At 44.5% G+C, this 72,089-nt stretch overlaps 2 protein-coding genes across 2 annotated transcripts; both read left to right on the forward strand.

The window, feature by feature from the left end:
* The first annotated feature begins 4,269 nt into the window (after positions 1-4,269).
* On the forward strand, positions 4,270-59,812 carry LOC144109590 (uncharacterized). Its single transcript, XM_077642409.1, has 6 exons — positions 4,270-4,403; positions 10,685-10,758; positions 11,927-12,401; positions 51,448-51,611; positions 57,242-57,590; positions 59,036-59,812. Exons 1-6 carry the CDS (start codon positions 4,270-4,272, stop codon positions 59,481-59,483), a joined length of 1,644 nt encoding a protein of 547 aa, XP_077498535.1. The 3' UTR covers positions 59,484-59,812.
* Positions 20,581-40,831, forward strand: LOC144110794 (uncharacterized). The gene is made up of 4 exons (XM_077643889.1): positions 20,581-20,787; positions 27,653-27,749; positions 32,931-33,121; positions 40,712-40,831. Exons 1-4 carry the CDS (start codon positions 20,581-20,583, stop codon positions 40,829-40,831), a joined length of 615 nt encoding a protein of 204 aa, XP_077500015.1.
* Positions 59,813-72,089: the final 12,277 nt, after the last annotated feature.

The following is a 72,089-nucleotide window of genomic DNA, read 5'->3' on the forward strand; positions in this document are numbered from 1 at the left end:
GGTCGCGCCAATTTTGACATTACCACACAGGAGACAATTCCCGAATACTGCCGAAGTGAGCCTAGACCTGGCGCTCGACAGACATGTGCTTCGCTTGGTCCCCTGATCGTGTTTGGCTTGCCTTCCAATTGGTCTTCATGTTGGCGCTCTTCTGAATAGTTTGAGGAGCGCAAGTTCTCAAGAATCTATGGGTCAGACGATTTTCCCAGCCTACTCCGCTGGTCATACGGTAAAATGAGATCTAACTGAATTGGGCATGTTGCCCGAAAGAGATGAGGCGAAGACTAGATGAGATTTTATCATACCAGTTTGGAAGCTCCGTACAAGACCAGAATATGAGAATCTGGCACTTTGATTAGCCAACAGTTAATAGGTTAGAAGGCTGTCATGCCACTGGCAGCTTTGAGACGCACTGCTCAGCGTCGCTAAAAACACCAGCACAAATGGAAATTAAACATGCGGCGCTCCACAATTAGCAAACAGTTCGCTCAGGTAACATCAAGCGCCATCTCATGTTAAATCCCGCGAAGTGCTCGCGGCTAAAATCCGAGGCCCCAAGCGGAAATGAAAATGAAAATTGGTTTTTGGGGAAAGGAAATGGCGCAGCATCTGTCGCACATCTCGGCGGACACCTGAACCGCGCTGTAAGAGAAGCGATAAATGAGGCAGTGAAAGAAGAAAGGAAGAGGCGCCATGAATAGTAGAGGGCTCCGGAATAATTTCGACCACCTGGGGATCTTTAATATGCACTAAGACTGTACAGCACACGGGCGCCTTTTGCGTTTCGCCTCCATCGAAACGCGGCCGCCGCGATTGGGTTCGAACCCGGGAACTCCGGATCAGTAGCCGACCGCCCTAACCACTGAGCCACCGCGGCGGGTAGATCCTGAGCGGCGTTTCGCAACTTGTGAAGTCAGAGTGTTCTGATGCCGACAGTCTGCCTTATACGGCCATGTGGCCTTAGGTAAATCTTCGAGCGTTCTAAAGTGTGTGGGATGGAGGTACGGTATCGACGTTGTGGTTCATGTAATGCTGTATATGCAAAAGTCTCGTTTTTTTTTTTCACTCCGCAGGCCACGATATAGTATTCAGTGAGACAAAACTGTTGCAAACTTTCGAGAGTTTTGTGAACAGCATGACAATACTGAAAAGAAACGACTCTTGCACTGTCAGGTGATTCGCTAATAAATTTATTTAGGCCCCTGAAATCGGTGAAGTCTAGTTTCAGGGCATGAAATATAATTTTCAACGAACCGCGTCATAAAAAGTCGCTAAACCATGAGATGTATTTAAGAGGCGAAAAGTTTTGGAAACTGGCGAGACACCACTTCATATCGCAACTTTTTTTGTAATAATAAATATGACATTTCGGTACGAGATAAAGAGTACCACTGCCGTAACCCTTGACAACTCCGCTGACATTACGCGAACGTCTTTCCCAAAACCCGCCGAAGGTAGAGTGCTGTGCGGGTTGAAATATAAACGTCCCGTTGTTCCTGATAACCTAGCCGCCAATTAATCTCGACCGTATTAAACAGGCGAGACATCACTAGAAACGAAGAAATTTAGTTTCCTTCCTAGTAAAGGTGCTTGGGCGAGAAAGTGAATTTCATAAATGGTCAGTTCTTCGCGAAATAAGGCGAATTTTTTTCTTTAATTACGCTAAAAAAGCTTTTCAGATCGTTCCACTGTTTATGAGCTAGAGTTAAGGCTCATTTGAATGAGAACAATATTGTATAAACATCGCTAGCAGCAATGCAGCTGAAGTACAACAAATACAGTTATTGTACTCCTCGTTCTATTCACCTGCGGGGAGTAAAATTAATGGTGAAATATATGCAGCACTTGATAACAAGTACCACGTTAAAGCGAGTATAAACGTTCACATTACGTTAACGAGTGTTTAAAGGCCTTCTTTTCACTGCATAGGTAGCGCTCTAATAAGAAGGGCTTGAAAGGCAACAGACTGTTTTATTAAGTGCTGAATTTTGCAGAAATTCAGAGCGCAGGAAATAGGAAATACAGGACCAACGTGCTGAGCAAAGCTTCATGTCACAGCAATGTTTTATGTACTGCAGCAGTGCGTACATCTTGCTTTTGATGCATTTTGTTTTTTTTTACTTAAATGAACAACTTTGTTTTTGTGACTTATATGAAGAACTAAGCGTGTAATCTGAACGTTGTTCAGGAGGCTCTAACAGTTAGAACAGCAGTAAGAGGGCAAAGTACACACTGCCTGACAGCGCCTCTGAACAATGTTAGCGGTGCAAGCAACCCTTAAGTTTCGTATAAAAAATTGCAGTGTGAATGGTGCAATACATTAATGTGGGGGGGTACGAGCTTTAGGTGTAGACTACAGCGAAAGAGACATTACATGAATGGGCTTGTCTGAGGACCTTTAGAGGTTAAGCAGCTAGTACCAGCCAAACATGAATAATTCGTCACAATTAAAAACAAAACGAAAACGAACTTGTTGTTGTAGTGGTTTTCTTTAATAATAATAAAAAGGAAGGATAAAATTTCTGGTAGCCCCGGCATCTGCCATCGATACTGAAGCACCTGAGCTGGGGAGCAGACGTAAAGGATAGCAGGCAGAATGGAGAAATGAAATGAAAGAGTTGAGGGGAAAGGATGAGAAGCGCCGACGCTGGCTAGAGTAACAGATATCCCGAAAACGAGCTCCTAAAGTTGTCTGTTGCAAACCGTGAAAAAAAAGACAATGGTGCTTGTCAATTACCCCTGCATTTTCAGCTTGTTTTGTGCGCTGTCAGGCCCACTTGATCAGAGGCTGTACACACTCAAGAATGCGAGATCTGCGATCGATTGATGACCCTATTGCCGAATTACACCGCATATCGAGTTCCTGCCTGCACCGAGTAGTGAGGATTTTGTAGTACGGCAAGAACTTTTAACCTTTTAGAAATAAAGTAGATTGATCCTATCAACCTCAAGGCATTTCGGTGCCCTCAAGATCTTGTAGGAGCCACACGTCAGGATATGACTGCAAACCTGAAGCCGCACCTTATGAATCAGGCCACCATTGATGGCCGCCTCTTTTACTGCCGAGGGCAGTTTTCAATTAAGGTACAGAACTCCGTCGACGTTAACCCTAAATGAAAAATTATTCGCCGGTGTTAGCACGATGCTGCCGGCCGGGAATCGTCGAGGCGACCATCCACCCCTCTTAGCACCCTCGACATCGCTACCAGCCTCCTCTCGACAGCCGCACGAAATGCGGCGACCAATGAGACACCCACCTCCTCCCCTTTCCGGTCGGGCAGCCTCAAAGCCCCGCCTCAAGCTCGGTCGGACGGCGGCGTAGCCCGAACACTCCGCCTACTGAGAGACACGACAAAGCTGTCCCATTCATGAAACGCGCCGCCGCTCCCGAGACCCACGAAAAGCAGCCGTCGTCGTCTCGGTAGCACCAGTAACAGTAGTCATCAAGCCCTTCTTCCACGTGTTCTATTCCTGTGCCGCACAGCTCCCTGAAATGAGGCGAGGAGGAGGTGAGAGCACAGGGAAGCCCCGTTGTAGAAAGGACTCGCCTTGAAAACCCCAAGAAAAACGTCGTCACACCGTAGAAAAACACAGACGGTCCTGGGTGTAGTTGGAGGGTGGGGGGAGGGTAATGACAGATCGTTCCTGGGTTTTCATTTGCGACTCTCCGCTGCCGCTGCAGCCGTGTTTCTCGAAGATGTGACTCGAAGCCAGAGAGGTCTTGCTCTCCCTAAACCATGTGTATCACCTCACCGTGCTTCCAGAAGAAGCGGCTAGACCAAAAGCTCTCGACGAGTACACTCTCAGTGTTTGTGGAAGGGGAGACCACGTAACGCGGGAGGCGAAGTGAAAGGAAGAGTGGGAGGGTGGAGGGGAGAGCAGTTTTTCGCTCGGGTCGGCCAAAAAAGTTGCCGCCTGCCACAGGGGCCGACGATTGTCGCAAAATAACGCGCTTTCGTCAGCGTCCGGGCTCCCGGCTTCTGACGATGCAGAACCGAGAAATAAAGAGAGGGGGTGATGACGGCAAGGGGAAAGTACACAAGCTGAAGACGCGTTGAGCGAGGGAGAAAACAACGGAGAGGGAAAAGGGTAGCACCTCCGGGTTCCAACCGTGAGTCCGTTACAGAAAGCTCAACCTGCGAGAGCAGTGGAGTAGCAAGATTAAAGCAGCCCGGAGGGGGCTTAGTGCCAGGAAGGGTGCGCGACCAGTCGAGGATCTTCCACACGCTACCAGGACAGGCAGAAGTCATTAGCCACTCCCCGCAGACGATGCCCAGGAAGTGGCTGGATGCAGTCGTAGTTTTCGTCTACCCCTGTTCAGGAGGATCCGGACGGCGGCTTCTCGAGATTGGCGCAGATATCTACAAAGGAGGACGGACCGCAGTGCTGACGTTGAGCGAACGGTGAGCCAGACGATCGAGTCGAGTGATAGAGTCAGTCGTAACGAGACTTTTGCCACGGCCGAGAAGTGCTGAGATGAGCAGGGTGTAAGCACTGATGGGTCATAGCGATACAGAGACGACACTAATAGGTGAGTGCCAGTTAAAAGGGTCTTTGAGAGGATGAGCGAAAGTTCTTCGTGAGGAGGCCAGGAGTGAGGACTGTTCTTCAGCGGGACGTCTGAATTGCGTGCTACGAGCTAAAGATACGAAGAAACGCCCTTGGTGCAGCAGGACTTACAGGGAAGCAATTCTCATAGCGCAGCATATGTTTCCGATGCAGAAGAAAATCATTGCGCTGGCGTTAAACCTACGCGGCCAGAACGCTGTGGATGGCTGATGGCCGTCAGCAGGTAGCTATCGCCAGCAGGAAATGATGACCACAAAAGAACGGCTGACTATTTTGCTGAGACAAGAAAGAGAAGAAGACGACAAGCTTGCCGTTGGGCGTCAAGTTGGAGCGGTCTAATAATATTTTGTGTCTTGAAGTGAGGAGAAGAAGGATTGTGACCGGTGGATTCAAGTTCTCTCGTAGAAAGCCTCTCTTTTAAATGCCGTTACTTTACCATAGATAGATAGCAAAGGAATGACGTCAATGTGACCTAACCATCACCATCGAAACGGCTTGCAGCTTAGGGGTGACCCGCTAAATGTGTTCCCTCGAAACCGCAAGAACCTTTTGCGGAGGAACAAAGAGTTTCCACCTACACTTTAGCGCCAAGTCAGCCTTCAACGTCAAGTCACCACTGCCAACGGTGTGACGGATAGCGTTCACGTGGTGAACACAGACTCAGCAGGTCATCCGGGTACCGCACACGGCGTGAAAGCCCGCAGCCTGGCCACAGATTAGTGCCAAGAGTGTTAGAATATTTTTTGACTGCTCCAAAAGAAGACGACGCTGTTCGCTACCATCACCATTGAAGTGAACTGGAGACACCCGGTGTGGCTGAGCCAGCAATAAGTAAGTCCCTCTTTTTCTGAACTCTGCTGCGGTACCTCTGTTTAAGTTTATTCTTCCAGAAATATGCTAGAAGGCAGTGAGCTTCAAGCTCTAGGTTCATCAGTTGGTTAATGAATTGTGAATGGAATAAAAATAAAACTTAAGGTTGTTGGACCATATACTATCGAAACTGGGAAAAGAGGTTCAAGACATTAACAACTTACGAAAAGGCTTCAAATACAAGCGTATTTGTATGGGCTTTGAACGGGAGCAAAAAATACAAGTGTGGTCCTCTTACACCAGGGTACAATCTGGTGACTGGGTCAAAGAAGATCCGGAGCCTCGATTCCTAAATTTCATCAGTACTATGAACACCTACCTTCATAATTCAGAGTTGGATATGGTCACTCCGTCGTGTCGTTAGTGAAAATGTCGAAGCCAAGAAAATGTGTTGCGCTACCCTTGGCTCTGAAATCACGGCCGTATGGCGATGTTCTACTTCGCACATACCTGGGCACTTCCTAAGTGAAGCTAACCGTTTTGTTGAAAGTAATAGGACAATGTCAGCTCAACGACATCAAAGTTCTAATAAAAAAAATATTAGTTTCGTGGATCAATCTGCATATGACGCAGCTAGTTTCGCGGAAGTAATCTCATTACTGTCCTACTGCGAGCGAGGGCAATGCAAGAATTGTGGCAGCCACGACTACTCGCCGGCATTTGGTTGCTCTAGGACGAGTTAATCCGGGCTAAGATTACAAATGACGGCCTGGGACGGGTAACACAATACGACGGCACATGTTGGTGGGTTGCGATGCCCCGGGAACTAGACACCAAGCGGAAAGCTGAAAGGAGAAATTGGAAACGCACGCATGCTTCAAGAGAGATCTCACGCTGTTGTCTGGTGCGGTGAAAAAAAGGAAGTAACTCGACGCCTAAAAACGAGGACTCAGGAAGAACAAACAAGAGATGCTTCAAGATTCTTTCTGAGTCACTAATGTGCGCCCTGTGTTTCGGGACACTTAAGTTCGGCATGACGCGCCAGTCGAAAAGGAAACTGCGCCAGCTAAGAAAGGAAAGATGGTTAGTGCTAAAAAGACAAACTATTCCTTCACTACAAATGGCGTCGATGAGGATTTTGCGAAAGTGCATCCCAGTGTCACGTTGCAGCTTCACTTGACAGGCTGGTAGAAAAAAAAACGTCCGAAGTTTCATCGGGTTTTTGGTAGCTGCACAATGCTGCATGTCGGGTTTAATGTCTTTCAGCTGCGCTTGGGCCCGGACTGCGTTTGTATAATGGTGGGCTGCGGATTAATTTCAGCCACGGGGTGTACTTTATCGAAGACTCAGATGGCACAATATATGGCCACCTTATAGATTTCAAATACATTGACATGCAGCCACCATCGCCGGGATGCGATCCTGCGTACTTGGTCTCAGCAGCCGAACGTAATAGTCCCTAAGTCATAATGGTGCTTCACTAGTGCTTTCGGTCCGCAAGTCTGATGCCACTTTCCACACCAGAGAGGGCTGTTTTTGCCCCACACCAGAGAGGGCTGTTTTTGCCCCGTATAAAGAGATGACACTGCTACCGTAAAGACACTTTACCGACCCACGGCCGTAGTAGGTTTTCGGCAGGATATAGAGATCTTTAGAAGCTCATGATGTTAAGAACGGTTATTCATCTCACTGCCAACATATCGACAGAATGCAGGAAATCGATTAAAGCTCGGATTAAGCTACCGTTAAATCAGCAGTGAGAGTTCTAATTCTCAGAAATACTGTAAATGAGCCTTCACTCTTCATTCAGTGCTTTGAGCATCCGCCTTACTTGCAGGAGGTGCGGGGTTCGATCCCCAGTGCCGCCGGGTACCCACCGGTGATAGAATGGGTGTAACATTTTCCTTGCCTAGTGCTCGGCTTCTTTATGGCGAAATGCTTGGGAAATGGGTCTTTGACCCGACCTTGTGCAATGTAAACTACCTTGTGCCATGGCGCTCTTTGGCCATAGATGCCCTCGCGCCATAAAAATGTATCATAATTCATTCTTACGTCTACTACAAGCACATTACGCGTGGTGGCGGCTCAGTGGTTACAACATTTGTTGCTGAGCGCAAGCTCGTGGGTTCAGCAGCACGTGCGAATATAATCGTTAAATAACCAGGAAAGGTAAATAAATCTGCGACCCAACACAGTGACATGGCTCATGCTGTACCGTGTTGCTTTGGCAGGCAAAGAAAAAACCTCCCAGTCGGAAAAAAAGAGCATAACTGCGTCAGAAAGACGACAATATGTTTTGTAGTTTTCTGGTAAAGACTGGCTTTTCGGTGGATTTATGGTATTTCTCTGCAGCACTGCAGTTTTTCCTGTAATAATTTTCTGCCGTAACTAAACGAAATTCTGTTGTCACTACAAACATTTATTTTGTTACTTCTAGATTTGGTCCAAAACGTCCCAGGAAGTCTGCTGTTTTTCTACTGAGATATTACTAAGTTTTATGGAATTAAGACACGTTAAGCTAGAGGCAACAAAGACGGCAATTCAAGGTAGACGGGTGTGCTGCCTGACGCGATTCAAATGTGACCAAATTTAATGGCTTAACACATCCGGATAAATTTTCTGTAAACCAGTTTGACTTCCGAAGGAGCTTTATGAAAAAATAAGGTTTGTTAGACGCTTAGTTCCGCTTTTCTGCACCATCACCCTCATTTTTATTGCGCAGTCAGGGACTATAACACGCGGAAAAGTTTATAGGTCTTCCTCAGCAGAAACCAAAATTCACATTCATATTGGTTGCGACTGTACACAGTGGTTGCGAGCCCTAGTCTGACAAACTGCAGTAGCGAGAACTGCAGCCGACGTGCCACTGCACGTAGTCAGACCATCCAGCATGAGTTGGTGGCCATAAAGTTTTTTTCTTGCATCTACTTTTGGAGCAACGCGCAGGGTAAACTAACGATCAAGCGGTAGAATTCATGGGCTTGACGCTAGCCATAGAAGGAATTTTATTGCCGCCGCTATCGAAAATTACTTCCTACTGTTTTCTGTCCGCCAAATGTTCCTACAGTGGCAGGCCGCCAACATGGGGCATAAAACCAATGTTTGGAACCCACCGTTCGTTTCCAGAAAACAGTTTGTCTTTCCTTTTTTTAATTTTTGCTCCCGCTATAAAGCTCAAATTCTAATGTAGGTATTTAATAGGTCTTACTGAGCTCGGATTGTAAATGATCCTTCTAACTAAAGCATGCAGCGTTTCGCAAGCACTAAAGATGACGGTACACAGTGATGTTTTGATTCAGCAAAGTTGTTATTATGTAACAAGGCATCGCGATCGGGTGAAGTCAGTTCTTGCATTGTCTGCCCTTGCTTGATTAGCGCGCTCATTGAAGCCGGCCAGCTGCAGCTGCCCTTACAAATTTTTTAAACAGCCTATAGACGGTCCTTAGACTTCTGTCTATAAACTCTATAGACTGTGTATACACAAACCCCAGAGAAAAGTTTGTAGGTAATACTAATCCTCTAGACAGTCTATAGACCATCTATAAATTTATGGCCGTACACTTTTAGTAGACTTTTGTCTCTAGAGAGTCTACAGACTATGAATGGAGACAAAGAAATATCTCTAGGAAGGCAATAGAGGCGAAAAGATGTCTATAGACCATTTTTATAAAAGAGTAGAAAGCAAAAACAACACTCCAAACTGCGTACAACTTGTTGTACCCACTCTGCGGTTAGTAGACGCCTGCTGTATAGCTTCCGCTGAACTGCACAGGTCTTGAATGCACGCATGTGCTTCCGAATTTTATGGGAACGGTAAAATAGCGTTCATTACACTGCTGCGCGCACTAACCAAGAGTTAGACGAAGAGCTTCGTTAAAAAAAAAAAAACTTCGGCTTAATGTGAGGAAGGTTTATGTCTTGGTTGAAGCATGCAGGTTAGCAGACGAGTGAGTAAACCAAATGCTGGTAATAAATGCAAGCAAAGCGTTTTTAGTGAGTAGACGAGAAAGCAATGAAGCTGGTTGTTCTCGAACTGCTGAAAATTTCGGCTTGCCTTAACGAACACCAAAACATTCGCTAGAAGGAGATGTTTAGTAGTCCTCTTTTGAACGAGAAGAAAGTTAAAAGACAGCAGCAACTTTTGTGTCAGGTAGATTTTACCCTAAAGATAACACATGGCAGTCAGGAATCGAAGTAAAGACGGTATTACAGTATGAACAAAAAATAAACGAAGGAAAATGGGACTGAATTGTAAACACGACTTGAGATAGCTTTTTTTGTTGCGACTCCGAACGCTAGCGACTCCAGCGAGTTTCGAATAGGGCCCGCCAAAAGGACACTGTCGCAGTTACGTCAGGAATGCGAGTACTTCGACCGTAACACCGACCCTCCGTCCATCGCTCCAGCCGGGAAACATCGGGAACCTCACGTGCAGAAGATCCCGATCACGTGGGGTAGCGATTCGCTGGAATGTCGGGAACGTGACGTCCCCGCCTTCCACGACCGAGAGAAGGGGGGCGGGAAGAGAGTCCGGGTGGAGGTCAGCTATGCTATCAAGCGAGGTTATCGCCATTCCACGTCGCTTTCGCCGGCGAATCGCACAAGAGAGAAGGAACGGCCTTTCAGCATGTGATGAAGGGACGGCCACCATGACGGCGGAACAACCTGCAACGCGTAGTAGTCAAGCGTTGCGTTGCCTTGTGAGGGAGTAACTCGAGAACCGTGGGGTCGACGGGCGTTGGCATTCTTACGCGATCACGTCCGGTGTAGTCTTCGAGCTTCTGAGACAAGCGCCCGCTGGGTAAACATTCGAGGAATATATTACATAGGCGACGAGTGCCGCGCTGTGTTATATAGGCTCCGTTTTGATGGCAAGTGAAGTGCTGGTGAGGTTCGGCTTCGTGGAGGAAGACATTGTCAAATATTTTCTGCCCACATTCCTGCATTTGAAAGCCAGACGGTAAAATTAACTAAAGCAGCACAGTCGTCAATGCAATTAACTGTGTTACTCCATCATCAGTTGAAACACACTGAACTGACTATAAGGAGACCATGGCAGAAAAAAAAATATGGTGTGCTAATAAGAACTTTGTGGTTATTAAAATGTACTAAAGTCTTAAAGTACAATTCTTATTGTCCCAAAAGAGCAAGTTTTGCAACATGTAAGTGAATAAATGAAGGGGCTGAGGTTGCAGATTCATACAAGACTCACGGCTTGGCAGGAATAGATGTATCATTGGTGCTGTTCCTCTTTAAAAAAAACAAGAAACTGTAGTGCACATGACAAAAACTCGGGACTTTCCAGGTCCGCGATAACTCTCCACATTGGCGGTGCGAACTCTCTGAGAATAGCAAAGAACACCACCACAATACTCGTAGGTAGGTGGTACTGAGTTATTCTTTCCTACCACACACGTGAGACGGATATTGTGTTTCGTACAGTTCTCGCGTTTTCTACAGGACTAATTATGACACTGTAAAAGAGACATAATTCCTCCGCATTTTATATGACAAGGTGTTTCAGAACGTACATTGTTTCGTGCAGCCATGTGTGAGACGGCCAAGTATTGATGCTAGTAAATTATTTTTCTTATTGTTAACAACATGCCTGAAACTGATTAGAGCAAACGCAAAGAGTTGGAAGAGCTCCCAGTGAAGGCTCGCAGTTATGAAGCACTGAGCCAGATCTCTAACAAACCCGCGTTATAAAAAGGTATGAAAGTTAAATTTCGCCCGGCATCAGCACCTGACCTGTTTAGAAGAAAAAGGCAACACGTGGTAATGCTTTGTATTGCATTTAACAGCAGACGCTATCGGTGATTAATTTTTTCTGCAATGAAAAATGCAGTTTGACGGAGAGCTAATGATAAGAAGTTCTGCAGATTAAGCTGCATATCGAATGGAATGAGTGCTTAAATATCTGTGGCTTCAGTAACAAGTCTCCTAAGCTAGTTGCGGGCTTGTCAGGTATGTCAACTTTCGGTTCCGCTCATGCACAGGTGTTCACTTAAGTAAGCTGAGAACAGTGCCCTTAGTAAACATAATTACGCAATGCGCCTTGAAAACTAAGAGGCAACGCAAGTTCTTGGTGGTAGTTATCTATGATGCGAATTATACTTACAATTACTGCTGAGAAGGGCGCGATTGCACTTAAAACCGTATTGGTGCGCTCCGTTCAACTGCATCTACAGTCGGGGACAAAAATCTCTGGACCACGTGTTCCTCAGAGGGAGCATATAGCTCTACTATTAGCCTGTAACTGGAGACCACACTTGTAGAGTCGCAAGTAAAATTTTTTTTTATTTCATCTCCACAAGTGTGGTCTGCAGCCGCCGCCTAATAGCAGAGCTATCGGCATCGTTTGAAGAACACTTGGTCCAGAGACTTTTGTCCCCGACTGTACGCCTGTGCAGCTTCTCATTTGGCCGCGCATAAAACACTGCAGTTGCTCCCGAATTTGCACTTCGGTTCGAATAATACCGTGCGAAACAATGTTCTCACCGTTCAAGAAACTTAATATCACCTTTTCGTCTCCCCTTTGTTCCAGTGCCACTAGCGGACGAGGTGTCAGTCTGCCCGTCGTCTCTCTCGACCCCCTGCTCCACGTCCCCCTACCGGGAGCCAGACTCATCGGGAGGACGTCCTCACGACCTGTCCAAGACTTCGTCAGCGCCGTCTCCCGCCGTTGACGCGGTGATCGGTACGCTGCCTCCCCTGCCGTCCCTGTCCTCCTCGTGTCCCTCATCTTCACCGGCGATATCGACGACGTCACCCATTGCCTCCTCGTCGTCTTCCGGTGAGCCCGCCAGACTTCCGGTTTCTCTTCCACCGCCTCCGCCCCTTCCGAGACCTCCTGGCCGGGCCCTAAGGACGCCCAAGTGCGCCCGGTGTCGCAACCACGGTGTAGTGTCCTGTCTCAAGGGTCACAAGAGGAGCTGTCGCTGGAAGGATTGCCGCTGTCCCAACTGCCTCCTCGTGGTAGAAAGGCAGAGGGTCATGGCTGCGCAAGTTGCTCTGCGAAGGTAAGTGGAAGAGTTTTTATTCATGATATAGCCGATCTTAATGCGGCGAGGTTGAATTACTATTCTAATAATATTAATATTAATAATTGGTTTTGGGGGAAGGAAATGGCGCAGTATCTGTCTCATATATCGTTGGACACCTGAACCGCGCCGTAAGGGAAGGGATAAAGGAGGGAGTGAAAGAAGAAAGGAAGAAGAGGTGCCGTAGTGGAGGGCTCCGGAATAATTTCAACCACTTGGGGATCTTTAGCGTGCACTGACATCGCACAGCACACGGGCACCTTAGCGTTTTTCCTCCATAAAAACGCAGCCGCCGCGGTCGGGTTCGAACCCGGGAACTCCGGATCAGTAGTCGAGCGCCCTAACCACTGAGCCACCGCGGCGGGTACTATTCTAATTAGTGGTTCAATTTTTTCTCGACGCGTAACGGCACAGCCCAGGAGAGGATGTGATCATGGAACATACGGGAACGTGCAGCACTATACCTGCACACCTTGTATTTAAGACGCAATCAGTCCTAAGCGCTGAAATTCAATCAAATCAATTCGAAATAAACTTGCTTTGGTGCGTAACTAAGCATGTGATTTGGGGACGTTTGAATGCGCAGATAGGCACGACGAGGAAAGAGCACACAGTGCAACCCCTAGCTCGTAACAATGTCACGTTTTATTCGAAGAAACGTGAATAAAATACTTTTCGCACTATTTGATATGAATGAGACGTCACGCGCGGCGCGTTACATAGTAGCACCAATTGCAAATTCAGAACAACATTATCGGGGCTGATGATGGTGACAGAAGTTACCGGACCGGGCAGTGGCTGGTGAACGTAGTTCTACTCGTTTCAGAGGGTTGGTTTGCAGAGCCCTTCTTTCATGCATCGTTTCTGCCGGGCGTTTTGGTTACGTTGGAGATTTATTAGGAATGATTAGAAAGGCGGTTGTGGCAATGACGTTTGCACATTTAAACTTTGTTTTCTTATAGTTTCAAACTTCGCAGTGTATTATTTCTTGAATCAGTTTAAATTCAAAACATGTTACTCCCTCCGCAATCGACATCGTGTAGGCTTTTCTTTTTTTAGGTTTTAAAAATGAATACCTGTATTTTCTGTGTTTTGTGAAGAACCACGCAATACACAGTGTTGCGCATGATAACTGCACACATAGACGTACTTGAAGCGTTACCTAAGTAGGCAAGAAAAACATAACTCGTGAGATCGAGGACGATCCGCATCTCTTTCACGTTACCTTTGGCGCCTTTTCCAGACAGAGGGACAGAGATAAGAGAGGGGTCACTTGCACTAGTATTTCCTCGTCTTTTTTCGTTCAGGGGATAAATGTCTGCGATAGCCCTTGAAGGAATGCGAAAATGTATACAGAGAGGTTGTTGGAAATACTGAAATATTTCGAAACGTTATGTTTTTGATTCGCATTATGACGAATGGAGCTCAGTTACTAAGCCAAGCAAGTGGACATGTCTGAAACGAAGTTTAAAAATTCATAAATAAGAAGCACTCCAAAAGCGTGCAGAAACAGACGTCTAGTTCAATAGCCTTGCCCCAGCTGCTTTCGGACGGACACGAACAGTGACCCCCCAGAACCGCAGAAAAAATGATTGTGAAAGCTCTTGACTCCTGGCGTATTCCATATAGTATATACGAAAAAAGAGACATATACTCACATGTGAGCAATATTCAATACCAATCTACATAAACCCTGTGACCAATTTATCTGCGAAAAAAGGCAACACATTTGGCGTGGCTCTAGAAAAAAAAAGCCCACCGGGCATACATGATATTTCAAAACGGCGTGATAGACTGCTTGTTTTCCACATACGAAACTGCACGAAATAGAACAGTAGCAGCGATAGAATTGTTTGTTTTCTGTGAAAAGTCGAAAACTGCGTTTGAAAGATGATAGCTAAAAAAAAATCATGATACACAAGAAAACAGCGAGAACGAGTCATTTTTCAAAGTGGGCTTGCTATATAAATGTACCGCTTTTTTTTCACGTTGCTTTGAAGCTCCCGTGTCCAAAAAGGACAAGGACTGTGTATAATCTAGAGAGCCGAGGGTGCATACCACGTATGATAAATAAATAAATAAATAAATAAATAAATAAATAAATAAATAAATAAATATGTAAATAAATAAATAAGTAAAATTCATATACCGGCTCCCCGCGATCGCATTCACGTGTCACTGACTCTCCGGCTCGGCGGATGAGCATGAAATGTGATTGCTTGTCGAAAAGGAAAAACAAAACAAAAACAAAGTGGGAGTTTGCATGCTTGGGGCAGCGAGGCATGGAGACTGTTTCGAAGGCGGCCACGCTTTATCTTTCTCTCGCTAGTCCACTACTAGCTGGATGGCAGAGCACGCCAAACCACAAACCCTCTTCAGCGGGCCCGGTTTGAGAGATTGGGCTGCATTCCAATTTCTCGTATCTCAATGCACCGTCGTGTGCCTCGATGTCGAATTGGATCCCGAGAAATACGACTGTAGACTTCTTGGGAGATTAATAAAAGAAAGAAGAGGGTGCCATGGTTACCATGAGAGAACAGTCAAGTTTATCCATCATATTCCTGCGTAAACTACAAACTGAGCCTATAGTTGATGAAGGTTAGAAACAGCGTGAAAGGACGCGGACAGGAGATAAAGAAATGAATACGACAGCACACTTCATTACCTCCTGTCCTCAATCTTTTTCGCACTTTAAGCCTTCCTCGGAAATGAATCGGCTACTCCGTAAGAACGTCCTACTAACTGACGAGGCCACTCGCTAGATTAAGATTTGGGCTACAAGGCTCGTTGTGAAGACTAAAAATTGAGAAGAAAAAAAAATAACAGGACGATCATGGATCCTGATGCAAGAAAGCTACGTTGTTGGTTCGCTTTGGTTCGTCACTTCTATGAATTTAATGTAATCAATGCTTTTGCTCTACGAAGAGACCTCAAACGCGTGACACAACTTTTCTGAAGGGTGATGTTGAGCGAAGGCGGGTGGCTCTTCTGGTGGGTGGAAAAGGTGGGACGAGGGTGGTGGTTTGTGAGTGGGTAGCCCTCTAGCAAGGAGAGGAAGAGGAGTTGGCTTCCTGGGGGTGGCTATAGAGGACCGCTGTCTTTCCCACTAAGACTTTGAATGGGATATTTTCGTCACTTCGTACTTGCGCTGTCGCGTGAGCTTCAAGTTGGTAGCGGATTTGTTGAGGGTGGGGGAAGGTGTGTTGATGCAGGGTTGATGTGGGTTGGAAAATTCGCTCTCCCAGGCTTCACTCGCTTAGACTTGACACGGAAGACGCGGGAATTTTAACCGAATGCCACTGGCGCTGCTACCGCAGTAAAAACTTAGACAGTTTGTCTCTCCTGGTAAAATAAAAACCTCAGTGTTCGACCAGAACAAGACATCAAAATAAGGTCAATAGCTGAGCTGCGCAAAAGACCAAGCACCCTTTCCGATAAGCTATAAGTTATGTGTGTTCATTCTAGACCAGCTTTTTTTTGTCAATTTAGTTTTCAGAAAGGGCTGCTTAGTTACTGCCAGGTTCCAAATTATTCAAGAATGTTCGGCTGCATACGGGAATCTTTTTCACCGCCGGAACCTTATAGCAAGACCAAGCAATAAAGTGAAATTAGTCCAGCAAAACGAATGATGCGTCTATTAGTAGAGACGATGAATATGGTTTCATGACAAATTTGTCGGTTGTAAAACTTTTCTTCAAAGGGGCCCAGTGGGCGCCAAAACAGCACAACAAAAACTATTAATCTGGGTCAGCGATGCTTCACGAATTGCCACCGCTATTTTGTGACACCTATGCAAAACCTCTCGTCTAGACAATGTAACCTAGACAATGTTATGGCAAAGCACGTGAATTGGTGCGTGGCCTTTACATTACCCTCGATAAGGAAGTTTGAAGTTTGAAGTTTATTTTCATTTCAGTAAGAAATGAGGGACCCGAGACAAAAAGTGAACGTTAATTCACTTGACGGCGCTCGGGCCCCATTACATGGAAAAAACAGCGAGGTGTCGGTAGTCACATTTGGTGCACTTACAATTTAGGCAGTACATCCCAGTACATTTACAGTCATTTTAGCTTTTACTACGCATAGTTCAGTCATTTTGTTGTTAAACGTAAAGGCACAATATGAATAACAAACATGAATCAGCGAATAATAGCAATTGTACATAGCAACAAACTCGCAAAAAATACAGAAGACAAAGAGAAACACACCCTACGAAAAGCAGAAAAATTGCATCTGCGAGAGAAAGAATGAATGTATTCTTTTCTTATTTACATTTTCAATTTTAACTTTATTTTCGCGAAAACAGTTTAACAGAGTGGGCACCGCATGTGCAAGCATTTGCTGGCCAAACGTCGTTTTTACGAAAGGTACCGCCCAGTTATGAGCAGAACGCGAAGGATATGTTCGCGTAAGTGTTGTTAGATTGGCGATCGAAAGCATTGTACTGTCAGAGGTAGTTATGTGCTGTTTGTAGCGGACTGCTAAGTTATACGAGTAGAGATAGTGTTTTTGCGACAGTGTTTTTGCTTAATGGACACACTTTTGGCATAGTGCATAAGTCTGCACTTGAGTAGGCTGCAAGAGAAGACGAAACTTCAGCTTCGTATTTAATTGATTTTCATCCTAATACACTGTGTCGAATAAAACGCCGATTACAATATGCAGTAAGAAGTTAATGTTCCAAATTATTTCCTATATAATTATTATTTATATTGGAGTATTGGCTACCAACACGACAGCATTTGCAAAGCTCGCGTGTCCTACTCAAGCACTCGTTAGCATTTAGAAAAATGGGAGCGACTCAAACTTTAAATTTGTGTTTCTTTTTGTTATGACGTGCACACTTAGTAAGCAAACATTACCATAAGGAATTCGCGCTTACCTGGTAATTTTTCGTCGCACATAATTTTCTCATCTTGTTTTAGTTTAGGTTACAATAGCCGAGTTACTAGCAAGAAGTTAAAGTTGACTTCAAGTCCTATGAGGTATGAAAAAGTTGCGATTTTTTGTTGCTTGTTTAATTTTCTCCTTTCGTGTCCTGAAGAATGCTGGCTTAATAGCTGGAGTGAATTAACATGACCATTCAGCGATTTTATCGAAGGTTTTCAAAGCGCCACGTGACATGAAACCAATATAGGCATAGTGACTACCGTGTGGTCGTTCAAATAGTGATCAAAACATGATTGACAAAAAGTATACTTAATAATTTCCAATTTCCAAAGAAGAAATCACGCAGAGAACTCATCTGACGAACATGTCAACAAACGTTTACTTTCTTGCGACTTCGTCAGAAGATAGTGAAGAGCTATCAGTGTGTTCAGAGCACTAGTCGAAGTTCAACGCCTTTGCTATTTTAAAAAGTTGGAAAGAACTAGTCTGTCAACGTTTGCTCGAAGTGATATTAAGTCTAGAGCGTAAGATTAAAGCCTTGACGTTAAAAATTATGAGATCTTGCAGTCGGAGTCAAGCCTTGCACGCTACGCTACATTAGTCTTTTTGCTTTACAAAACTCAAATTGTCTCCACTAGGCAAAGCTAGTTCCATCAGTCCTCATGAGACGTGAATTTTAATAGATATCAGCTTTCCGGTCCCGCACGTACAGCGGTGGCTTACTCCTTGTCTATGGTATTCGACAACTCATTCTGAAGTGGAGGTCTCACATGGAGGTGGTGGCGGAGAAATTTAAATGAAGGAGAAATGTGAAAACTCCCGTGTGCCACGCGATGTAACACACACGGAAGAACCCTAAGGGTGCAATTTAATCTTGATCACTACGGTGCCTCTCATGAGAGAGAGAAAGCAATTTAATGAAAGGAAAGGTGGAGAGGGCACATCTAATAAAACCTTCATAACGTACCATATCATACCATACCGTAACGTACCATATTATACCAAACCACGCCTCACCATACGATACCTTATCTTACCATACCGTACCAAACCACATCATGCCGTACCGTAACGTACCATACCGTACCGTACCATACCATTCCATACCATACCATACCATAACCTACTATAGCATACCTTACCATCGATACCTTATCTTACGTACCAAACCACACCCCACCATACCGTAACGTAGCGCACCATACCATACCATTATAACATAGCCTAACATCCCACAGCAAACCAAACCATACCTTACCATACGATACATTATCTTACCTTACCATACGGTACCAAACCACACCGTACCATACCGTACCGTACCGCACCATACCATACCATACCATACCCTACCGTACCGTACCGTACCGTACCATACCATACCATACCATACCATACCATACCATACCATACCATACCATACTGTAACGTTCCATAGCATACCATGCCATACCTTACCATACGATACCTTATCTTACCACACCATACCATACTTTTTTGTGCGCTCAGTGAATATGCACTCCGAGACCCCTATCAATTTACGCAGCGAGGAGCACTATTTCGACTATATGCTGCATTTCAATAACATATGCCTGCATTTCAAGCGGACGGCTGCACCACCAGCATCACACTATTAAAAAGAATTTCTGCTCCTGCAGCAACTCTTCACTCGTAAATTTGTACTTCAGCTTTGTTGTACAATGTACCATGCAAGAAAAACTCAGTGTATTGAAACAACGGGGGGCTGCTTTAATAACTTTTAAAAATGCGATTGTGTTCTCTGAGAGTCTAGTGAGTTTCGTGGGTACAGTGCACAATTGGCATCAATTCCCATTGTGTGCTACATCATACGACGCTTGGCTGGGCCCAAGTGTTTAACATTTGCATCCCTATTGGGAACAACAGCCACGTATATCTTCCGACTATTTTTCAAATACCTGGCGTTGGACGGTTCTAGTACAATAGAACTATGAGGCCCCCTTTAGTAAGAGGCCGCACTTTAGTTAAATAATTGTTCATTTTGTAGAAGATATGAGAAATTGGCTCCAAGCCATACTAGTTCTCTAGATAACTCTCTCAGACTTACCTCAATACGAGCACGTGGTTGCCTACCTGTCCCTTCTTGTCTCAAACTGAGTCATTTGTTTCTCGCGTTTGTAAATAGCTACACTGCAATCATTTCGCTGCATAAAAACCGTGCTTTAAATTTTAGCGCATTGGCCTTGAGCTCAGAGAAAAAATGTTCAGTGAAATCCCATTTGAGTGCTGCTGCTAAGTGTGCTTTTGGGATTTGCAGTCATGGTTTCCAAGAAGTTGTCACATGAAAGCTCTCAGGGGGATATTCATTTTTTTAGTGCTAAACCAGAACTTCGCGAGGTCAAACTGGCTGACCGAGTTTGTGTGAAGCTTGACCTTGAGGTTGACCTTGGCCAAAACGTAAATAAATAAGGAAATAATACCGCGAGTGGGATTCAAACCCGCGGGATGCTATCAGATCACCTTCATTGCCCACTGCACGAGAACACTATGCTATCACCGCAGGCAATCGTGTATCGTGTTAAACTGAAAAACACTCTGGCGCTGTGCATTGCACATAGCCTTTTCTTCAACTAATACTGGTATCCAACTAGTATCGATGCCGACGTCCCAGAAAACAAACCCATGAGACAACCAGTCTAAACGCATGCTTTCACAAGCCTACTCGGTTTAATGACGTTAAATCTTAACGCTCTGATTACCGTTTGTATAAACGACGCCCCCTGCAGCCTTCCTCTGGAGAACTGCCGGCTGTAAATAAAATTTCGTTCATTTCGTGAAAGTTGTTGGATACGTGCGCATAGACGTGTGTTTCGTGCGTTTTTTCGTGGCGAGCCAGCTTCAAAAGCATCGTAATCAGGTGGGGTAAGAATTGCGATTTAATCAGGAAAAATCCCCGCTTACGAAAGACGACCTGTGAACTTTGCAATCAGTTTTTCAAGGTTAGCCAAACAAGTTCACACAAGCGCGATAGCAATCGCATGCTCTGTCACCAACAACAAAATAAAGAGGCCAGAAAGAAACTTCGAGCGCTTTCTCGTTCTGGCGAGGAAGCGCGAGACCCCTAGAAAGTGCACATTTTCTATGGGCGTCACTCCTCCAGCAGTTTCACGCCTTCGAGTGCTTCCTTAGTCTCTGGAAAAGCGCCTCTCAGTCCATTTATGATAGTGTGAGCCGAAAAATCCCGTTGAAAAGCAGCATCACCCAGAACCTCGGCTTATCGGGACGAAGAATGCTTCCCACCATTGCAATGTTCTACGCTTTAATGTTCAGTCCGTTATTGCTACTGTGGGCGGGACGCTGCTGGTCGGTGGTACTTAGCTCCGACTACCAGCTCCTCGCACGCCGTATGGAGGAACCGGTCGTGACTGACGCCATCTGCGTGCTCTCCGAGTCCCAAGGCAGCAACGTTAGCGGCGTGCTCAACTTTCACCAGAAGGTGAGTACCCTTTCTTGAAAGTCTGCATAGCAGTAACGCAAGTGCCGGCGCTCGGCTGCTGGTCTGTAAGCCTGCGGGTTTGATCTCAACCGCTGTGGTATAATTTCAATGGAGGCGAAATTCTAGAGGCCCGTGTACTGCGTGATGTCAGTGCAAGCTAAAGAACCCCAGGTGGTCAAAATTTCCGGAGCCCTCCACTACGGCGTCTCTCATAGCTTGAGTCGCTTCGGGACGTTAAATCCCCATAAACCAAACAAACCAAACCAAAACGCGTGACCATGTCCAGCTGCTGGCTAACAGTGCGCCAAATGCTGCTTTAAATACTGAAAGGAAGCTCCGTTAAAAGTGCTACAGGGTGTGCTTCTAGTTTCAACAGCAGTAAAGATTTCTAGAAGGGAGTGTGCCCGACATTAAAAAAACAGTGTCTAGCGTTCCGTCCAGACGGAACATTTGCAGCTGCTGCAGTTCCGTGCAGTGGTGGTGGTGGTTATGTTGGGTTGGGGTAGGTTGGCTTAGGTTAGGTTGGCTTAGGTTATGCTGGGTTGGGGTAGGTTGGGTTGGGTTAGGTTAGGTTGGTTTGAGATGGGTTAGGTTGGGTTAAGTTCCGTCTGGACAGAACTCTAACGCAATTTGGAGTTCAGTCTGGACGACACTCTAGCCACAGATTCGACCATCCTATGTGTACTGCATGTTATTGGTTTCTTAATATTAAAACAAGCAAGCGCGGCTGGGACCGGCTCGAAATTTTTGAAAAGTGACTTGCTTGAACTGCGCCGAACTGAGGCGCACTCGTGCTTCCATGTTTGCTCGCATGTTCCAGTGCTCGCATGTTTTTGTGAAGTAAGATAAGCAGATCGACAAGACAACAGAACTTTAATTACGAAACTGTATCTGGCATTTGCAGAAATAAAGAAATTCATTATATCAGTGAAAAAATGTAGGCAGTTGGGATTGTTGACAACACAAGACGAGATGAACAAGGATTTAGGGGGAGCCTGTCTGGTAGCCAATGTTTCGACAAGAGCAGTTATCTTGTCAAAGATCACTTGTCTTAAAGTACTCTTGCCGAAATGTTGACTAGCAGAATAAGGCTCTCCCTAGACCTTGGTTAACTCTGTTTTGCGCAAAATCAGTAAATTTCATTAGCGTCTCTGGTCTCTCGAAGGCTAGGGAGGCTTATAGAGAGAACAAGAACTTCAAATGACCGTCAAGCCCATCTTTCAGTGCCGTCGTGCGTTCAGATGTTCGCGAGTTTTTGATGGACCTGCTATGTCTCGCCAAGCACAAATAAATCAGCACGTTCAAAATTAGAGGAGTAACCCGTCACTAAAACAGACGCCAGGAACTTCAGCTATGCTTCGTCATGCGCAGGGGATGAGAAGTAATGTTTCCTAACGGCGCAGGCATTGAATCTAAACTTCTTTTCCCGCTTACGTCTGCTTCTTTTGCCAAGTTGGCGCTGCACATGTTGTCTCCTTTGATATTTTTGCTCAGGATTCAACAGCTGAGAGCGCTCCGTCCTATGAGCAAGTGCCTCTTTTGTCTGCTTTTTTTTACTGCTCTTCCCAAACAGGATGTCTTACATTAATCGTGTCGCAATCGTTCTGCTTGCACACAATAGTCAAAGAAGCGACTATCGTGAAAATCAAAATGCCCGCAGCTGTCGACCGCGGCCATCACTAAAAAAATCCCAGTTACGAGCACTGCTGCTCAGCAAGTTCTGTTCTTCAATTAACCTCTCCGTGTGCCAGCGGCCTGTACTTTACCTCCAGCTAACTAGCTTATCTAATCCGTCCACCTGACTCCCCGTCCCCCTCCTTATCTCTCCCTGCTATATTTGCAGTCTAATCTTAACATTATACAGCGCGCCAGTATCATCGCTACTAGTTGGGAACATTAGCAAAGAACTTTGCTAACAGTGTGGCACAAATTGTAGTGCCATTTAGAGGAACGCAATTTTCAGTTGTGCGCATGCGCGACAATGCGAGACTTTTTGTGAAAACTGGTAAGGACACGAGTAAAAGCCAGTAGTTCCTTTTTCACTGAGTTATGTTTTTGAAAATGCAAGACGGCGGTTTCAATAGGTTTTTTACTAATAATTTCACTTGTCTTTCTTTTAACTCAGTGTTAACAGGACTCAAAATTATTTGTCATTTACTATCTCTAGAGAGGAGCTCCCTGCTAGGTTGCGCTTTGTGACGCTTCTGAGCCGAAATCGCTGTTTAAACAACTAAATATGAATAGTTTTTCCAATAACAATTTTTTATTCCCTTTTAACCAAAAGCTTAACTGGAAAACCTGCACTGAAATAAATTACGATTTGCTTTTGGGTGTACACCCGTCGTCAAAAATAACTGGATGGGCACTCTGCCGAAAGAATTTAATTTCTTCAAATTGAAAGCATAATGGTCAATATTTATTGATGCACTGTGTAACGCGCAAAATCTCCATTAGGCAGCATTAATCAATTGAAGGAAGTACAAAATAAGGGTGATGAATTTAACTTTTTTTCGCTAATGTTGCCTGTACGTCACCTTTCACATTGCAATATGAAATCTTTTGAGAGACAAACTAGCCGCTTAAAATTATTTCAGCACTGTCGGTAAACCTGCTTTATTAGACTTCCCCTAGATGTCGCTACATCTTAGAGCATGAAGCAACCTCCTGTGGGAGTCCACTCGGATGTGCACGGATCATCGTTGAACCATGACATAACTCACGAGGTTAACCGGTAGTCACAAAGCTGCTTGCTGGCAGGTATAAACCAAGATTATCATAACAAACAATTGTGACACTACACCTTTTGTGACACTACGCCGTTTTTTTTCTTTGCCTTATCAGTGGCTGTACCGCTTCAGTCGTGTGTGTCGGCGTTGCACGGCTGGTTTCTTATCGTGAAAAACTATCTTCCCTCCTTGTTCTTCTCTGATTAACAATGTTCCTCTACACTCTAAACACAAAAACACCTGTACGGGAATAAAAAGGGTGTAAGCGACCCCTTTTTATGAAAGAGAATAAGCGCTAGAGGACAGCTTCTTCCCTTTTTAATCCTTTCTGTTTAGAGTGTACCTGACAATCTAAATGCGCCGAATTTGCTTTACCCTGTGGTTATTTTTCGCAAGCACACAGACCCTTGCTTGCCAGACGCCACTAGCTTGAGTTTAAGCAAAAAATCGTTACGGAGAAATGTGCTGATTCACTGCGGTGTCGCGTTGTGCTTTTCCGTGGAAGTGATGGGAACTGCCGCTAAATTATGCTGGAAAACGGATACTGCTTCTCTTAGGCGTTTAGTACAAGGAAGCCTATTTATATGCGAATGAAGCGCAGAAAGACATTACAGATAGATGGCAACCTTATGACAGTTACCGTGAACAATGGAGCACATGGCCTAGCGCGCAAAGAGAACATTCAAAGGTGTTCAACGTGTGAGTAAAGCAGTACACGGCGCGAAGCGTCTGTCTTGTGCACTGTCATTTTTTCGCTAAGAGCGACATTATTTCTTTTTCTTCGCGAACCGTTAAGTGTCCTGATGACGTTCATTCACACAATGGAGCATAAACTCTCCAATCAGGCCTTTCAAATCCACCTATCTGTTCCGGATGTATTAAAACTTGTATATCTGCACGTAGTTCGCTGTTCCAACTCCGTTTGAACTGCTATTAAGAATTGAAATAGCCAACGATTACAAAAATAAAACGGAGCTGTCGACAACAATAGAGCCCTTTTGGGTCACTCTACAAGGCGTTCAACTCTAATCTTTTCACTTCCGCGTCGCTTTCGAGAGCTTAAAAATAGACGACCCCTGTAAAAACAAAGATATAAAGATAACAGTACGAGAGCCTCGGTTCCGACCACGGCTTAAACCATGCTCGCTTTGCAGCGGAGCTCGCGCCACCAACTTTTAAAAAATTCCTGCAAACGAGGTCAACGACATCGTAAAGTTCACCGATGTTTTTCTTGTCTTTCGTGCCGCGATAGTTTAGGCAACGCCTATAGCTTGGCGAAACAAAGCAGCCCTCCTCTATCTTAATTTTGCTTTCTTATCTCGAAAGTTTTTGAGGAATACCGACCGCCCATGTCGTCAGTGTCCTCATTTTTTTCCCCAGCCTCAGCGCCTTGTGCGCCGGCAGAAATTTGCGTCACGGCTCGTTAATTCGATTGATGCTTTCCAAGCCACCGACGCCCTCTCCTAACGCAACAGAACACGTATTCATGGTTTAGTTGTGTGCAGAATGCACGAAACTGCTAACATATATAGTAGCTCTAAACTGTCTTAACAGAGCTTTGCGGATGATGGTTTGCTCCAATATCAGTACGAACATACATTAGGATATTTTGCCAAGGTGGCTAACAGGGGCCGTAGTCACTTTTTCGCACGTCTTGGCTTATCTGGCAGCTAGTGCAGAGGTTCTCCTCCTGCAGCGTACGCCCTACTGAAAAGTTCCATATGAACCACTCGTATGTTATTTGGAAATATGGAGCTCATACCATATGCAAAGATATATGGAAATCTATATCTTGCCTGTACGGAGTCCACAAGATTTCGATAAAATTTCTATACCACTTTCATGCAATGCACATCATGTCATGCGGAGTCCGTAAGCTTACATACGTGCTTCCATATAGTCCATATCGACTCCATATGATCCGTTCTGACTCTATAAAATTTCTTATGAAAACAAATGGAGTTGTCGAGCTTGTTAGATGGAAACTTTCAGTAGGGCGTTGCCTGGGCTTTTGAACCAGATGAACACATGCAAACTGAGGACTTGGTGCCTGTCCCTCGTCCTCTTTCTGAGTGCTCATGTAACGCCTTGTTTAAAATTTAACGTTTCGTTCCATCGCTACTGCATGTTTCCTTATGACGAGTTCATAATTCCATACTTCTCGATAAGAAAGTTTGTTCAGTCAGTATGGATCGCATGGAGTCGGTATTTACTATACGGAGGCACGTATGTAGTCGTACGGACTCAATATGGCATCACATACACTGCATAGAAATCGTACTGAAATTATGTGGAATGCTTACGGACTATGTAGACTCATATGAATTTCCATATACTGTTCCATGTAATGTCGACTCCATATTTCCATACAAGCGGCTCATATGTAACATTTCAGTAGAGATGCCTTTGTTCCCTTGCTGACTACAGCCGAGCTAACGAACTAACCAATAACTCAGCGTAAAAAGCTGCAATATGGTTCTAATTGCGAAGTTCCAATGTGTAGCAGACTAGTACTAACGTGTACAAATCAAGTGTTTTTCATTTTCATATTACACACGCATTCGGCTCTTCAAAGAGCTTTAGCAATTAGCTACTAATTTCTGCCCGCAGTTGCAGCGGTAATCTATCAATTGCAGCTGGAGCAAAACTTCTCAGAATAAAATCAATGTATGGCCTGCGTGCTGTCTGGAAAGCATAGCTGGTAAGGCTTGATAGGAGAGTAGTGCTTCAGCGAATTTGATCGATAGCAGTGCAAAATATGCCCCACCCCTAATTAAAACAAAAGAGAAACTGATTTCGTTTTCATGGAAACGAAGTTCTATTTATGATGGTGGCAGAACTCATTCGCGGAAGAGTGCGAATGACAGATGGGGGTAGAGATTAGCGCCGGAAGGAGAAAACGGGATAGGAGATGGTTGTTGACTGGTTAGTTTTTTCTTCTTTGTCTTTGAGCGAATTTTTATGGTTTGGACTAGGGCTGAAAGTGATGTCACGTGTTAGGCCCAACGTGACGTTGCCAGGCGACGTTGGCTTTTCTGCGAAAGAGACTGTCGTAACGTAAGAGAAACTGGAAGGCATGGCTATGAAACGTTTCACGGTCGTTGGCCGTGTGTGCCCAATTAATCTTCGTTCTTAGTGACTGAGCCGAGTCTCTTAAAAAATATACAATATAATGCGAGATGGACTGCGGCAGCCATAAAAAATAAAAACTGAGCCAAAGAACACGATGACAGTGTTTTTAGAGCTCAGTCTGAAAGCACCGCCTGCATAAATTATCGACATAGCGTTAATAGCGGGCATACGTGTCCTCAGTCAATTCAGTGTCAAAGAAATTATTGCCGTTGATAGCCAGCCTTTTCAGTCAGGATTGTAAAACTTGATATTCGCTTGAATCCGGAAATTCTCTGTTGAGACAGCACTATTCACAGTGACCCACGATGGGCTCTAGTTTTGTAGATCAAAGTATTCTCATTACAGCTCGTTCTCAAAATCTTGCCTTTCTGAGATCGCGATTGGGAACGGAGAAGAGGCTTCCTAAATCCCGCCTTACTGACGATTGGTGCCAAACTGCTTAAAGACTTGTCGGCCTTCAAAGAAACACCTTTCAGACCTGTAGTCGCACAAATTTTCCCTCGTCTTTTCTCTAACAGTCGGCTGCCACACCCTCCTAAATATTTAATTACCGTTATTCCCGAGCCGGTCAATCGACGGAATTGCTTTTATAGAAGAGACAGGAAGCTCCATAATGGGCGTGTCTATTCTGAGATTCCCAACTCCGATGAAGTGCAGGTAGTAAGAGTGGCGCTAATGTTGATTCGGTTTTTTTTTAGTCTGTTTCGGACTTCATTTTCTAGATTTTTAGGGTTGAGTTCAGGGTTATTAACTTTAAGTGTGCGCTCTCTGCACCCTATTAGTAGTGGCCTACGGACAATTAAAACATGATCAGCCATTCTCCTGTTTCCTTTCCCACGTGTAGGGTAGCACACCGGGCGTCGCCTAGTTAACCTCTCTGCCTTCCTTTTCGTTCTTCTATCTACATCTCTCTCAACTGCTAAAAGCAATTATCGTGGGTGCATACGCTTGAAACGGATTCCTTCCAGACTGAGGGAGCTCGTTCAACAAGGTCGTCTTCTCTGCAGGGCCCTGACTACTTCGTCACCATTACGGGCGACCTGGCCGGGCTGTCGCCGGGACTCCACGGATTCCACATTCACCTTCGCGGTGACCTCACGCAAGGTAGGATACGCGCCCATTGCCTCAAACACTCGCTGAACTGCTTCCGGCAAAATCGAGCAGGCCACCCACTACGGTGGTGTCGACGGTGCTGCGTTAATTTTCGCTTTATATTACATCTGACGCTTCTGAAAGAATTGCTAAAAAATCTAACGTCGCAATATTGAAATGATGGTTATAACGAAGGCGTGACGATTCCCCTTGGAAGCTAGGTCAACACGTGCTATAACGAAGTAATGGCCGTGCCCCTTCATCTCTGTTATAATGAGGTTCAAATGTAGACGATATTCTAGGGCAGCGAAAAAAAAACACCCTCATTATGCTCTCGTTGCGTGCCAGTGTATTTCAAGTGTTTGCGGAAGGGGTGAAATCATATAAACGCGCATGCGCACAAGGTAAGAACTGCGTTTCTTTAGAATATCATATCAAAGGAGGATTTAGAACCCATACTCTAGGGATCACATAGGTAGTGTTATCTTTGGCAAGCTGCTGAACGCGCTAATTTGTGGTGATGACATACTTCGCGTATGCCGGCACCATTTTTCCACGTCAAGCCTCCTACGGGTCTTTCGCCGCGCTAGAATGAAGGAAACAAGCTGATTAGTGTCAGAATCTAAGACACTCCAGGTGAGAACAAGATATTTGTAAAAGTAGTACAGAAATAACTAACGCCTTCATATTTGCCCATTGATTGTCTGAGGCACCAAAATGAGACCGCCACGCGATATACAAGAGCATTCCGTAGTGTATCTTCAAGGGTTGGAGAGGAGGAGCTGTATCACAGATGATTACACTGATCACGGGAGCCCCACATCACACCTCGAGAGATTACAAGCCTTGATTACATCCCAGGCTTCCGAAGGGCGCTTCCCGCTGAAGCGTAGGAGCTCCGAAGATTGATGGGAAAGCGAACAGGACAACCCGCGGAGATGAAGGTTCGCTTATTGTGAAACATGTCACGGTTCTGCGAAAAAACAGCGCCCAGGTATGTTTAGCCTCCAGAGGCGTCCTGGAGTGTTCGGTCTCATTCCGGTTTAATTATAGCGGAACATTATTTTGCAGGAAGGAAGCCAGACCCCCTGCCCCCTCCCCCCCCCCCCCCCAAAAAAAAAAATTAAACGAATGATTCGCGAATGGGATATCAGATGAAGAACGTTAGCTAAGTTGTTTGCACGTCCGCTTTCAAGAAATTTAGATACCAGCTTGTGAATCAAGAAACGGCGATTCGTTTGGTACCACCCGCATCCCTCTGCAACCACTGGTTCGCCCGCCACGGCTCTTTGAAGGTCGCCGCCAATGCGGTTTCGAGGAACAAAGGTCGTCGGTACAAATCCCTCACTCGCACCAGGCTTCAACCGACTAACCAATTTGCGCGCTCAATTCTGCCGGTGCGTTTGCTATCACTCCGAACCCTCTGCGCCAAGCGGGTGGGCCACAATTTAGTCACCAATGGCGACCCCAAGTGGCACCAGTCTTGGCACCCACTATGACGGTACATATATAGCGAAACGCAAGTATCGGGTGTAATCCGTCCGCCGTGCCGGCCCGACAACTGCGCGCGGTGGGATGTCACATTTCGCTGACCTGAGGTGTTACGGCTGTAATAACTTGATTAAGCCGGCATCTTGAAACCTGAGAGCGGACGGAGAAACGGACACGAAGCGAGCTAATGTAAGTAATAAGAGCTGACGCTATTTAAAAAATACTATACGTGAGTTGAAGGAAAGGAACCTGTGAGTAGAAGGAAAGGAACCTCACGTAGCATCATTTGTCCGCGCGCTTTCGTCTGTGTGTACACCTGCTGCTGCTCAACCAATCACGAACCACGACACAACTTTCCACCGACTCGTCGCGTGTCTTCGACGCAGTATAGGAATAGCTGCGGGACAATCAATCATCACCGCCGATGTGGCGTGCTGCTTGAGAGATAGTGAGCCGAGAGCGCTTCTTCGATCGCGTCTTCGTTGAGTGAGTGCACTGGGTCGCGCGATGTTTCCTTGGCGATGAGGTAGGAGCGGCTGTTTTGAAGAAGTCCAGCAGTGGGTGTCTTAGCGCGTTCGTGAGAATGGCTTTTCAAGTTTGTCCTAGTAGGACGCCTTTGCCTTAGCTTTAAAATCTTAATGGTTGTGGCGTAAAGTGCGAAACTAAAAAACAGGACAGTTGCATGGTTGCGCCAGTCCTTGTTTCTCTCTTGCACGTGGTTCGTCTAATGTCTTGCGCACATCGATCATCTGTATTATCATAATGTACCAACTACGTCCAACAGAAATGTTATTGAAGTTCCTTTCTTGTACAATGGGCTCTTCTTTTCGTGTGCCTTCTTCTTATTCTTTTTCTGTCATCAACGTTGCATGGTGGTACGGACTGGTGTGGTACGGTGTCATAGTGTGTGCTCTTGAATGGTATTGCAATCTGTGGTATTGAATTGTTTTGTCATGTGTGGTATAGAAATGTGTGGTACTGAATCATATTGAAATGTGTGGTATTGAATGGTATTGAGATGTGTGGCACTGAATGGTATTGTAATGTGTGGCACTGAATGATGTTGTAATGCGTATTTTGTATGGTGTGCTAATGTATGCTGTTGTATGGTATGGTAAAGTAATGTAATGCTATTATATGGTATGGTAATGTTTGGGATTAATTGGTGTGCAGGGTTAACTTTGCAAGCTGAAAGTCGGCTTCGAGGTGCTGTAGTAGAGAGCTCCGCGTTAATATTCCGACCGTCTTGGGTTAAAGCTGCACTGACATCGCCCAGTACATCATGGTCTTTAGCATTTCGCCTCCATCGAAATACGGCCACCGCGACGGCACCGCGACTACTAAGCCTCCCCAGCTGGTGTGGCAGCTGGGGGAAATATAAACCAAACGTAGCTACGCTTCATTGAAAGAATACTCTTCTAAATGAGCCGCCGCTGTGGCTCAATGACTATGGTGCTCAGCCTCTGATCCTAAATACATGGGTTAAATCCTAGTCACGGCGGCCGCATTTCGATGGAGGCGAAATCCTAGAGGCCCGTGTACTGTGCGATGTCAGTGCATGTTAAAGAACTCCAATAGGTCGGCATTATCCAAAGTCCCTAATACGGCATCCTACATAGCCTGAATCGCTTTGGGCCGGTAAACCCCATAAACCAAACTATCTTCGAGAATGCTACGAGCGCTTTCTCTCGGTGGAAATGGGACTACGAGACTATTAAAATCACAAAGAAAGTCGCAGATTTTGTCATCCGTTATCTAATTTATCTTGATACGGGTGCGCCGTTAATTTCATTTTGTAGAGTGCATACAACCAGGAAATCGGAGAAAATGGCGAATTCAAGGAGGTGCAGCAACACAACACGGCTTTTTCTGCTCATCTAACGGGTGCTGGTTGCGACTTTATCAACAAATAGTAACATCCCACCGCCTGCCATGACGGCGTGGGAAGTGAGCGGCTGTTCGCATTCTACACCTCTGAACAATAACCGCACTGCACGCTTTGCTGTACGGCGGCTCTTGTGGAAATGCTGCTGCACGGTAAAGGTGAGAGCTGATCTCTGCTGGCAGAGAAGTGACATGACCAGGCGAAGTTATTGTAATTCTCGAGGACGGCACTGCATTTATATAGCTGCTATGTACTTTCTGGCGCACCCAAGCAGTGAGCTTCTAAAAATAAGTCATTTGCGATCTTAAGAACACAAGTCTTTCTATCTAGCTGATAATCTCCGATATCTCTCTTACGGTATCTTTATCACTCAAAAACGCCTACTTCATTGATGCTGTTCTCTTTACCATACCTACCGCGATGGTGGCGGTATCGGCAGTTCCCAGAGGAATAGCTTTACATAATTATGAAACTCTAAACTGAGTGGGCGCCACACCAGACTGAGCATGCGGGAGACACGGAGGGCTCTGTCTAGAATTTATTCAGGGGAGGGGCGGGGGGAGGGGATATTACGGAACTGGGGTTATTATCGTTTTAGGATAGTCTGACCCAATCTATCCTGATGTCTTCTGAGATGACGGGTGTTGGAATTGTTTTTCGTATATGACCATTTGCGAGCCTAAGAAGAATGCTGCATGCGAGCCACAAAATGCATGGCGCATTAAAAAGGCATGTTGGTTGCTTTTATTTTTTGACAAGGGGATGGGCTATGTTCACTCGCGACATTGAGCGCACCTGAATTGCGCACGGCGGAATTCCCACTTTCCACAAAGGCCTCACTAGAGTCTTTGTCAACTTCTCTTGACGCCCGGCACAAATTACTGTTGAAACAGTTCAGTAGTGGTAACGTATAGCCACATATGCATAAAGCCGTCTAGAGAGTTCATATGCAAGATGTCTAGAAAACTACTCAGTTCACCAACACCCCAAAATTTCTCTTGAGAATGGAAGTTTTCTAAAGCGCAAACTTTGTTTATCAAAAAGGTTGACAGTTTATGCTCATCAGCTCAATGCAGTATTTCAAGATAGAAATAGCATAAGCCGTTATTTTTTTCGATCTAGCGTTAATATTAAAGCGAGACAATGAAATATTCTTGAAACCAATGCCAAAAAAAGAATTTGAGATTTCGAAATGCGGACCCAGGGAATGGAGTATTGCAGTAACGTTAATTTCTGTGACCACGCGAAAAATCGGCAGTATGAAATGGGTAGTCCACTCACGTCTATTCTATGGCAGTTCGTGAAGTTGGCTATCGATGCATGAGGCCACGATAACTTACATGCGCCTATAAGGGTGGCCTTATAAAAAACATTCAATTAAAAACGAAGAAAATGGCTGCTCTGTTACGTAAAGCCCTGAGCCTCTTTTTCCTGGCTGCGAGCACCATTTAGAGAAAGAAAGTGACCAGCAGTTTATTTCTCAGAGATGACTGAACGCGCAATGGGTACAGCGCGAAGCGTTAAATGTCACTTGGATGCATGGCGCTTAGCATTTAAAGGCGGCGAAGATTATTAGCGTAGGGTAGGCATGTGCATGTAAGTGTAAGCAGGTACACACGCAGGTGCATGCAGATGCACATGCACGGATTCACGGTTAGCTAGACAAGGAAACTGCGTAAGGAGAACACATAAACACGCTCGTGTGCACACGGGGCACTCTAAATGTCAAAACAGGTTGGCCACCCATTCGTCACTTTCGCTTGTTTGGAGTTAGAACGAGGAACGCTCAGTCTTTTTTTGTTTTTTTTCCTATACAGGCTGCATGAGCACTGGCCCACACTTTGACGTAGGCCGTGGCAGCTGGCACGGAGCTCGGCTTGATGTCGTTCGACACGTCGGAGACCTCGGGAACGTCGAGGCGGACTCTCGAGGCGAAGTCTTCTTCACCATCAAAGACCGTCTTGTCTCTCTGAACGGACCCAACTCTATCGTCGGCAGATCAGCCATAGTAAGTGTTCTAGACGCGTCGGAAAATTCAACTTGCACAAAGCGAGTGCCCAGTGCTGCCCTAAAACTTCGAAATGTTGATTTAGTGTTTGCATTCTATGAACATATCTATTTAGTTGTCGTGTCGTGAAACTGAGCACTTTTTCCGCGGTTCTCTTGACAATGCCTGTGAGGTTATTCTGGAGGGTCGAAAAACTAACCACGTGGCGTGTCTGGAAGTTCTGGCTATTGCACACTTCAGTAACCGAACCCTGTCATGAAACTGAAAAATGAGTCAGACCTCGAAAACACTATAAAACAAAATATGAAAAAAAACCCCCGAATGAAATCAAACCCGCAGATGAAAACTGCATCAAACCCACTCCAGCACGCACCATGAAGCAGCGAGATGGCTATTCGGCAGAAAAATTAAAGCCGCTGATAAAAAAGTCCCACATTTCCCAGAAACAGTAAGAGTGAGCGTTGGGTCACAAACGAGTGACAGCCAGCGCCATTAGGCGTTTCCAAAGAACACAGCTCGGCAGGGTAGAACACCGTTTTATTTACTTTTTAATTGCCCAACGAGAATGATTTCTACCAATTAATGTCATGAAATGAATAAAAGTGACAACGAGGCAAAGCATTTTGTTGTACTCACTTAGCGAGGAGTGAAGGGCGGAACGAAAATGCCACAGGACTCAGTTGACGAAGCTGTGGCAACTGAGCTGTAGGGCTCGGTAATGTGCCAGCAGATTTAGAACACGCTTTCTGAAAGGGCCTTGCGCGGACAACTCTGCAAAGTTTTCCACTCACAAAAAGAAAAACACGCAAACGAGGGAAGTCAAAATACGAGACAATTTATAGGTCTCTGGAGAAAGCAAAGCGACTCCGTATCAGAATTTGCTCGAAATGTAGCGGAGGCTGCGAGCGCGAAGCGACTTGCACGATAACATTAAAAACCTCATTGCAGAAAATCGGCGGGCTGAACGTGCCGTCATCAATTACGAAACCAAACCTGAAAAATTACATTGGCTGTAGTGAATGACGTTACCAGACCAGAGAATGGCCATTGGCTAGAGGGAAGTGAGCCACCACACCGGAAGTGACGACACCATACCAGGTTTGCCAGTGTCAAGCCACTACCTGCCAACCGTGGCAGGCTATAGATGGTGCTGACTAATAACTGCGAAGAAAATGGCTCGTACAAAAGCAGGTCAGCATGCAAAATAGAGCCTCCCAAACAACTATCTGTGTTAAAATAAGGCTTTCCGGAGCTATTCCTCATCCGACTCATTCGGGAAGAGAAAAGTAGTTATTACAAGTACATAATTCCCTTCTAATAAATGCATTAACTGCTCAGATTGTTATTCCGTTACCAATACAGAATGCATTTAGGTGTGCTGTGTCTTGCTTACACGCTTTTGGGTGATTCAGGTTTGAAAGGCTTCGCTTAAGGCTGGTAGCTTTCCTTTGCTTCTGCGAGTTACTAGGTGAAGTACGGGAAGAGTTGGTTTTGAATTTGATATTTTAGCACTCTAAAATACAGTTCAACGATACAGCACAGCCACGTAGCGCGTGCAGACAGACTCTGTGCATTGTGCCTCACTCGTCAGACAGGATGATGGACCCATGAAAAGCACTTCCCCATACGTGTAGCCTGTGCTCCCGCGACATCAACGGCATGAAATTAGTTGCGTTCTCAAAGAACCTCGGATTTTCGGTATACGTTTATTCAAAACGTAAAACTGAGCAGGTGACAAGACACAGGAGGGAAGCAAACAGGACGAGGTCATTCTGACTATAAAGGAGCAAAAAGAAGCAATTATATGCCATAAAGGCAAAAAAAGTAATACACGGGTGGCCACCACCGATAGATTTAGCAAGTAAATTGTGGGCGTCAACATATATATTTTTGCGGATCCCAGAGGACTACGTCTCTTTGCCCCTTAATTTTAACGATGAGCACGGAACATTTTTAGGCGCAATTCACACCAGTTTGAACAAAAGGCAGGGAGGTTTAAATGCAATTTTCAAGGCGGACAATAATTGTTTCTCTGCTGGACACTCAAAAACACCAAGGAGCCATTGAATTAATTTTTACAAAGAACAAACATTCAATTGAAGTTCTCCTCAGTGCCATTCTGATTAAAAATTAAACGAATGATTCGCGAATGCGACATCAAATGAAGAGCGTTAGCTAAGTTGTTTTCACCTGTGTTTTCGACAAATTTGGATACCGTCGTGTACACCACGAAAGGACGAATCATTTGGTATCACCCGCATCCCTCTGCGACCGCTTGATCACCCGTCACGGCCCTCTCAAGGTCGCCCCATTACAGTTTCGAAGAACAAAGGTCGTCGGTGCGAATCCCTCACACACACCAGGATTCAGCCCGACTAACAACTTTGTGCACTGAATTGTGCAAATTCGTTTGCCACCGCTCCGAACCCTCTGCGCCAAGCGGGTGGGCCACAATTTTGTCATCAATGGTGACCCTCCAGTTGGAGCAGTCTCGGCACTCGCCCGCACGGTACATATATAGCGGAACTACAGTATAGGAAGCAATCCGGATGCCGCACCGGCTAGAAGACTGCGCGCGCGTGGTCACGTGGTGAGGTGTCACATTTTTCTAACCTGAGATTTTCTGACCTGAGGTGGTACGGTTATGATCACGTGAATTAGCCGCCATCTTGGTATCTGAGAGCGGACGGAGAAGCAGATTCGCACCAAGCAAATGTTAGTAGTAAGAGCTAACCCTCTTAAAAAATTAGCAACCATAATTAAGGGCCCTCAATGTGCACGCTCATCATCCCTGAGAAGCGTGCTCTCTCTTGAGCAAGCGCGCCTTAGAAGAAGCCCACTTTACATTCACGACTACTGCCGACAGGTATGTTCTTGGAGAAAAAAGGTTGCAAACAAATTGGTTTCTCTTGAGTGCATTTGACCGACTACCTTCATAAAATTTTTTCTCATTAGAAAGGCAGCGTGGCAGGGCATTGTTTTTTTTTCACTTTTATTGCCACCATTAGGAAGGCGTTCAAGATGCAGTTCATATGATCAGTCTGCAGGATGCAGGTCAAGTGATAAACCTTTCCTATTGCAGTGAGTCATTTTTATACGCTGTCTTCGTTATGGCGTACTATCCTTGTTACTAAAGACAAGCAGTTTTCCCCAAATCGCAGAAATAAATCGCGTATCCTGTGAAGGCATAGCGCCTCTGAAGTGTCGAAGGCGTTAGCACTTCGAAAGTTCCGAATTTATCGGTCTGAAAGAAGTCACAATAGGCTTATTAAAATTCGCTAGCCTTCGTTTCCAAAGAAATGCCCTGTGCTCTAAAAAAATTTAGCAGGCTGGTAAGTTCAATGGCGGCGCGCTTTTGACACATTACTGTTGTACGTGGGACGCTTCTGATGCTGAGCTAATTATATTTCATCGTAAATTTTTTTATCTATGGGCTTATGAAAGACAGACTGGTTGATGATTCTACATATTTGGACTTTGCCACTCAGCAACAGATTTAGGCTGTAGTGAAAAACACCCCTCATGGCGATGCATAAAGAGATTAGCGCAAATAAGAGTAAAACCAGCCGTGATGCTGCGTTCTTCTAGTGAGCCAACTAGAGCCACCCCACCTGTCTCATCTGCACCCAGCTGTTGAGAAGGAGTCGAGAATGCAGGCACAGAAGATGATTCTGTTCCTCAAGACAAAACTGTATGTTGCTTCCCACAGCTGGCGTCTGGAGGTACAGAGCGCGCATTTGAACACGCGCTTGTCCGGGATAATAAAGCGCTCTGTAAAAGTAGTGGGCGGATTATTATAATCCTGAAGAGAAACATTTGCTTAACCACTGTAGTCAAATACCTGCTAAAGTTCAAGTTAAGCAGAAAGTTAATCAAATTGGTGATTCATCTTTGAAACAGCACTTGCGCGGGACGAAGGCGCTGATGATGCACAGAGGACAACCGCTGGGCATACACTATTTATTTACTGGCTGAAGATACGAATATATAGGAAAAAAATATGATGCGGCAAAAGATAAAAAGTATCGTAAGAGGGTGGCTAGGGCACGTTAACATTGCTTTAAGAGGCATTAAAATAAGCAGTTTATTTCAGTGAAAAACGATGAGAGAGATGAATGATGAAGTAGATGTGATTTTTAATGCAGTCGACTTGAAAAATCTCTCTACACACCTGTTTGCTTCCGCTTCAACAGATTCTTGTGGCGTTGAACCGTGGCTTATAATTTTTTGCATTCTTTATATTTTTAAATCTCCGCTTGAAGACCAGCAGCCGATCTATCTTGTACTGTGGCACGTTGCGCACGCATTTGATCGTTAAAATACCTGTAAGTTTCGCTGACTTGGCATTTTTTGCACGAGAGAGGAGTCAGTAATTCACTCCTGCTTTACGGACCTTTTCACGATCCTCCGGAAGACCGGTTTCTGGGGCTGTTGGGAGAACGCGACGGAGCTTAACGCTCAACTCTTTTCTGTAATACGAGCACTGTACAGCACCTAATATAGTGGCGTCCGCGAATTTGTTTGTGAAAAAGTCTATATATTGTGGAAATAGTGGCGTAGATAATTTTTCACCCAGCTTTTTAGGCGCTGAAACAGTTATGGCTACCCCGCAGTTTTCGTCAACTTTTATGAGCCGGTGCGACACAATACGCAGGCAAGGTATCACCGCTGGCCTAATTTTCTGTGGAAACTTTTCTCACTAATCTTAGCGCCTTTCAGACTTGACCTGAATCACGAGGGTTTCCACAACCGGCGCAGTGGTTTCCTGGTAAAAAAAAAACGCTTTGTTAAGGCGCTTTACCTCTAGATACTCGCTAGTGGTAACCAGGTGCTCGCTTTATTTGAGTGCTCTGAGTAGACAATTGAGAGCAATTTTCTTTCTAAATATTTTAGAATGTAGTAGCTTATGTACCATAAACACAATAGAACACATACAATAGAAATTGGCTGACTCGCACTACAGAATACCAATCTGTTTAAGGCTGATACACCCAGCAATTATCTTTCGCGTCCATAATCAATGAAATTTCGAAAAACCGCAGCCTTCCATTCTGAGGCTTTTCACACGTGAACTTGAGCCCATGCACACATTGCTAAAAGGCTAGAATTGCGTGTTTCATAGCAGAATATTGTTCTGATTAACTCAAGTGAAAGCGGCATAGCTCTAAGCAGCGAAGGTATAGATTCCACATCGGCTCCGCAAGATTTTTATTACCTCTTCAGGACTCATGACATCATATATAATAGTAGGTCGTCATAGTATAATTAACAAAAGGAAACACACGAAGGCAGCTGCGTTGTTTCTTTGAGCGTTTTGCTGTTTTTGCAACGAATTTCTGTCTATTATTATCCCAAACTTCTGTAGAGGACAATCTATCCCTATTAATTTGAGAAAGAGAAGATTAAAATGTTTGCGCTTAAATTACTATCGCCAGGGTTTTTCTAAATTTGATGATATAAATTCGCAGAATACTCCCTGTATAGGGGACAACGTTGCATAAAAAATGGAACCAAAAACAAGCTGAAAAACTGCCTTATAAACTGGGCCAGCACACTATAGACTGCGTGCGGTATTTACTTGCACTTTCCCTCTCCCACGTTCAACAGTTTTCTTCCTTTCACTCGCAGCGTGCTTCAGCTGTCCCTCTGTAGAGACAATTGCCATATCGCACATCCCTTAACCTAACTTAGCCCAGGATACACGCAACCTAAACAGCGCCCGAATAGTTTCCACTGGGTCAGTACGGGTAGCGGTGACAATCGTACTTTGTGGGCTAATTGATTTCCCATCGTTATTGTATTTGCGACGCACCAAGGAACGCACCCATTAAAAACAGAAGGTTCTTTTTGTTGTCCTTTCATCTTTTCCGGTTATTCTGTTCCTTCGCTAGCTGCAGGAATAGCATGAAGACTCCGGTAGAGCCCAAGACGCCACCCTTTTTCTTGGTCTGGCTCGCTGGAGAAGATAGGAAATAAATTTGAGCACAACAGAGGAAATACGTAGGTCTTCGTCCGCTAATCTTTTCCTCTAACAAGTTCTGGAAACCCTCGGGGACCATTGCCAGCCTTCCTGGAATGCCGGGCTCAGTAGAACACTTAAGCCCACATACGCTGGGTGGGTAATTGAAACTGGCGTCCTCTGGAGGCCAAACTCGCAGTAGATCGCGGTCGACCACTGCTGGTCGGAGTCGGAACGGTGGAGGAAAAATGAGAGGGAATGGCGAGAAAAAGCCTGAGGGGACGTTTCCTAACACCCATTCTTTGCGCTGCGCACGCGAGACCAAATGCCAGAAATCGATTAGAACTGCGCAGAGATTCGGGACAAGGGCAAAGATTGGTGCAGTGTGTTTTCGAGATTAGTGCATTGAGCTTTTCTTGTTCTTGGTGGTCTTAGGCAAGCAAAGAAAGGTAATTAGGCGGGAGGAATCTTGGGTGATAGAGTTGAGTTCTGGCATGTGCCATAGGCTGCTAGTATGGGAATTGCGTTCTATATGTCAAGAACAAGGACTGCATCTTAATAGTGAGATCAACCAAATTATGGCAGCTGTCACCTTAATTGTCCCTTTTTGTTTGCCTGTGACGCTAGAAGTTTAATGCTGATATATTTAATAGTTAATTGACAGGACACGAGCGTAAGTCATGGGAGTCAGCTAAGGGTGATGCTTAGCGCGTTCAGTAGTTACCGTCCGTTTCTAGCTTGTGTGACACACTATATAATGATCTGGTTATATTTCTTCGTGTGGCGTTGGAGCAGCGTTTAATTGTATTAGTTGAAACAGGAAAAAATTGCATTCACACACCTAAATTGGCTTTTGACACGACGGGTGCCTTTAAAAAATGTAGGATAACATGTCGATATATGACCGCAGGGCTTGTGTGAGGCAGCCAATTATAGTGAAAGCTCGGATAACTCGCAGGACCCAAAACGCGCGTTCTACAATGACGCCTGCGAGAAAAATAAATGTAGAGCCTACACGTTCGTTCCGATATTACGCAATTTTTGTTTTTATTATGAAAGATAATTGTGCAAAGAAATTCCTTGGTCATTCGGGGAAGTTTGTCGTCCGGTTGTAAATACATCAAAGCCCTTTTAAACTTAAAGGGGAAGGATGGTTTGCGTACGTGTGATAGAATATGGCGCCGTTTTGAACCTCACTTCTTCTGACCGGAAGAAAAAAGAATCAAAACATCTGACACTCAGCATATTAGAGAGAGAGAGAGAGAGAGAGAGAGAGAGAGAGAGAGAGAGAGAGAGAGAGAGAGAGAGAGAGAGAGAGAGAGAGAGAGAGAGAGAGAGAGAGAGAGAGAGAGAGAAACAGGACAGAAACGTAGGGAGGTTAACCAGGCGATGCTAAGTAGGCTACCCTGCACGTTGGGAGAGGAACATAACAAAAAAAAGAAAAAGAAAGACTAAGCATATTAAGACTCTGTTTATGCCGCTTCATTGAGCATGCCTCTGGCACAATCTAGCCTGCGTAACGAACACACTGCATTAATTATTATTTGGTCTTGTCATGCTTGCAGTGCCGCACTGGTGACAGTTAACTAGTTTCCCTAACTTATTCCTCGTTTTGTTTGTTCGATCTGCAGATCCATGCATTGGAAGACGACCTGGGGCGAGGCGGCTCGCCGGAAAGCCGCATGACAGGAGGCTCTGGACGTATAGTTGCCTGCGGCGTGATCGGAGTCGCTCACCCGAAAAACGAATAGCTGAGGAGATACGAGTTTCCCCTGGAGCGAAACGCTTGTTTGGGTTAATTTGGTTAGCAACACTAAAGTATTTGCTATTGGCTTGATTCGCGTTATTGTCGAAGGTGTTTCCAGCGGTACTCTTACAAACTTTCAATATAACAAATGCTCAGGAACTGTACTTGAAATACCTGAATAAAGGTTGTAAAAAATTTTCTTTGCTGCATTTTTTACCAGTGCTAACATACATTTTTTTCAGGAAGTGACCTGGGGAGAGATATATTGGAAGAACGGCCACGGGAATTCATTTCCGACAATCACAGCAACAGTTTCTCTGAAGGCATGGCGAAACACAAGCTCTTTGTTGTAAAATATTGTTTGACCTTAGAGGCGTAGAAACTGTGCATAGGTTTAATCTCAAAGAATGGTGCTGTGGCAGTGGAAGTTGAAGCTGTGTGGTATTCTTCGCCTTGGCAGTGATGGGTGTCTAGTTTTTTATCCTCTGCGTATTCGTTCGAAACTGCCGTAGTCGTTACTTGGAAGTCTGAGAAAGCGTTATGACTTACACCCCACGATTTCATGTTTTTAAGTTTTCTTTTCTCCGCAGAGCAGTAATAGATTGCAATAACCTTCATCCGCAATTATTTGTTGACACTTAATCAACAGAAAATTTTGTACATAAATTAGAAACGTGCATAAAATATAAATTATGCATACAAGGCACTCTTTGCCTACTTGAGAGCGACTGGATTGAGTGACAAATTGTGACAGCGTTGTGCGTGTGTATGTGTATGTTATGCCTTTTTCCCCTTCTCTCTTCTCCTTTTAGTCCCCTCCCTCTTCCCCAGTGCAGGGTAGCCAACTGGAAGCCCTTTCTGGTTAACATCCCTGTCTTTCCCTCCTCCTCTTTATCTATCTATCTATCTATCTATCTAGGCATTATTGTCATTCCGGCCTTGTGTGACGGGCACATTTTAAAGCTGTTCCTCTTAACTTGTTTGTTTTCTTCATTTCCACCCTGTAACAGTCCGAAGGGGCTTACAGTATTGTAAAAAAAAAAGTTGATGAGGTGAACGAGGAGTGTGCAAAAATGTCGTGCCCTGAACTGTGTGGAAAACGGGGGAAAGCCTAAGTTAAAATAAGCAGTGTGACAAATTCAAGCTTATCATGCATGAAGAAATGCCCGATATCTATCGCATTCCGCCTGTTAACGAGGCAGCGTTAAGGCTCCTCTTGTGAAGTCATGCCAGTGGTTTCCGTTAGGACGTAAGCCACCACTGGCCATTTGTGGTGCCACATAACGACAGGGGCAGTCAGAACCTCCCACAACGTTTCGAGTAGTGTGCCTGATATTAGAATAGAGGAAGATACACAAGGCGTAGTACTCAGCAACTATAGAAGTCTCTCTGGTGCCTTTTCAAAAATGTCTGCTCCGCAGCATCTTTAGGTAAACAAGGCAAGTAACTTAAAGAACCTTGAATTTAAGAATCCTGTACCATGGTACGTAATGAAGCACTATGCATCCGATAAAAGAGAACAGAGTGGCGTAACTATTGGCCTAAGAGCTAGAAAAGACTCGCATTTTAATGATTGCTGGAAATTTCTGGCTTGTAGCCTCCCAGACAGGTTATTCTAGGTTACGTTCAAACAGATGCAAGGAAACAAATGTATCACGCAAAACTTTCGGGCCTTGACAAACGCAGGGCTAGTTTTGAGCTCCCGCAGGCATCTTGAATTAGAGAGATTGCAGAAGTTACCCGTATTGAGAAAGAAGTATGCGCTCTCAGAACAGGCGCTATTGCGCAAAATTTTTAATGCTAGAAAATTTCTACATCGCTTCGAAGAGGTGTCCCCTGAGTGTTAGACTTCAGGAGCCTCTTTAGTTGTTTATTTGCTGGTTGTAAAGCATTTTGATATGAAGGTTTGTGGTTTTATTTATCGGAGTTTAAAATCCCAAAGTAACTCGGGCTATGAGGGACGCCGTGGTGAAGGGCTGCGGAAATTTCGACCACCTGGAGTTCTTAAACATGCACTGACATCGCACAGCACACGGACCTCTAGAATTTGGCCTCCATCGCAAATTCTACCACCGCGGACGGATCGAACCCGCGTCTTTCGGGTCAGCATCTGAGCGCAATATACACTGAGCCACCGTAGCAGGCATGTTTTGACATGAGAAGCGTTACTAAACCCTCAGGCGAAATATCTAGCACCAGTAATGCGAATACCATATTGTGCCATTCAATGAAAAAAGGTTTATGTTGGATCGACGAGACTCTACACCGCACATTACACTGTACACCGCACCGCGCAGCGAAGAAAAAAAAATACGAACGCCTCACATTGGCAAAATATAGTTTGTCCCAGCATTCGGGGAAGATTTAGCAGCAAGTTTTATAATTAGCCAGACATATGGCGTGGTCGTTAGTGCGAATGACTCGCTCTAATGGCCTCCACCATTGCTCTCGTCACACATACGAGAGAAGAAAAATGTCCAAGCGAGCATACAAAAAGCGATGTTACGAGTTCGCCGGGTGGCACGCCAGTGATAACAGTGAGAAAGGCAAATAAAAATAAATCAAGTTGTACGCTCTCCATTATGTGCGAGTGCATTCCCGAGACTTCATTACGCTTCCGGGAATGATGGGGCCGGTCAATCTCGCTAACGACGCATCTGCGCTCTTCGTCGGAATGCGCCCGCTTTGAAATGCAAAAACGGGAGGGACCGAGACGAAATGATACGCGAATAAGCGTAGACGGAAACGAATGTTTTTTTTTTTCTGCTTGGACACTATTCGCGCTAGTTTCCCATCCTAAGCTGCATCTTTTTGAACGCTTCCTCTATTTTGAACCATGCTTTCGTAGCTACAGCCTTTTTTTTTGTGACATCTGTGTTTTCTCCTATTTTTTTGCTTTGCATGGCGATGCGTGCTGCAATGAACAATATCATCATGCGGCTCAGTGTTTCAATCGCCCAAACTATCTCTCTCTTCTTCTGTCTTGCCTTTTTATCTTTCCTTTCAGATGTTATAATGTTAGCATTGGAAGTTTGAAGGTTTTAAATCTTTTGGGTCCAATTACGGCCATGCTCGGATTGCAGAAAAAAATATATTGTAAGACATACAATTGGGGTTTGCTGCCCCAGCGGCCAGTGCCGCCGAAGGAGAGAAAGCTGAAGAAGACGAAGCTGACGCGGTTCAGTTTGCGAAGAAGACGAAGCTGACGCTCTCGAACTCGTGGCTTGGAGCTACGCTGTGTCGAAAAAGATTTTGCCTGTGCACATTTCTTGTGCGTCTATTTTTCTATTGCAGATAAAAAACTACTAAGCTCAAAAACAATCCCAAACCGTGATCAAAGAATAAAACGTGGCAACTCATACCTTGCTTTTCCTAATTTACATTAACCACGTTCCTAATAACATTTCATCCTGTTTACGACTTTTCGCAGACGACTGTGTTGTTTACCACATGATCACTTCAGAGACTGACCACCTGACCCTTCAAAATGGTCTTAGCATTATTGTTGATTAGTGTAAAAACTGGCACATGATTCTATACCCTACTAAATGTAAATCTATGACATTTCGCAGAAAACATGTTGTGTCGAACTTCAACTAGTCTATTAACAAAACATTCCTATTCCAAGTTATGTCTTACAAATACCTCGGAATTCAGCTCTCTAGATATTTCATTTTCTTGTCACAATTCAGCTGTCTGCAACAACGCGTCGAGGACACTGGGTTTTATACGCCGTAACCTGCACAAATCTCTTGGCTCCGTTCGTAAGCTCGCATACCCAACTTTTGTACAACCCCAGTTGGAATTCGTCTCATCTATATGGTCACCCCATCAAAAATATCTCATTAAAATGCTTGAGACTACTCAAAACAGAGCTGCCCGGTACATTGTTTGTAATTATAGTCCCCTCGCCAGTGTCTCCCAGCTTAAAATCCTTAATGATTTACAGATACTCGAATTTCGTCGTTCACTTTCACTTCTGTGTTTATTTCATAGATATGTTTACACCCGCTCCTCGTTTCTGTCTCTAGAATCACCTTCGCGCTCCTCTCCTCAGCGCACTTGAATAATCATATCAGTTTCAATCGTATATATTGCTAACTCAATCATTTAATTCGTCCGCATTACCTAAAGCAATCAGGCTCTGGAATAATCTTCCCGACGACATAATCTCCTGTCCTGATCCTATAGAGTTTAAAACGACCCTATGTATCCATTTATCCCTTTAGTATATTTTCAAATGCTTTTCTACAGTTTCAGTTGCTTTTATACTGTTCTCTGTTGTACCACTGTTTTTGTTTGCACCTGACTATTACCTCGTCGCATATTCGCGTTTCGCTGTTTTTTTGGTATTTTCTGTTGTTTTTGTTCAGATGATATTTTTGCTCTGTATTAAATAATCTGTGCTCGTGTTTTTTTCCCTGTACCACGTCCATTGTACCGTTATTGTTGTTTATTATTTCTTTATATTCTTTTTCCTTGATGCCCCTCTCACTCAATGCTCTTAGGGGCCTGTGAGGTATCAATAGTTAAATAAATAATAACAATAGAGGCACGTAATCTATACCAAAATCTTTATGGGCGACTGAATTCATGGTAATGCGAAGTACTAAATGTTTGCGTAGGTGCTTTTGCGTTTGCGCTTGAGTTGTGTTGTAGCCTCCTTTGAACAAAGCAGTGAGTTGTGTTGGTACTGGTCTCCACTCATCCTCCTCCTGCCATCACTCTGCCGACAGCGCCGCCAACCTCGGCTTGTTTACTTTTCCGCGATGCAGTCTCTCTCACGCGCCGCGTCATGAGCACTAGCTTCTACACGCTATTGTTCAACTCAATTCAAGGCACTGCTTTTAAAGAAATATACCAAACACGCCCACACTCTGGGAATATGCCACGTGAGCGCATATCTTTTTTTCATGCTTGTCAGCTGTCTCTGTAGACCTTTCCGTCGAGCGAGGGACATGTCGAGACACCTACTCTATGTCCTGTTCAAAACCGGTTTCATTGCCGCTTCCACTGTGCTGACGTCACGTGCACACAACAGCCCAGCGATCAATATGGCGACGCCCAGAGAGCCCTTATTGGAAACGTTTACATGTGCCCGTTAGCCGCTTGTGTTCCTACGTTCTCTATGTAGCTATCCCTGCCACATTCGCACTTCTTCCCCCTCCCTCTCCTGTGCTTTCTTCAAGTATTTTCACTTTTCTTCGAGCCCCTGCCCCCTTACTCTTCCCCCCTCCTCCAAAAAGAAACGGAAATAACTTGCTTGCTGTTATTCTTCCAGCGCACGCACTCTCTCTACCCTCTAAACATAAAGCAGTGAAAACCTATTAAGCTGTCCTCTAGCACAATCTCTTTGTTATAAAAGAGAGTGTGTTCTCCTCTTAGAACGAAAATGATTGGTGTGAAATTGTCATTTCCGAGCGAAATAGATATTAGATTTGTTCTCTCAAAGACTCCTCTGTTGAGTGCCCGCAACATCGCTCGTTTCGCAGTGGGACTGCAAAGGATGCCTGTGTTTCTTCACTCGTGGCGTGACGGTACTAGTGAGGAGCGGTGGCTTGTCTCACATTTCGAACTGCCGCAGGCGTGGTCAGCGGATGCTCCTCATAAAGCGACGTCTTGTGCAGCAAATAATACGACATTTGTTCGCTGAGGTGCATTATTCTGCTGTTATATTCGCAGTCAACTTGATTTACCTATGCAGCCGAGGCTAGGCCCCAACGCGAAAGATACTGCTCTTTGTCACCGTGTCGAATCACTGAGCCAAATAGTCCTGACAGTAACCGAAGATAGGGACCGGAATGTTTTAAAATATTCTTCGGCCTGACATGCCCTGAACTCCCCTTTCTCTCCTGCCGCCTAATCCTACAATTGCGGTGTTCTAGTGGCGAGGTCGTTCAAATGTTAAGCTCAAGAGAGGAGTAGATTCTCTTGCGTGAACATTTTGGTCTCGTCCCCATAGTCTACAGGACCATATTCAGCCTCATCCAGCCTTGAGGGTAAAAAGGCCCGTCTCCTTTCCTTTCCTTCCTAGCCTTGGCTATAGAGCCACCGGAAGTTGACCGCGAGTTTAGTCACGGAGTGCACCTTCACTCTTTCACTAAGTGCTGAGCGGACACGAAGGCTTGCGAATGGGAGAAGATAAGAATAGGAATAGGAGACGGCTTTAATCGCTCGATCGCGTTGACAAGCCTGCCTTTGAAATGGAAGAGGAATTCGTTCTGCCCATATACATACAAGGGTTGGCGGAGAAAAAAGAAAGAAAAATAATGTTGCCCAGCCCGCGCCGCCAATGACACAACGGGCTTAAAGTAGGTGGCGCATATGTCATTACAAGGTTACAAAGACACCTAATGTAGAAGCTCAGATGTCTGCTAGTAATACGCTTACAAAGTGCCGCACGCAGAAACGATCACAGCGGCGCCTCCAGCGGAGAGTATACGTAGCTATATATATATATATATATATATATATATATATATATATATATATATCACAGTGAAAAGGTCCCAACTGGTTCGATTACCTAGATTTATTCACCAACGGTTACAGTCGGTGGACTGTCCTTCTTCAGGGTTTTAAGGATTCGACTTAAAACCCTTATGAAGGACGGTCCACCGTCTGAAATCGTTGGTGAATAAACCTAGATTATATATATATATATATATATATATATATATATATATATATATATATATATATATATATATATATATATATATATATATATATATATATATATATATATATATACTTCTGTGTTAGGTTTGTCGGGTAACAAAAAGCTGCTGCGTACAGCCACCGTGCTGTTGGGTGGTTGGAAGCTAAAATATCAAACAGAGGGCTGCTCGCGGCCCAGCAGATACTGAACAAAGCGAGGGGTATAGAGTAGTTTACGCCACTTCCTTAAAAGGCGTGCGGAGGGGTTCATTTTAATCCCATAGACCACCCTGTTTAACTGATGACAAAAGGAGGTTGCTGAGAGAGAAATTTAGCCCTTTCTGCCATGTCATGGGTGGTTAATATTATCGGTAACAAAAAGAGAATGTAGTCTAATTGGTTCTTTTTGCAGAGAATTGGGCTAAACCTGTAAGAAGACGAAAAATACGCGCAGGGACGATTAACGGATTCTTCAGAGAACCAATATAGGCCGCTCATGTTGATGCGAAGCGATTCGACCGCCATGCTGTTGCCCGCCACGGTTTGCTTGCTTACGCACGCCGTGCAACTGACGTCATATGAATAGAATCTGTGCAGAAGATATGTGCCAGATTGAGCCAGTTGTGCAAGGCAGCAGCGTCCGTCCGGCTTCCGACTGAAAAGGGCACAGGTTCAAAATAGGATGATCTGGCTCTTGTAATCTCAGCTAGCAAAATGTTCCTCAGCTTTGCGTGATATGTTACGTGGACATGATACATATATCCAGTGCAAATGCCCCGTTTGTCCACTCTAGTATTTTTAGAGAAGAGAGTTTTGTAAGGTGGTTGTCAGACTCAAACGAGCCCAGTTTCACTTTTTTTTTGCATTTCCTGCTCGGCTCGGAGAAAGCTTTTTTCGCTGGACCAGCCCTAGCAACCGAGTCCTGATGAAAGTGGTATGAAGCGTGATCCCATCCCTGTCATTATTTTCTGCATCCCCCGACACCGTATGACATTTCCGCCGACATATTTTTTGCGGCAGGGCATTGATGAAATGATATACTGCAGTCATAAACGAGAGGGAATGCCGTAAAAATGTTGCACACAGGAGGAATTTATGTATCCAGCGGTCGACACTAAACACATCACCGGGCTCTAACAATCGGAAACGTCGCCCACAAAAAACCGCGCTGTTATCGCCACGTCACGTTGTCGTTTAATGGACAACCTTGTCTCGCGACCGTGCCTAGATAAGGCGGCAAGCAATGAAGACAAATGACCTTCCCTGCTCCACTTGTCTGCAGAAACCTCAGCACACCCCCTACAATAGCAGCGGTCAATTTACTTAACGACGTCCCTAGTCAGTTGGCATAAAAGGTCGTTTGTTAATAAGAAAAACTAACAAAAACGCAAAGAACGTAATGCAGGAAAGGAACTGCACACCAGGCACTAATGATTCCGCGGGTTTTACATCAATGACTCCAGTTTTTTTCTAAAGGATGCACCCGCAGCCTACCTGCTATTAAGCTTCTTGCGGGTTTCATCCATTGACAAAAATAAAAAAAGTGATGAGCAAAGGGGGGGGGGGGAGGTAAATAACTTGCTCTAGTTCCTAATATACGGTTTCCTTTGTCGTGCGCTGCGCTGGTTTTTATTACCCGCAATTTGCCGGCGCAATCGACTTCTGCTTGCGAAACCACTGCTCCGATTTTACATTCTTTCAGTCTACTGATTGGTATTCCGTATTTATACATTGCTTTTGGTTTGCCACGCTTATTAGTCACTCGCTCGCTCTATATTGGTGGCCTGCAACCATTTACTGAGGTTCCCATCTTGGTTTTATATTGCTTCGAGGAAACATCACCAGAAATGTTTTGCTCATTACTTTGAAGATAATCTTCGCCGCTTTGTATGGTTTCATACCTTCTTTGTTATTTCACTGATGCTGGGAACTGCAACAACTGCGTATCTAACAATGGGATTGCGGAGATTATATGACGTGCGTTTTAGTTAGTAGTTAGAGACGTACCGTGTTATTTTGGCGTTAGTAATGACGTAGGCATTTTTCGTTGCGGCTTTAGAATTTTAGGTGGAAAGTTGAAACGTTACTGGCGTGGCGCCTTACTACACAGAATTTCTTTTCCAATGAGATGCATTACAGAGTATGTAAGAAAAGGAAGAAAAAAAGATGGCACGTTATCTTAATTGCCGGCAATTTCGATTGCCCGCTGCATTTTTTTAATGCTTTAAAATGCATTGAATTCAAGAAGCGTTATTCTACGACTGTGTTGTCTTTAAACAAGCTCATCTAATAAATAAATAGAGATACAAAGGTTATAATGTTGGCATTGTGGCAACTTCGAAAGAGGGAGGGAATCGCACGCCTCACACGTAGCCAGAGGAGCAGAAAATAATGCCTGCCAGCGTTCAGTGAATGACGCAATAATATTCTGTTTCCTTGCCTAGCGGCTACCAAATGACGAACTAAGCTAAAAAAAACTGCCAATTATGCTTCGGAAACAATATTTTTCCTGAGGAATGCGAGAGATGGGAAGCTTCGCAGAAACTTTGCGTAGCCGCATTCCGCTTGGTTTCGAAAACCAGGCAGTTCTGGCTCTGTTGAAGAACAAAAAAGCATGCGAGTGACTTAATAATGTCTAGGACTGTTTCAGCATTGGAGATTGGTAAAATCCAAAAACCGAAACTCTTTTTCCTTTTCAGCCTACATACCCTGTGCCCTCGAAAAGTCCCGCCTTGTTTTGTTGAGTGATTAGCCTTTTGTGCAGGTTTTCAGGGGCCGTTACGGCCATGTAAACCTGGAGGTAGGAAGACATGGGAATGTTAAAATGGTAGTCATATGACTTAAGTAGGCTTGATAGTATTTGCTATTTTTTTAAATAAAAGTTTGGCGTGGGGTCCGCATAGTTTGGGACCACAATGGCTGCCAATATTTCTCTGGTACGAGGATACATACTGCATCCTGTTCAGGCTGCGGTGACACAGAGGCATATAGTGGAATAACTCCCCAAAAGAAATCAGTTGCCGCTCCATGTTGATTTAACAGCTGGTTTTGGTGACTGTATCGGCGATTAGTATAATTAAGTAGCTAAAAGTTGCCCATGTATGTATAGGTGCCCGTGTTCGTTTTAGGCGTTGTACTGGATAAGAATATCTTACGGTCGTAATGCCACACTTTACGGCAGCTCCCCTGCCGTCAGTTTTGGACTGCGCTCTACAGGAATGTAGCCGGTGATAGCCTGTGATTCATTGTAAAATGCTGAAAATTGACTCATTTTTTAAATGAAATTTTATGAAAAGTTTTTGAAATTGGCTCATTCCGATATATTGCAAGTTTCGTTAGATTAGCTTCTTCTCTACGTGACAATACAAGTATATAATGACAGGCAATTGTAAGCATGTTTGAACATGTTGTAAGCATGTTTGCAGAACAAAATGAAGATGCTAATACAATGTCGCCATTAATTCTTGATGCCTTCTAGTGATATAGTTTTTAATAGAGCAAGAAAAAGACCCGGCTGTCCTGTACCTTAGGTTATTTCAGGACGAAGAAACAAACCTCGCTTTTTATTGCTTCTGTGTGCATGACCAGGTGGGTTAAGAAAAGAATAAAACTAGGCATTCATTTTGCCTTAAGATGATCCCATGTAACCCTTATGTGAACAGCGTAGGATATGTTTTTCAAAAACAAGGCATGGGGGAGAGATGAAAAGACTGAATAACCAAAAAAACTGTTAGAGAGTGTGAGTGTATCACATTTGCATAATTTATGTTTGGCGCATGTGCTGTCTGCGCGATAGAATAATGAATACCAAAAACCACTCGTTATCACGACGATGTCGCCATCTTTTCGCGTGGGTGCCGGATCGTGTATGCGCCTTAACGAGGGCAATAACACACAAGCCTTCATTTATAGTATTGCTTTTTTTTCATGCTCTTCTCTCGCACCGTGTTGTCACTGCAGGCAACAAGCGGCAAGCCACGGAAAAGCAACCTCACTGGCTCTCGACCGAACGAGATCCGCCGAGGCCGCGCTGCGTCGAAAACAGGCGCACCAGAGGAGGCTGCAGACAATACACAAGTCTGCCATGGCGCCTGCGATGACGTCAGAGAGCGGCGTGTGCCAAGGTAAATCGATAGCGACAACGTCTGTCTTAGGTCCTCAGTGACAAAATATCCTGTGGGGATAGAAACGTTTCAATGACCCGTTTCAATCATCTTAAGTATACGTACTATGGATGCATGCTAGCCACGGATTGCCTGATGCCTAGGCTACCACGATTGGCCTGTACAATCACCATCATCAGCCTGACCACGCCCACTGCAGGGCAAAGGCCTTTCCTATATCTCTTCCATTAACCCTGTCCTGTGCTAGCTGCTGCCACCCTCTCTTCGCAAACTTCTTAATCTCATCCGCCCACCTAACTTTCTTTTGAAACCTTTCTTTTTCTGTCTTTCTCTGCCTTCTCTTGAAAACCAGTACAGCAGCATCCGTCAATCTAGATCCACACTGTACTTACAACTACATTTGTGAATGCAGTCGTGGCGGTTTTATGTTATTGTTCAAATAAGCCGTCTCAATATTGTGACCAACCAAAACACTGCGAGAACTGACGACATACTGGCGCCTTGTCTTCTGCCAAAAATAGGGCTGATATCATCTCTTTTCTTCGCGAGACCAGTACACACCCCCAGAGAGCTACGTGTGCACGACAGATATCTCCATTTTCCCGCCATTTTTTTCCTTCAGAGAAAGTACCAGTAAAAACAAATCAAGGTCGCGGCTGGACCTCGCAGGAAACCGGAAGCGTTGTGTGAAGACGAAAAACTAAAGGTCCAGCTGGAAAGTATTGTTAAGGTAAAAAACATGAACGCGAGAAGAGGCGAAGCATCAGAAGGCGTGGGCATATATCTCTCTATCACACCCCGGAATCAATATGTGGGACCAAGGACACGCAGCCCTCCTTGGTTGCCTTAATATCTGGGCCGACCTCGAGATGAAGCCGTTTTTCACTCAGAGAGGTGGCCAACTCTTCCGCGTCTTAGGCTTGGAGGACACGTCCTCTTTCTTTTCCACTCTTCTTTCCTTCCTTACTTCAAGCCAGACGAATGGTTCTGTCCCTGGAACTGTCACGCCCTCTTCTCTTTTTAACTTTTTCCTCTTTTCACACCATCAAACTGAACCATACGTCGCCCCCCATGTTCGATTTAACGCTTCCGGACGGATGCATCGATGCCTGCCGTTGGGTGCGTAGCTGCACGCCTTATGAACCTGATATCACTTTTTGGCGCGTGACAAGCTGAGAAGAATGCGGAAATGAGGGCCTCCTTGAAGGCAAAAATCAGAGGCCAAAGGTTACAGGTCAGACTTTTCACCTCTTTAAGTCCTCCTTTGCGAGAAAGTGCTGCGTGATTAGAACGGTAAAAAGGTCAGAAGAGATAAAGTTCTTCTCCTGGTTAACTGCTACTGTATTCCAATGATTTTCTAATCTTGTACTATAAACATGCAATAAACGAACCTTGAACTTTGCTTCGACGATTGTACGGTTGCATTGATTTTTTTGTATATTTTTATTTACTCAAATAACCACCAGAATTTAGGCCTGAAACAATGTAGAGATTTTAGTTAGAATATCGAGGTTATATTAGAGCTGCAACATGATAAGGGAATTGAGTACAAGCGGATTAATTTCATGGCACTCAGTGCAAGCTAACGCGTTACGGAAATGACGAAATGATGGCCGGAAGATGACGGCGCAGAAGTGCGGTGGTAGTTTGTCCTCTTCCAGACATAGACGACTCAGAAGATGAAGCAACCGCTGAAGGATTTTGTGCGAAATGATATAACATAATTACAACCTTCAGCTAGTGCTTTCCTCGTGATGAGACGCTTGTAGGCACACGGTTGAGATGATTGCAAAATCGAGATAGGTATGGCATGTTTTATTGAATAAACAAGGGGCAATGAATTAATTAGAGTTGACTGAACGGTCACACGTTAAAAAATTAGCCGTGGTTTAAACTTTGCTTAATTACTCTGGTGAGAAGCGGAAGGTTCATTTGCATGGCTACGTTCACAAATGCCACACACAGACTGCCGAACGAATTGTCTGTAAAGCGTCGATGAAATGCCCGATGGGGCAGTGGCCAGCTGCCACGGTGGGAGCACTGTGATGACGTCATGAGGTCACATGACCTGCCACGTGACACCTGTCACGTGACTGCACTAACGCTGCCTTTTTGAAAACCTAGCGTAGTGAAGCTTTCGATTCAAAAATAAAACATGAAAATTTTAGCCTGAGTGAAGAAGGGCATAAGAAGTTTTTCTGGCGGGGACAGGGTGCCTAGGAGAGGGCACGAATTATAGTCACATGGTTGAGGTGGGCTGGAGAGCGCAAGCACTCACTACCGAAGAGCGCTCTGGGCCTCATCGCTTTTAAAATCATGTCTTTGGCGTGAAGAAAGACAATAATTTAGATTAGAAGTCAGAAAAAGTTTACGCTTACGCCACGCTTAAATTTAATTTTGGTCCTTCACCTGGCTTTCATTTTCCTTTACACACTAACAAAATCATCCACCTTTGCCTGTAAGGTCACTGGGATAGTCTTTCTCTTCAGTACAGTTTTTTTTCGAAACCTGGAAAATAGTGATTCCACGGCTTCACCCGAAACATTTCTATATCTCTGCCATGACATTGTTTTTATCTCTTTATCGAAAGATATCAGATATCCAATAAAAGGCGGTAAACATCCGATCACGTTCCGCTGTAGTCTGAAAAATAGAATCCGTTATTCAGTACCGCGCTTCGAAAGTTTCTATGCCGAAACTCTTTTTAAGTTTAACTTTCTTTTAACCGCTCTCTATTGTAAGCTATCATGGTATTGTTCCAACTGGAGTTTTTTATTTCTGGGTATTATAACCAGTTTTATTTTCAGTGACCTTCACTGCGCTGTTTCTTGGCGGTGTGATTTTTAAGCTTGATTACACTGTCGTTACTGCTAAGAACAGACTCTCAACCCTTGTCCTAGACAGGAATGTGTCGTCACCTTTAAGGAAAGACAAATAAATACGTTTCATGTGTTGGGCTGGCTGCTTTAAGCGCCTAATGCGCATGCCCAAGAACAGACTCAGTGCACACCGACAACGCTAAAAAGGTGAGCACACATTCGGCGGAGGTTATTGTTACGGTGTCTGTATTTGATGAACAATAAAGTTCCATGAACGCCACCAACATTATACATCAAAATCTCATGACACATCTTCCTAAAACCTGGTTACCTTGAACACGTATACCTGAGCTGCAAGTTTTGGGTGACGAACTCTGCTGTTAAGGCCTTTAATAAAACAAAGTGAGTGAATGCAATAGGCTAGAATTTCGATATACATAATATAGTACTGTCTTGCACACGGTGCATTTTTTAAATATCATACTTTAAGTTGTTTTTACGCCGCACGAAACTAGAGACCATATGCAGATAGTTTGCAGTGCATAAGAGTCCAAAGCCTGCCTATTTTTATCGTGAAACTACCCAGCTCTTGTCTTCACCGAAGCAGTGAAATATATTCCCGAGCTATCAGGTAACATGAACAAAAGGTTAAGAAAAAGGTCACATCCAAAGTACACACCAGCGACATGTCATACGAGAATATTTAGCCCCCTTCGCCGTTTCTCTGTCCTAACGAACTAATTTTGCTCGGACATGCGGGGAATATGAAATTCTCTTGGTTTCTCGGGTATCTATATTGTTTTTGGAACTAATGGTTTTTATGAAGAGCCTTAGTCTCGGCTCAGGCCGGCTGTGTTATGTTAATTATGACTGAAGAAAAAAGGGGGATATTCGCCAATGTGTAGCTGCATAAAAAGAATCTGGGAAAGTAGTGTTGCCGGTTGCCTAAACAAAACGAGGATATCATTACCTGTACAGTCGAGAACGAAAGTCTCTAGACCATGCGCTCCTCAAGCGAAGCCGATAGTTCTGCTATTAGCCGCCGACTGGAGAACACACTTCAGGAGGTAAAAGTCAAAATTGTGACCTTTCATCCCCAAAACTGCTGTCTCCAGACGCCGCTAAAAGTATAGCTATCAGCTTCGTTTGAGGAACGCTTGGTCGAGAGACTTTTGTCCCCGACTGTACATAATCTAGTAGAAGTCAGTGTAATTACTAGTGTCCTGAAATAGTGGGAAGAGGTGAAAATTTTATAAGACCACACACAGAGTCGAATGAAACTACAAAAGTTGCAGGTACTGAAAACGAGTAAGTTGTTTTTAAACGCCACGAGGACAGTGCAAGACACCGGATGTATTCATAATTGCGGTGCCTGTCACGCGTTGGCTACAGCTTAAATTCTTTAGGCTTCTGTGCACTACGGCCACAGTCAAGACATGTGCAGCCTTTGGGAAAAGTAAAGAGTCCAGCTTATTAAGTTTTACTTTACTTCTGCCGCGCGAATCATGGCAAAATATCCGTATGCTTCCTGTGACATAGCCCTTAAAAGGGGCTCTGAAACTCCTCCCAGAGAGCACAACTCGATCAATCACTAGCCTGTGTTGTCTTAAACACCTGAGCGGAATAATACACTTCCACACGCAACAGAAGAACCGCATACACACGCGGAGGTTGACGAGCCCTTCCCGGCGACTTTTTCATGCTCGCGCCTTCCTCCGTCGCTAGCACATGCATATACAAGGTGTGAGGTGGGTATTGGTTAGATTCTTTGAGACGTCAGGCAGCTACCGTGGCCGCGGCCAATACGCCGCTTATCTCCGGCGGGTCAGGAAGCTCCGTTCCCAGACGTGGGGCCGATGGAGGAGCGCCTACCTTCCAACGTGCAAAATGTGACGAGATGAGAGAAAAGACGCGAGAACGCTGAAATTCAAATTTTGAATACAGGTAACGTGCGATGTCAGCGCACGTTAAAGATCCCCAGGTGGTCGAAATTATTCCGGAGCCCTCCACTACGGCACCTCTCTCATCCTTTCTTCTTTCACTCCCTCCTTTATCCCTTCCCTTACGGCGCGGTTCAGGTGTCCAACGATATATGAGACAGATACTGCGCCATTTCCTTTCCCCAAAAACCAATTATTATTATTATTACTACAGAAAACTCTGTTTCTAAAAGGCGTATTAAAAAAATTGGAGGATGCTTAAGCTTTGTCTGTTAAGAGTGAGATGCGACAGCGTGTTGAAGCGTTGTCAAGGAGTCCACGGAACGTCATCGTCCGTTCGGCACGACGCCTTGCCTGTTGGAGAATTTAACGAAAGGATATGACACCTGTCTCTCGTTGGACACCCGAGCCGTGCCGCAAGGGAAGGAAAATGAAATGAAAATTGGTTTTAAGAAAATGAAAGGACGCTCATCTCACATATCTCGGTGGACACCCGAAAGGAATATTTCCGACGCACGGTGCCGACAACAACTACCACTACGACTCCAACAACTTTTCGACCGAACCGGATGTATACGCATTCGCGTAAAACATTCTTGCTGGGAAATATTTGTGAAGCTGCGTGCTTTAGCCTTCTAGGCATACCGCAACTTTATTAGAACCCCTTTCAGAGCCTTTTTAAGTTTAGGAGTATTTCTTTGTTAAAAAAAACGAGATTTTTATTCCAATTTTGTGTCCAGCTGGGACAGCAACACACGCGTTGTTCTTGTCGCATTATTGTTTAATTAGACTTCAAAGGAATGTTTTTATAATTGCTTGTCATTCGAGTCTTTCATGCATTCTACCCGCAAATTCGTCGCGATGCTCGCAGGTCCTCCATTCTGCCCCTATGTGAGCTCTGAGCAGCTGCGTCTCCAAGAGCGAATGCGCCGAAGACGGTGCTTTGCCGACCAGGAACTGATACAGGCGCTGGCAGCGCTTGCCCAGCAGCAGCAGCAGCACCAGCAGGGCTTGCCGTTCCTTCCTCCAGCGCCACTATCAACAACTGTGCCCCCTGGATTGCACGCACTACCTGCCCCGCCTGGACACACGCCGGAAGAGGCCCTGCTGCGGCATCACTTCCGGTTGCTGAGTTTTGCGCGCCACCCGGCGGCTGGGCCCGGAACCTTCCGAAGCGGGATCGCAATGATCGAGCCAATGTCTTCGTTTGGCAGTAGCAGGTGAGGCTCCTTTAATGCAGCAAGTTGCTTGCAAAGATACTGCCAGGGACAATTTAACCACGTCAGTATCATCACCTCAACAGGGGCGAAATTCTAAAAGTGCTTGTTGGCATTTATAACTGGTTTATTAAGAAGAAGCCGATTATATTACGGCAACTGCGCAGTAGCTAAGGGAGATTTATTTTTAGTATGTAGTGCATCGCTGACTCTCGGAGAGATTCTGGTTAAGGTGGTTCTTTACATATCGGCGACACCATATAATGTTGCTCTAGAAAAACAAATTCCGCAAAGAAACAGCAATCAATTACTCAATCAATCAATTAAACATTCTATGGATTAATGAACGAATAACTTGACTAATTAACCAAATAAAGGAACCCGTCAACCAATTTTCTCGCCCGTGCTTCAAAGAAACAATGTTGAGGACGAAAAAAAACGTCGCCATTGCGCTTCGCGACGTCTTCAGCCTTCCTTTGGTATGCTAGTCGTATTGGTATGAATGGCATTTTTAAAATGAACTACAGGACATACCGAATTTTTTGAATGATATTCTCTTTTGAAGGAGGAACTAGCTGTACGAATAAGTACGTGATTTAGAGGGAGTTATATTTTGGCGGAAGAAAAGTGAAAAAATTCATTTATGTTCTACTACATGAAACTGAATTTTACTACGGCAAGGTCACGCGGACGGAAGCGTCACAGTGAAAAGCGTCTAGTAAAAACAAGTCCATTATTCCTTTCCAAAACTCACTGAATGCTGTTCGCGTGCGCATCTCATTTGCATCATTCTCGTCAAATAGGCACAGGCACTGTCCTCTTTCATTGCTAAATCTACGAAAAGACTCATTTGAATTTCTGATGACCCATAGGAAGAGAAAAAAATGTAGTCAATCGAACTCTTCCCACTCGCTGTGCGCAGAAGTGAATTTTTTTTACTCTTGTAGAAGGAAAGAATGTAAGCTCCAATTGTCACATGCCTTTTGAAACATCTGAATGCAAAGAATGTACACTCAATTACAGCTTTGTGTCTGTCTGGAAGTTAATTTTCTTTTTAGAACACGCCAGAAGTGCGCGACTTGCTACAAAAAAACCATCAACTGTCTCTTTTCAAGGCACCCAAAATGTAATCAAGAGAAAAAAAATCGGCTCTGCAATTTCCGGTTGTGCAGTTCAGCGCCCTTTAATCCACTTGATAGTTTGAAGAAGTAAAGGCTTGTTCCATTTATTTTGTTTTCATTGTTGCACGTCTCGTCGCTGTTTCCGTGGTTATTTCATTTCACACGCTACCAAAAGTACATTTTTTTTGCAGTGCATCAGCCTTACAGTTGTTTTTTTTGCCTTTTTTTTCTTCATTTCCTTTTGGCCCCTCGTCGGCTGACTCCAAATACCTCTTGGAAAAAAAAACAACGGTACGCTATCGACACCTGCGGAACACGTATAAAAAGTTCGACAACCCAGCATCCCACGTACCCGCTCCTGGACTGCGAGGAATCCAGATTCGCCGTATCCTCAAGCAACAGCTCGACGCCACCGGCATCGTTACTGGCAGTGGCGGGGCCAGGACTGAACGCGAGAAGGCCGGAAATGTCGACCACTTCCGCACAGTGCAGTCCAAGTGGCGCCATCTATGTGGAAGCCACCGTAAGAAGAGGTGGCCCCCTACCTTTGACCGCGTCGCCACCACCGACACTGCTTCGACTGTCGAATTTGTCACCCGACACGGAAGCCACCCGATTCCATCACGGGCCAACGGAACTGACGTCATCACCGTTGTCTCCTCTTCCGGTGGCGACGACGCGACCGGAAGTGAGCCTTTCTGCGTCTACAGCAACGAGCAGGGACAAAAAGGCGCGCCTCTCTTTTTCGGTGGACGCCATCATGGGGATCAAGTGAGGAAAAGAACTGTGGGTGTGAATACGGTGTTTTTTTTTTCTGGTTGGTGTGAAGCTTTGACAGACTCCCTTTCGAACACGAGTATCAGGTTGCTGACACCAGCTTGGCCTGTGCGATGCATTTCAAAAGGATGATATATGACTTTGTAGAGCAAGTGACGCCAGTAGTATTGTAATGGCAGTGATGGCAATTGCAATGGGCCGGTGTAAATAGCTGCATCTGCTGCAATGAAGACTCCACTGCCTGCCATATATGCATGATGATTTTGTATTTTTGGGCGGTGAGTATGTGCTGTTACCCATGTCGAGGATTATTAGGGAAGCTGAAAGAGCCCGACGGCACACTGAAAAAGCAACTAAAAAATGTTGTAACAAAGTGCTCTGCTGCGTCTCTTTTCCCTTCCTTTCTCTGTGAGCTGCTGTTCACTATCATAAGCATGTTTCGCTGAAACAAAAAAAGAGTAAAAAGGGAATAAACTCCTTTAGCGCAATCCCTTTTATGAAAAGAAGGACAGCTAGAGGAACGCTTACCCCTTTTTTACTCCCACATACCTTATTCATGTTTAAAGAGTATGCCAATTGACTGAGCAGTTCATGTTGGTAAGTGATATTGGTGACCCTCTTTCGGTGGATAGAAGTACAAAGAATCCAAAACTTTTTTCGGGCTGTTCTTATGGCAACGCGCGATTATGGCTGAGACTGAAAAAAACCATGCTGTAACAAACACATACAAAGTGATGAATTTTCTTGGGAGACCATCTGTTTCCGAATTCTCGCAAAGGCCCATCAAATATAATGCACAAATGAAGTCCCAAGCAGAGGTCTTGAAAGCCTAAACTGTACTTCCATTGGCTCTGCGTGTATCACCAGTCACAGCTCAAGGAGCGAGCGTTTTAGGTATGTTTCACCACTGAGCTAGTGTTTTTTCCAGTAAATACGTATACGTATCTGTCACCACTATTAATGGACTTCATTCAGTACGTTCGCATGGCGTCCTATATTGGTCTGTCATGAGGGTAATTATTCCAAATGAAGAAGCACAAAAGCTGTTCATCGCATATTGCTTCCCACCAAAGCCACCACGACCGTTTTTGAACTGCACTCTAGTTCATATCAATCGCAGCATGAGTGGGCTTTCTGGCACTGAATTTTGGCTTTAAATAAAAAAGAAAAATTCGAGCAAATGTTATTAGCATTAGAGCTTCTCCGCCTCTGAGCACTTCCATCTCTTCTACGCACTTTAAACTTTCACAGCGCGCTTTTCGAATACCAAAAATTATTCCTCTTAGTATGCATCGCTTAAACTCTGAGCTAAGCATTAAAATGAGCCGCACAACCATCTAACGGAGGTAGAAGCGAATAGTGCGCTCGCTGGCATAAGTTTATGCTACTGGCTTTTCGCATAAAAATTTAATTTCATTGCATTTGTAGAGCATTCCTCGAAATTTAATTGTGCAATATGTAATGCGGACGCTCGGACGTGGTCTGCATCAATTCATTCCCGGATGCGTGGAAAGGCGACGCTGAAATCGAATTTTCTCGGGAAAACCACGTTTTATAACATTTTGCTGTGGACACACACAGACACACACACACACACGCATACATACACACACATATATATATATATATATATATATATATATATATATATATATATATATATATATATATAGAGAGAGAGAGAGAGAGAGAGAGAGAGAGAAAGATTGGTCCTCCGATCGAAACGTCGAGTAAAATGAAAATGTTTCCTTAAACGAAGCGTATACTTCGCGCGACATTATTTTAAGCAGTCAAATACGTCATGTTCTCGCAACTATATATATATATATATATATATATATATATATAGGTATTTATGCGCAGCGGTTTTCATGTCTCCTCGCTTCACGAAGCGCTATGAAACCTGCTCTTGTCGTCGTTGAGAAAGAAAAAAGAACATCCATTTCCATTTGTGCAATTTTCTTTTCACTAATAGTGGGCGACTAAAGAACACAAATAACGGAGAAGAAAAGGGAACTGCCTTTCTTGTAGTGGCTTGCGTGCTCTCGCAAATAAAAAAAATAAGAAAAAAGCACGTGCCTGGCTTCAACAGTGAGCTTATCTTAAGACAATAAATTAAGGTTTCCGTCTACCTTGAGGGGAGTCTCAAGCTCTTCACATGATGGACCTGAAGAAAAAGAAACAAAGCTTTTCTTCGCTTCAAGCGCTAAAGCTGCGATAACAGCCAGGTGAGCTCCAGGTGTTCCGGATGAGCTGTCACGAGATTCGGTGGAAGGAACCAGCGAAGTGAACGAAAGCGGATTCGAAAAAGGTTGGTGCTTGGCTGCAGTCCATCAAAAGTTTTGTACTTGTATTTAAATAGCAACTCGGGTTGTTAGCCACGTAGACAGTACTCGTTTCGGTCCTCTTTTCTTTCGACTCACAAAAAGGAAAGGGAAGGAACGACCGCAGAGCTTTCTTGTTGTTCTCACTAGGGCGCCTTCGTTTGATCAACGCGACTGCAGCATCTTCATTTCTGTATTTTTTTTTGCAGTACGCGTCTGGTTTTGAGCCTGTAGTTTCCGGTAGACCTAACCATTTACGTCAGTGTAAGCATGGTTGACGTCATCAATGCGTTTTTTTTTTTCACTACAGCGTTAGTATTAAATGCAGGCCTTTCTGTACTCTAGAAAGATTGGTTGGTTTATTGGTTCATTGAGGTTTAACGACCCAAAGCGACTAAGGCTATGCAGGACGCCGTAGTGAAGTGGTGCGGAAATTTCCACCACCTGGGGTTCTTTAACGTGCACTGACATCGCACAGTACACGGGCCTCTAAGAGCCTTTCGCCTCCATCGAAATTCGACCGCCGCGGCCGGGATCGAATCCGCGTCTTTCGGGTCAGCAGCCGAGCGCCATAACCACTCAGCTACCACGGCGGCACTTTAGAAAGAAAGAAAAATAATAAAGTTTCGGGAGCGTCTGCCTTATGAGTGAATTTTGCAAGCGAAGCATCAAAATAGGGGCATTGGGTTTCTGTTTCGCAATTTTAGAAACGTTGGTACATCCCCCTTTGTGGAATCAAAGTATTTATAACGATGACACCTATGCCAGCTATACCTAGATAAATTAAATCTGTGCGCGCTGTTTTGTGAACGCTGACACTGCCTGTCTTACACTTTCGAAAAAAGGGCGGGCGCGGGGTAAGAAACAAGTTCAGCGTAATATGATACGGGTAATTCCAGACTACGATTTCTGGCGGAAACCAACGCAGATATATTTCCCTCAGAGCGCTTATTCGACGCAGCTACCTAATTCGTTGCGTGATTAGGGGTAAAAAACTATCATGATTCGCTTGAACATTGTCCCGTCTCAGCGATGCAGGCAGTATTTGTGCTTTTCTAAGAAATCAAAGGCATAGACTTTTCCTGGGTTTGTCATTCTTCCAATTCGCTTTACGTTGGACACATACAAAAAGCGACAAAAGCACCAATCCGTGAACGAAGTACTCTGCGATGGAGGTTTCGTTTTGCCTTCATTTACACGTATGCTACACCACATTGTATGTTTTTTTGCCATCTACGAAGTGGCTTGCGAGAAGGGCTGCTCGAGAGAATGAAACTGCACGTTTGCTATCTAGCTGTGAATCGATTATGTATGAATCACTGACTCCTTCGGCGCCAGGATTCTGCGCTCGACGAAGTCGACCGCGTGTGACTTCTTTCTATGGCGAGATCAATGAAACGGTAGACCAAACCAAGTTACGCCAACGCCCACTCGGCTTTGTTCGGATCATTCGCTAATAACCACTTATTTATTTGTTAGCTTAGCTACTCTTAGGCATTAAGTTTTTTAGTCACGTAATACTGTCAACCCTCACTAGAGGGTCATTGCGGGGAAGGAAAAATGAAAAACACATGGAAAACATCACAAACTTCCAAAATGTAATATATATATATATATATATATATATATATATATATATATATATATATATATATATATATATATATATATATATATATATATATATATATATATATATATTGGTTGTTTTTTCTGCTGCTTTATAAGTAATTTTCATTAAGCGATAGATTAATCGAAGTATTATTATCTCATTGATCAGCACAACAGATTAAAAAAAAAATTAAACCATCCCTTATGCACCTTGGTTTCGGTGACTGTTGGCTCCCTTCATAAGTTTATCAAACGAGCCCCTCATTTCCTTAACATTGCCTGCTAATAGCTTAACGAGGGTCTCGGTTCTGGCAGACTAAATGCCAATGGCATTATAAGAGGGCTCTCGCACAGTTTCCGCGCTCGCCGTTAGATTACGTTCCACGTCACACTCGCGGTAATACAGGACGTGGTACGTCCGCCGCTATGGACGAGGGTGGCGCTGGTGAACACTCACAAGGTTCGCTTACACCCAATAAACATAAATACCTACGAGAGCAGCGGATTGGACAGCCGTCGCTGTAGCTCAGTTGGTAGAGCACCGGACGCGATATTCGGAGGTCGTGGGTTCGGATCCCACCGGCGTCAAGGTTGTTTTTTCTGCTGCTTTAAAAGAAATTTTTTTAAGCGAGAGATTAATCGAAGCACTATTATCTTATTGATCAGCCCTACACATTAAAAAAAATTAAACATTCCCCTATGCACCTTGGTTTCGGTGACTGTTGGCTCCCTTCATATATATATATATATATATATATATATATATATATATATATATATATATATATATATATATATATATATATATATATATATATATATATATATATATATATATATATATATATAATGTAACGTGAAGATGTGCACACCAAAAGGGAAAAATATATTTACAGGGAAACAGCTTACAGCCACGCAGCCGAACAACCGGGCACGCGAAGCCCAGCCGCAGAAACGCACTTCGTCCTCTTCGCGTTCCAAGCGCGAGCGCACCAAGCACGAGCGTTCCAAGCACAAGCACAACCGTAGCAAATATATATATATATATATATATATATATATATATATATATATATATATATATATATATATATATATATATATATATATATATATATATATATATATATATATATACATATATCAAGCTTTAGTGGCACAGCCAATAATGGAGTCGAAGAGCGAACCCACGAACGAGCGTTGACGATGATGATTCACAAATGAGGATGAAGTTCACGTGAAGCGAAAGGTGATGATGGATAATCACAGATGTGGATGAAGTTCACAAAAAGTGCTCACAATACATGCACACCCACAGGGACGTCATTTGTAGATAAATTCACTAATGACATTCACAAATGCTGTAATATTTGAAGACTGAGTGACATGAGGGGGCAGTTTGTTCCACGGTTCTATTGCATGGATAAAAAAATACATTTTAAAATTTGACCTTGCATTCACGAGTTTTGTAATGTTTCATTTTCACCACAATTCAATGCGCGCGTTACAGACGTGCTCAGAAAGCTCATCGGCGATGCAGAGCCGGAAAATGTTGATGTTGCACGTGTATTGGTACACCATTAGGATGCCGTTTCATAAACGGCCAAACTGACTATTGGCTGGTTTCCCCTGTCGTGCAAGAATATTTTTTATACCCTTGACGAGGATTTTCTTTTTGTAGTATTACACGTGTCTGTTTGATTTGTTCCTGCGCATTCGTCCCACGTTATTGCCTGAGGTTTCACGGAATACTGCTTATTACTGCTGTCCTAAAGAAGGAATGTTTCCAATTCGTTTCTGTTCTTTCAATGTGATAACATTATTAACCCCATGGGGCCAAACACCACGGAGTCGTAATATTCGCCCATTGGCTGGATGTGGGAAGGTACAGGCGCAGACATAAGTGAACGGAACACGCCATTCCGTTCTAATTGCAATCTCCCCTTTACTATAGGACATGACGAAACATTATTTGTTCATGAGAAAGCGAACTATCGTCTACTACTAGCCTGCACATACCACAATTGCCAGTCTCAATTAGGAAGCGAGGGAAACATGTTAGAAGGCAATAGCCTGCTCCGTTTACTTTTGGCCGCGCGTGTACGTTCCCAGACCGCAGTATTCCTTCTGGGTAGACGGAAGTGATTTCATTTCAGTAAGGGCTATCGCATCGCCAAGACATGATATAGTTAGGTGTTCGTGTGATTTTTTTTCTTGAATTCTTACCGGGAAAATTGTATGAAATGTTTCGATTGTTGCCGCCTACAATTTGGCGGGTCGTTATTTCCTTTCAGTTTATTATGAAACGCGGAGGCTAACGAAAAGGGTTCAGCTCAAGTTGAGGACGACACAGCGAGCCATGGAAGGGAGAATTATAGGTGTAAAGTTAAGCAACCGGAAGCGGGCAGAGTGGGTTAATGACATCCTAGTCAAAATAAAAGTGGAAGAAATGGACTTGGGCAGGGTATGTAATGCGAAGGCAAGACAACCTCTGGTCCTTAAGTGTAACGGAGTGGATTCCAATGGAAAGTAAGCATAGCAGGGGGCGGCAGGAGGTTAGGTGGGTGGATGAGATAAGGAAGTTCGCAGGCATAGGGTGGGAGCAGCTGGCAAAGGTTAAGGTTAATTGGAGAGACATGGGAGGGGCATTTGCCCTGTAGTGGGTGTAGTAAGGCTGATGGTGATGATGATTACATTTTGCTTGCAGTTTCACTTTATTTCATTTTTGTTTGCTGATTGTATACGAACACCTTTTTCAAGCCTGAACAGAAGTTTCCTTTGCAACGTTAACACACACGCACATATATATATATATATATATATATATATATATATATATATATATATATATATATATATATATATATATATATATATATATATATATATATATATATATATATATATATATAAATATATATATATATATATATAATTTCCATGCTGTCCTGCAACCACAAGAAAAATTTCGGTCGCACTTTAAGCAGTTTTTCCGGCAGCGAGACACAAATTCAGTGCCAAAAATTTCACTGAAATATCAATCTCCCCCTCCCTACCTCCAATCAGGCTGCTGAAATTCACAACGAAAAGGACTCCGTGGTCACCGTTTTGAAATTAATTGTGGTGTAGCCTAGACACTGGGATCCGAGTGCGGTAGCTGTGCTGACGCATATAGTTAACTTTCGAAACACACCGGTGACGACCAGACCTGCTCTTAATATTGTTGGCTTTGCTAGCTTATGACACCCCCGATTTAATGAACAATAACACTTTTGTCGTTTTTTGCTGGTATTTATCGGCAAAGGCTAAGGTCATTTCTTCGTAGTGTCGCTTTGCAGCACGCTTATTGCGTATGCTAAAAGCGCATGAAACATAATAGATGCTTAAGTTAAATTTACAAATACTCTCCTGGTGAAAATCGATACAATGGGGGTTATTTCGCCTGGGATCAAGAAGCCGTTGTACAAAGAAACCGACATGCAAATTTCCTTAGAGTGCCCTTACTGCTTTGCAATTCTTGAGTAAGTCGCCAGCGCAGTGAGCCATTTTAAGACTTCCAATGACATTTTGGCTGTAGGGCGCGACATGTTTTTTCGAAATGTCGTAAAAGACAGATGCGCATCAAAACGGACCCGGGATTCGACGTTGGTTCGGGGTGTAAGAAGACGTGATCACTGAAACTAGAAAAGAAATTACTGGTCCTATAACCTGAGCTTGCCTACCAAAGCCAGGCTGCGAGTACATTTTTATGGGAGCTTAAGTGTTTACATGATATTGAAATAAACCCTGGGGAACTCAAAGAAGCTTTTGATGCCGAGGCGTCGTTAATGTCGGATATGATAATAACAAAAAAGCAAAACAACCTGGGTGGTGTTAAGGCGCCGTATACGACTGTACTTTACTCAATCACTACCCGTCGCGTCGTTCACGCCTGAGCGACTGCTCTCGAAGACGGGCTATCCTATCCTTTCCTCCTAGGTTCAAGGACGTCTCGCTTCCGACGGCAAAAAAGTCCGTCAGGCCTCATGGGTCGATGCCTGTAGCGTATAGACCTCTTGTCGGGCAGACCCGCATCGCGTGTGATCCCCACGCTCGGGACTAAGCGCCTAGCCAACGCGCAAACTACAGGCAAAGCAAGAGAAGACCAAAAACGAAACAATGCAAGACGCGCGCTAATATCGTTGTGTCGTCATGGACAGTACCCTAAGGCTACTGGTCATGTAGCTCGTATGGAGGCTTAAGCTCCCAGCCAAGAAGCACGGATCAAAAAAGGAAGAGGGCACTTCTAGAGGAAATCCCTATGGCGGCCGAGCCAGTGACGCACTTTCCTATAGACGTCTGGCGGGTCTGCTCTTGGTCTGATAAAAGTTGTCGCCCTTTCATTCTTTTTTGTTCTTACTGCAAACATGGCGTATCCATAGCCTTCAAAGAGCAGGGAGTACTACAGGAGTAGGAGGGAATGATGAAGCTAGAAAAAGAAAGGCGGTGCGACGGTCTCTGCAGTTTGTCCTTCTGGTGATTGCATGTTCCCCTAGGGCGGGAAGTGAGACGGCGGCTCTCTTAGATGTTCCAACCCATGTGTCGGTAGCCCGTGCTGCACAACCCCCCCCCCCTCCCCCCGTATTCCTCTTTGCCGCACTCGATGAATCCTGCTCAGCTGGATCTCGGTGTCAATAAGGCAGTCACGGCCTTTAGCACTATTCGCGGATCCGAAGGTCTTTCTTTTTTTTTTTGTCATGCACCATGTAACTCGCTGATATATTTGCGCGTCAGTGGGGCACAAGTAACTGAGAGGCAAATAAACTATCAGAGAAGTATCAGTGAGTAGAAGACTTGTGGCTCAAGGACGCACAAATATTTGGCTCGTTGAAGCTGCGGAGCTACAAAGTAGGCAGAACTGCGGCCTTCCACTCAGCGATGGTAATGAAAAAATTACGTGGCGTGAAGAGTGTCTGGTCATTGGCTTTCCGGGCAGGCTTACTGCAATAGCTCTTAGGATAATATGCGGATAAAGTACCTCTTATTCAGAACATATTGTAGTGTACTAGCAGCTTTTGAAGCTGTAGATTTTAAGTGTAAACTTCCCTTTACGATCTTTTCATCGAGCCGAGGTTCATTTGCAAACAACTCAAATTTTCAATGAGAAATAACTGCAGCGCGAAAACTAGGAAGACGTAGAAAATGAACACCTACAGACAGGGAAAATCACTGCAGCGAATGTTCGTGCTCGAAGGTGTTTCTTTCCTTACGTGTTCATGGCTTTCGCGCTGTATTTAATTACGTCTGAAGAAAGCTACCAATTTGCCAGGAAGCTCGTGTTACTGAACCAAATTTTCTGCTACTTCATCGATGATCAACAGTCACGGACAGTATATAATGTGCTATGTCTTCGGGGCAGCTCTGCGAAAGCTTGGCATTAATGTCACTACCTCTACTGCAGGCGTTTTATGCTCATGAAGACTATGAGTCCAATTTCAATTATGTTCTGCACGTTTCGCTACCCAACTGGTTGAAGTTTTGATCCCTCCGTCATTTAACAATACGCGATGGCATGCAAAGGGATGCGTGGCTGCACTCACTGCACGAAAATTTTCCCGTCGTCCGAAAGGATGGGGCTAGCGAGAACAAAACCCATCAAGAAAGCAGCATGAATAATGCGCACATACTTAATGATCAAAATCGTAAATCAGGAAAGGCACGTACTTTAGCAAAAAAAAAATGACACAGAGTTCTGCGTCCCTTATCGAAGTATGTATTCATTGTGCAATGTTTTCTCATTATGCAACCAAACAAACGGTCCCAGTTGTCGCAACTACTACGGACCGTTTGGGATTGCTCAAGAGAAATTAATGATATGAAATAGAGTGGTACAGTTTTTTTCTGAAGTCTAGCGTACGGGGAGTTTGCTTCCAAGCCACGCCGTCTGGCTCGTAATGCATCTCCAACGTTCCAACTGACCTGAAGGTAAGATATCTAGTCCTTCCCCCTCCAATGGGTAGCAAACCCACGAATGCAACAGGAGCCCTACTACGAGGCTTGGAAGGCAAGCCCCTGGTCTCTAAACGTCTGTCAAAGGCTGTACATCATGGTATGGTATAGTATGGTATGGTGCGTTACTGTGTGATATTGTATGGTATAATGTAGTGTGGTGTGGAATGGTGTGGTGTGTAATGGTATTGTAGTATATGGTAAGGTATGGTATGGTGCGGTATGGTATTGTGTAGTATGGTATGGTGTGGTTGATATGGTGGAGTATGGTGTGATATGATACGGTATGGTATGGTTCGGTACGATTCCGTACTGTGTGGTATGGTGTGGTGCTGAGGGGTATGGTATGGTGCACTCTGAGTGATTTTTCGCCCTTTCGGGAGTAACGACGACCGCAAATCCCAAGAGACAAACGGAGGCGTGGAAAACATTATTTCTGTTTCAGCTGTCTTGATCAGCTGCGCTGTAAGTGACCAGTTTTGGTCTCATATTCGTTACCAATGAAATCCTTGCCTTTTGTAATCGGAGTTCACGAGAGTACGCAAAATCTGATTAAAAAACAATAAGATGATGTTGTTCAAGGAGAAGTCCACCGTCGCTATCACTGCGGAGGCCAAGAATACTATACTTTGAGAAAGGATCAGTGGCTTCGGAGCTATCGTCAACAGGGAATGCCGCGACATGTACACGACGCGTTTCGAATTGTTCGTGGGGGCCAGTTGCATGGTGCGCATGATGTATATACACATTATCATTTCGTTGCTTTTAGTCAGTCGGGTATTCTTTTCAAGCGTATGATTTTATACTGACACGTGTACTTATCTTTACCGGGCGACCACGTTTCGCCGCCTAACAAGTGTTATCGCACAGCACGGGACGCGCCTGCATCTATCCGAAGTTTCTGGCAAGTCATCGATGCTTCTATTTGCTGTCTGTTGTAGCCAAACCTTATGTTATCTGATTTCATCGCCTGACGCGAACGTCACCACCACGTGACATCTGAAGAACACAGTAGCAATACTGTGAAAGGCAAAACTAACTTTTATTGGGCGAACCTGTGCCCACAAAAAGAGGCTACACTTACAGCACAACGGTTGCGGCGAACACGGTCGGCGATCGTCGAAAATCTGATCCGCGGGTCAAGCGCGTAGGCTGTTATATAGCAGTCGTCGAATGTTCCAGACAAATTGTTGGGACCCGCGTGCCTTCCACAAAGTTCTACACCATTCGCGTCAGGCGATGAAATCAGATAACATAAGGTTCGTCAACAACAGACAGCGAATAGAAGCATCGATGACTTGCCAGAAACTTCGGACAGATGCAGGCGCGACCCGCGCTGTACGATAACACTGGTTAGGCGGCGAAACGTAGTCGGCCGATAAATATAAGTACACGTGTCAATACTGTCTGGTAGCGAAGTGGGGCTTGAAGTGGCAAACGGCCTGTCTTCGTCATGGCACAGAGTACTGAGCATCGGCCGGAGCAGTATCGCTGTGCTCGGCGGAAAGACGAGGCTCTACACACACGGCGATGCCATGGAAAGAAGGCCGCGGCGATACGGTACCGGAAGGGATGGAGTGACCGTTACAACTATCATTGACGCCCCGGCCTCCGTGCACCGTGCGTCAAAACAGGCGGTTTGATCACATTTTATGCACGATGTAACGCTTATCAAAGCCAGAAGGCAATAAAACAACCCCACATTGCGCAAATATTAGCGATGTATTAGAAAAATCGCAGACAGGGCTGAAATTCGCTTTTTCGTGCTTTATATATAATCGACGAATTCGGAAGGCTGAATCTGTTGTAGCGGTGTTCTAACGGGCCTAACTGGCTTCCGTACAATGAATCTTTAACAGGATTTTGAGAGTTTTAATCTTTCTACGTCAGTCACAGCGCGACTGACGGTTCTTGTGTTCTTCTTGGAATGACAAATAAAAAAAAAATGTGGTTGTGGACTAGTGCGTCCGTGGATGCGTCCCTCGCATCTCCGTCATTTGCCATTGATGCCTCGTATTCTCCAACAGAGATATTTCTTGGGCCAATACCAGAAGGCCGTCTTTGCAACGGCAAGAAACGGTCAAATGCCGAGGAACAAGCGCGGTTTATTGGTACAGAATGTCGCGTTAGATTTCCGTTTCATTTCAACCTTTTGGTTTTTTATTCTCTGTGTAGGCTTGCTCCAGTACTTGGGAAGGCCAAAGTAAAAATCGGACGAACACAGCGCTGATGAACAGCTCGAGGTTTAGTGTGGAACTTAGTCATATATGGTATAAATATGTCACGTTTATTTAAACGTTGATATCTCGAAGTAAAAATTGAGTTGTTAACACCATGCCCCTCCGATTCTACCTTCGCCCTTGTTTATACTGTCCGTGTACGCCTCCCATTACGAGGCGCCAACTGACCCAAGCGTCTTACTTAGTGATACCACACTCTCTCAGCGCTTATTTTGTTTCCACTCTTATATGCCCCCTATTGCCTGTCACCTCACACAGAGACTGTTCTTGCCCGAGGGGCTGCAACGCACCCAACTAAATAGCTATCTCGTACGTCCACGTGTCAGAACTAGGCCTACGGAATGGGAAGTAGGCCTAAAGAGAAAGAGAAAAGCTTGCCTGGGAAAGTACACGGGCCGGTGAATGCAAACAGTCTGAATGCAAACAGTCGCTGTTCAGGCG

The sequence above is a fragment of the Amblyomma americanum genome, chromosome 11, assembly GCF_052857255.1.
Source record: "Amblyomma americanum isolate KBUSLIRL-KWMA chromosome 11, ASM5285725v1, whole genome shotgun sequence".
Lineage (NCBI taxonomy): Eukaryota > Metazoa > Arthropoda > Arachnida > Ixodida > Ixodidae > Amblyomma > Amblyomma americanum.

Coding starts and splice junctions, on each gene's coding strand:
- LOC144109590 (XM_077642409.1), top strand. CDS start 4,270: ATGCCCAGGAAGTGGCTGGATGCAGTCGTAGTTTTCGTCTACCCCTGT. Junction 51,612..57,241: donor AGAGAGCGGCGTGTGCCAAG/GTAAATCGATAG, acceptor CGATGCTCGCAG/GTCCTCCATTCTGCCCCTAT. Junction 57,591..59,035: donor TCTTCGTTTGGCAGTAGCAG/GTGAGGCTCCTT, acceptor ACGTATAAAAAG/TTCGACAACCCAGCATCCCA.
- LOC144110794 (XM_077643889.1), top strand. CDS start 20,581: ATGCTTCCCACCATTGCAATGTTCTACGCTTTAATGTTCAGTCCGTTA. Junction 20,788..27,652: donor TGCTCAACTTTCACCAGAAG/GTGAGTACCCTT, acceptor TCTTCTCTGCAG/GGCCCTGACTACTTCGTCAC. Junction 33,122..40,711: donor TCGTCGGCAGATCAGCCATA/GTAAGTGTTCTA, acceptor TTCGATCTGCAG/ATCCATGCATTGGAAGACGA.